The 72,089-nt window shown below is 41.9% G+C and overlaps 2 protein-coding genes across 3 annotated transcripts; one reads left to right on the forward strand and one right to left on the reverse strand.

Annotated features, from left to right (window-relative positions):
• Positions 1-3,673: 3,673 nt before the first annotated feature.
• On the reverse strand, positions 3,674-42,055 carry atp1a3a (ATPase Na+/K+ transporting subunit alpha 3a). 2 transcript variants are annotated; one of them, XM_017708500.2, is made up of 22 exons: positions 41,914-42,055; positions 41,624-41,762; positions 29,012-29,125; positions 27,184-27,243; positions 26,774-26,977; positions 25,880-25,993; positions 24,727-24,861; positions 24,491-24,608; positions 22,101-22,369; positions 18,787-18,985; positions 18,066-18,310; positions 13,241-13,433; positions 12,706-13,018; positions 12,205-12,355; positions 10,696-10,864; positions 10,385-10,539; positions 10,116-10,239; positions 8,885-9,030; positions 7,256-7,386; positions 6,760-6,861; positions 5,103-5,194; positions 3,674-4,968 (listed from the first exon to the last, which is right to left on the reverse strand). In XM_017708500.2, exons 2-22 carry the CDS (start codon positions 41,627-41,629, stop codon positions 4,940-4,942), a joined length of 3,069 nt encoding a protein of 1,022 aa, XP_017563989.1. In that variant the 5' UTR covers positions 41,630-41,762; positions 41,914-42,055; the 3' UTR covers positions 3,674-4,939. The 2 variants fall into 2 exon arrangements, with proteins under 2 accessions (XP_017563989.1, XP_017563988.1); XM_017708499.2 differs by lacking the exon at positions 41,914-42,055 and having other exon boundaries at positions 41,624-41,904.
• Positions 42,056-64,861: 22,806 nt separating this feature from the next.
• On the forward strand, positions 64,862-65,986 carry LOC119263246. Its single transcript, XM_037537990.1, has one exon. The coding sequence runs from the start codon at positions 64,862-64,864 to the stop codon at positions 65,756-65,758; it is 897 nt and encodes a 298-aa protein (XP_037393887.1). The 3' UTR covers positions 65,759-65,986.
• The last annotated feature ends 6,103 nt before the right edge of the window (positions 65,987-72,089 follow it).

The following is a 72,089-nucleotide window of genomic DNA, read 5'->3' on the forward strand; positions in this document are numbered from 1 at the left end:
ACACAAACACAAAAAGAGACACACACTAACTGCTGATATTTTTATATTGGCTGAAACAATATTGCACATCCGAAATTCAGTAACAGTGTAACGTGGGGAGGAAGCCGCTCTTATTTTACACTGCTGACCAAATGATGGGCCCCTACACAAGTCTGAAATTTGATCTTGAAATAAAATATTTAAGGTCTATTTTTCTAAATGTTTTAACCCTGAATTACAGTGATGTATGTACTAGAAAATGTTTTTAATATATGGTTATTATAGGGGTAAAATTTCAGTCATTTTTAGAGAGAATGATTTTTTCTTTTGAGGTGAGAATGTAAAATGCAAAAAAGTTCCCCAGACAAGGGGAAAACCCCCCCTTTACACTCTCATAAAGGGTAGCCTCAAGCATACATCTTCAGTACCTTTAGCTAGGGCACATCATTTAGACTCCACACACCCTCTCTTGTCTCCAGGAGTTTTATTCCATTTTTGTGTTTTAAAATATTAGGCCATGAAAAGGTACAACTATAATAGGTACATATATAAATTTAAACCACTGTTGTACCTGTCAGTGTACATATTCGTTGTTTGTAGCTTTCTGCCAGGGTAGCATATTGACCCAAAATACTATTTTGTTGTTTTACAGACTCACAAGTTCACTGCAGTTCACTGTAGTTCACTATCACAGGATAGCTATATTAGTATTATTGCTAGCTAGGGCAGTTGTTAGTAAATGTGCATCCATATCAAACATGTTAATCATTTGCACTTTTCAATCAGATGCACTTACCAACTAAATAGTGAGTTAATGCTTTCTTTATTTTTTATCAATCATTTGTTAATTATCATTAATCTGTTATTATTATTCTCAATATTATTATTGTTATTTAAATACATTAGTTCACGTAATAGCATTAGAAATTGTTTTTTTTTTTTACCTAATACACCACAACAGTGACATGTTTATTTTTCAGTGTATTTTAGTGTGAATGGTCATTCATTATATTATAATGAAGTGTTACTGTTGAGGCATGAACTGATCAAGGCACTTAATCGTAATCAAAAATATGTTCAGCGCTAAGAGCAACACAGTGTAACAACACAGTTTGTGAAGAATGCAAAAATAAGAAATGACTTGATATATAAATGATACATTGTGCCAGCCAGTTGATGACCTTTTATGAGATTTTTATGGATTCTGGTTTATCTCCACTATGTGTGTGTGTGTAGGTTTCTCCATCCTCATTCTGTACATGCCAAACTCTTGTGCAAACATGATTCAGCTTTACAATAAAACATTATTCTACAGTGTATTACATACATTCCCCTACATGTCCCCTACTGACATAACATTTAATATACCAGTATAGAGGATTACAGATGACACTATGTAGTCTCTTAACAGAAGATTATTTTATATAATTTGATTGTACAAATAGGAATATTATTGGACTACTTATTAAACTGCATTACAGCACGCACACACACACACACACACACACACACACACACAAACCTGATTGGATGGTTTTTATAACACTAAATATTTCTTCAACTAAAAGCATAAGTGTTGACTGAATCAACTCAGTTGGTGTTTATATAAATGCACAGATCAATTAATTGCTAAAAAATGAATTGAAAATATAACAAGTATGGAACCATTCCAAGCATCACAGTTAAGAAAGCATCCCAGATGGCTCCTCATGAAACTGTCTGAGAGAATGCTCAAAGTGGTCAAAGCTACATCAACATGAAGAACGCCACAGGACTTTTTTGGTCACTGCAGAGAAAAAGTCATAAACCTGAATGTATATTAAGGAAAGACATTTGACTCCAAGTCATTTCGGGTGAGCTCTATTGGTCTCACGGAAAACAATGAAGTTAGAAGATCAGCAACAATATATGCAATAATTATAAGATTTATTAAAAACTCAAATGCGGAGAAATAGCTGTTTGTCAATGTGTGGTGTGTGTGTTAACCACTTTACATGAACCCAACAGAGCAGCAGGGCCATTTCTTACAATAAGCCATATTAGCAGTCGCTCAGGGCCCCATAAGCCACACACACACACACACACACACACACACACACACACAATTTAATATACTGCACCTTTTGTATGTAGTTGTTTATTGTTTTATTGTCTTTGCCTCAGCATTTCTTAAAACCTTTACCTAATCAAAAGTAAGTAATATTTTTTTGTCCTTGCATACAGAGTAATATGTTTGGGATGGGTGGGGCCTCCAAGTAGGATATTACCTAGAGCCCCTAAATGTTATGAAAAGATCTGGCGAAGAAAAGATTTACCAGACCGATTTAATACAACCGGTAATACAGACTCAGACTGAGGTGTTTATTCTCCCTCTGCTCAACAGTCTGATGAAAATCTTCCTTTACGTGCTCACTACAAATAATCCGATGCAGAATGACGCGCATGCGTGGAGCGATTTGAGTGAACGTTACCATGACGGCGAACACCACGTGAGGGCCAGTCGGCGTGAGATGAGTTTCCAGTTGACGCGTTTGTGTTTTTAATGGCTTTAAACTGACGTCAGACTCAGAAAAACGTCCTTCACATGCACTTCTAAAGGAAGACGTCGTGCTCTGAGACACTGAAGCTGGCCGTCCGTCCCACCGCCGTCTTTTAAAGCTCAGAGTATGAACCTCGTCTCCTCTGCAGACCAGTTTCAGCTCCGCCGCGCTGAGCGGTGTGAACAGAGCCGGTTTATTTCTCTGCTTTCGCTGTGAAACGACGCGCATGCGCAGAATGTACACGTTCCGATCGGAGTGTAATCGGATTCCGGCGTTTACACGGATATTATTCTAATATTTATCGGGTTATTTAGAGAATTACCGACCTCGTTCAGTCGGATAGAAATTGTATTCCGATTGGCCTCAATAGGACTAGACTATTCGATTGAGGTGTTTACATGGACGTATTCTATTCCGATTGAGCTATTAGTCGGATTATTAACGGATTATTAGGCTGCATGTAAACGTGTCATAGGCTTTAGCTAAAAACATTCTGACTGTAATGGATTAAAATGGACTGAATGTCACCATGAATGCATGTAATAGGATATGTCTGAATCTAATTGAGTCTGATCTATTTTGGTTAGGAGGTGAATATTACACATAGTCACATGCTATGCTTCAACAATGAACTGATTAAAATAGTTCCTGTCCGACTTACACATCCCAGTGACCCAGGAGGATAAGCGTTATAAGGATAAGGATAAAATGTGTATGAATGACATATATTCCCATGTGTAATATAAAACAGTACCCCATGTGCAATACTCCATGTGAATTTCAGGCTAAATATCCTTACATTGTAAATAGCTTTTTTAATTTATTTATAATTCTTTATTTTGTTATTTTTTTGTGAAGGATACAGATTATAGTTTATATTTTTTATCTCAATTTTAATGTTTAGTTTTAATATATATTGTCTATATAGTAACAAGTAAACTGTAAAAAACACCTTGTTAAGTACTTAACAAAATGAATTACTTGCTTGTTACTTCTCTTCTTTTTTCATTGCTGTCCCTTTGCTGCTGTAACACAGGAGAATTTCCCCGATGTGGGACTAATAAAGGACTATCTTATCTTATATTTCTGAAACATATTATAGCCATGTCTGATTTTTTCATAAACCACACATAAAAACAAAAATGACACCAAACTGAAAAAAGAGATCCTTCTTTTTTATTTCATTTTCTTGCTGCTGTTTCGCACGTAAGGTACATCACCTTATTCTGTTTTTTTTCTATTTTCCTCACTTATTTAAATAATGAAATCAGAGAGAAATCTCTTTTTCCTAGGACACAGAAAGATTGTATTTTCTTTTTCTGAACAGGGGAAGAGGGAGGAGAAGAGGAAGAGGTGCAGGATAAGGGAAGAAGGTTTGTTCACGGAATTCACAAACAGACGGACAGACAGACGGACAGAAATGGGGAAATAGGGAGGAGGGAGGAGAGGGCAGTGCAGGAGAAAAAGGAGGGAAATAAGGAATGAGAGCACAAGAAAGAGATAGTGACAGTGGCAGTGTGCTTTGTCATGTCAGAATAAAAAAGGAAAACATGAAACCAAGCAGCTCTCAGACCCAGTCATAAAAATGAAACATGTCAAATAATTTTAACAATTGTTGTCTTAAAAAAAAAAAAACACTGTATTGTCTATCAAAAAACAAACAAAAAACACAGTACCAGAAATAGGAGACGAGAGAGAGAGATAGAGAGACAGAAAGAGAGAGAGAGAGAGAGACAGGAATGCAGGTGTAATGAAGGGAGAGAAAGGGACTAGAGATAAGTGGATCTTATTCCTTTTTTTCCCTGTAAAGGGGGAGAGTGAGTTGACTGTGAATGGCAGAGCTGTAGCATCAATCCTTTACAATACTCTTTACACACCGAGAGGAGCACTACAGATAGACAGAGGAAGAGGAGTGAAAAGACAGGGAATGGCAAACAATGACTCTGAGGGAGAGAACCAAAGTGGCAGTGTGTTCACAGCAAGCTTGGTGTCCTTGTTGGTAGCGACTGAATTTAAGTGCAGCTGCTAGCTACAGCTTCGTTAAGTGACATTAGTGTCCATTACAATATTGGCAGTGTATTGAACAATCTTGATAACCAGCACAATAAAGATATTGGCAGACTAAGCTGTAGTCTTTGGGTCAGAAAAGATAAAAAAAAGGCAGTTGGAGAGAAAGGAGGGTGGACTCCTCCGCGGTTGGTCCTCGCATCCTCTTGACATTTTCTGTTTGATTCATTTTAGATTTTGATGAAGGAATGTATCATGGGGAAAGATGCTCCTTTTTGTGGGTTATCTTATAGTTGTATAGAATGAGAGGGAATAAGAAGAAGGTGAAGGAGGGAGAGAGAGACAGAAGAGAGACAGGGATGGGAAGTGCAGGAAACAGGGACTGAATGAAGAGTAAAGAATGAACTGATAATTTAATAGTAGGTTTCCTTTTCAACCCAACCTGAAAAGACAGAAAAAGTGAGAGAAAGAAAAGTTCTGGTTAACACGACATCTCATTGTACATCACTGTGTATAAGTGTGTGTGTGCGCATGTGTGTGCATGTGTGTGTGTGTGTGTGCGTGTGTATTCCATACCTCCAGGATTGCGGCGCAGGATGAGTTTTCGGATCTCATCATAAACAAAGATTAGGAAACTGTATGGGAATGCACAGAACCACCAGCTGGGCCTGAAGGACAGAAATGGTGAAACAAGGTGTGAATGAGTAAGAACAGATCCAATATCCAGTATTATCGAACTAATCAAATCACTTTCCACCTTCAAAATCTTTCCACTTTGCACCCTTGTCATTTCCATCTTTACCACTAGAGGGCAACTGTGCGTCACAGTACCAGTGAAAGATTCCAGAAATGTTCAATCTTAGGCACACACTCAAACATGACACCATATTAGCAACTAATTCCAAAACCATGGGCATTAAAGTTTACCTGAAATGAAAAGATTTTGTTTATATTAAATCATGTTTATGGTCCTGGTCAAATCAAGCACAGTTTATCACAAGTTATGGGCAGGAAAGAATAATATTAACAAAAAATATCTTGTTTCACCCCACACTCTACCAGGAAGGTAAAATTTTTAGATACCAATAAGCTCTAGCTCAAAATCAGCATATCAATTAATATCAAAGGTCCATCACAGCTATAATAATTCAGTAATATATGGATTTCACAACTGACCAATTCATCATTGAAGCAAAGTGTGTGTATGTTAAGATACGGCTTTCTGTCTAAACTAAAAAAAAATCATATATATATATTTAAATACATTGTTTAAAACTTTCACAGTGACTCTCAGCCCAATTTAATCCATTACAGCTAGGATGGTTTTAGCTAAAGCCCATGTTACAGTGACATGGACAGAAGACTGCCTTGCAAGGTAATTTCCTAACATTTAAGGGCCAACATCCAACTTGGAAGCACCCTAATCATATTATTTTTTATGCAAGGATAGATAATAATACTTAATTTTGATTTGGACAAAAGTTTACTAAATACTGAGGTGAAGCCTAAATTACATTATTTTGAAAGGCTCTGTGCAGACCAGTCCAGTCTATTTCTTTATGGACCTGACTTTGTCCATAGTTACGGTGGAACATTTCTCTAGAATGTCACTGTATGCTGCAGCATTAAGATTTCTCTTCACTGGAAGTAATGGGCCCAGTCCAAACTACCTCTGGACAGTGGCTAAATTGCAGTCCTGTTTGGTCAGGCCCTGTCAGGGTCAGGTCAGGAAGCAGATATAATCCAAGCCACAGACAATTATTCCTCCTCCACTACACGTTACAGTTGGCAACATGCATTAAGGCAAGAAGTGTTCTCCTTGCATCCATCAAACCCAGATTCATCAGTCAGACCTCCAGATGGTAAAGCTTGATTTATCACTCCAGAGAATGCATTTCCATTGCTTCAGAGTCCAGTGCTGGGGTGCTATAAACAACTCCAGCCAATGCTTGGAACTGCACAAGATGACCATAGGCTTGTGTGCAGCTACTTGGCTATGGAAACCCAATCCATTAAGCTCCTGACAGACAGTTCTTGTGCAGATATTACTTCCATATGGAATTAGGAAGTAGAAATGACTGCTACACTACACTAAGCTCCACATCCATTGCTAACAGATGCATAAATTGAAGCATACAATCATACAAACCCAGTAATTAGAAGGAATAACCACACATTTTTGGCCACATAGCATAAATCAAATTGTGTGTGCAAGAGTGAGTGAACCACTCACTTGAGTGGGTACATCCTAAGAGCCACATCCATGCCTGGGCAATAAGAGAGGAAGGCAGCCAGAGCTGTTTCCTCAAATAGACCAAAGATCAGGATCTTATTTCTATAAAGAGTGAAAGATAGAGAGACAGGAAGAGAAAGACAGAAACAGAGAGAGAAACAATACACAGAATTTCATTACGATTATACACTGTTATAAAAAAGTAATTATGTTTTAAATATTCAACTTCTTAAAAATTCTCAACAATGAGGTCATGGAAGCTAGTCATGGCCAAGTCAAGGCTTCACAGTTACCAACTTATCTCTTATTACTTCAATGTCGTCAGCTATGAGGACAGCATTTTTAGTCTACAAATGAACTTTGAAAGGACAGTGCACTTGAGGAAAAAGAGATAAGGATATCACAAATAGAGGAATGGGAATGAGAGCAAAGCAGAGGGAAGAAAAGAGAATTACAGATGAGAGAGACAGAAAGAAATTTGAGCAAAAGCACTAACTTCATGCCCTGCTGGAACACAGAGTTGCGTCTGGTCTTGCAAATGATGACGTCAGCCCACTGCACCACCACAATGCTTACAAAGAAGGCTGTGTGACAGGTGAACTCCACAATCTTCCTCTGCTCATAGGTCTGAGAAAGTGGTGGAAAGAAGGGTGGAAAGGGAGTGTGAAAAAGAAGGAGGACAGAAAGTGTGAAAGAGAAAAGAGAGGGAAAGACAAACAAAAAAAGTTAACAATTTATAGATACAGTATCTCACAGTACACCCCTCACAGTACAGTACACCCCTCACATTTCTGCAAATATTTTATTATATCTTTTCATGGGACAACACTGTAGAAATGAAACTTTTAACTTAAAGTAGTCAGTGTACAGCTTGTATAGCAGTACAGAGTCTACTGTCCTCTGGTGGATGTTAGACACCTCAGCACACACCCATCTAAATAGCTGGAAACACACGTGAGTAGACCTTGCAGTGTACCTGTTCAAATTGTCCTCAAAGGGTTAATATTTTGTGTGAACACCATTATTATCTAGCACTGCCTGAACCCTCTTGAGCATGGAATTCACCAGAGCTGCACAGGTTGCTACTGGAATCCTCTTCCACTCCTCCCTGATGACATCACAGAGCTCGTGGATCTTAGACACCTAGCACTCCTCCTCCTTCCGCTTGAGGATGCCCAACAGGTGCTCAATTGGGTTTTGGTCTGGAGACATACTTGGCCAGTCCATCACCTTAACCTTCAGCAAGGCAGTTGTCATCTTGGAGGTGTGTTTGAGGTCGTTATCGAGTTGGAAAACTGCCATGGAGGGCAGTTTCCGAAGGCAGGGGATCATGCTCTGCTTCAGAATGTATAGTTTCCCTCAATGAACTGCAGCTCCCCAGTGCAGGCAGCACTCATGCAGCTCCAGACAATGATGCTACGACCACCATGCTTGACTGTAGGAAAGAGATGGTTGTCTTGGCACTCCTCAGCAGGGCGCCACCACACATGCTGGACACCATCAGAGCCAAACATGTTTATCTTGGTCTCGTCAGACCACAGGACATGAATCTAGTAATCCATTTTCTTGGACTGCTTGTCTTCAGCAAACTGTTTCCGGGCTTTCTTGTGCATCAGCTTCAGAAGAGGCATCTTTCTGGGACGATGGCCATGCAGACCTAGTTGATGCATTGTGTGGTGTATGGTCTAAGCATTAACAGGCTGACCACCCACTTCTTCAGCCTCTGTAGCAATGCTGGCAATTAGGCACAATTTGGACATGCTCACTGTGAGGTGTGCTCAGCTATTTAGACATTAATGGCTGTGTGTAAATCTATACTGCTATACAAGCTGTACACTGACAACTTTGTTATATCCAAGTTTCATTACTATAGTGTTGTATTATAACACAGTGAGATCACGCTAAGCTTGTTAAACACATTAACACTGCATAAACTGCCATTTTGAGGCTACTGCAAACTTTTTTTGTCAGAATGTGTGTATTTGAGGGAATGATGTATGAGTTTTGTCAGTATAAAACATCATGGGGAAAAGTTTGGCTACTCATTTGAATACAGGTAAAAAGAAATGTGTGTTTCTGTTGTATACGGTACATAACAGGACCATTAAGGTGTTTTTTTACTTACCCACTGCTGGCCATAACTGTCCTCCAGATCATTGTTTGAGCGGTCGTCCCAGTTGAGTCGGATCCCCACCAAGACTGAGGGCAGAAACCCATTCTCAGCCATGATCACAAAGTAGGCAAAGAAGCCTCCCAGAGCCTGAATCATACCTACAGAAGCAGTGAGAGACAGAATATGAATATCTTATTAATATAAGTTATGAGTTATATATACAGTTATAAATTACAACAAGAGGATGAAGTGCCAGACTCAATTAATGCCACCCTACAATATACATTAAAAGAAAAATGCATTTCATCATGGAAATTTTAGTGAGGGTAAGATATAAGTTATCCCTGTCAACATTTGGCAAAACCACAGTCTGGGAAGGCAAAACCTTATACACAAATTTTTAAGTGGCTTAAAACACTAAAAATGGGTATACAAGAACAGTACTAACTCTTTACCCCCATTGAGAGTCTAGACAATTACGGCACATATATGTAAAGCACATAACTATTACAAAATAAGCAAATTTTACAATATTCCATACATTTTGTTTTTTCAATACAAAAATAAAATTATTGACAAAACAAGACCACAATGACTAGTGAAAGTGTCATTAACATCAACCTGTCAGACGCACAAAGCCTAAGTCGTCTGTGGTTTTTGTCTTACTTCCATCATATCTTTTAGTAACATCTGTATTTTTTAATAGAACCATGGAAGCCATTACAATTTATGTCAGATGCCATGAATATTTTGTATAGCAGAAATCTATTTGTATTCAGTTCACAAAGCATATTTTCTCACAACTCCTGTACATAAAAAATCATGATTAATATTAAATATGGCATAATGACATTGATTGGTATCAGTATCAATATCAACAGAAATACTTGAGGGGAAAAAAATTAAGCTGATGCACTCCTGTAACAAATCTAACCTGAAATGGTACACAGTCACATTTTGTGAAGTCATATTGTTAGCTATGTATTTCTTCCTGTGGAGCGTTGAGTAGTTTGAGGATGACAGCCTATTTTCAGATCTTAAATAACAGCATCGGTATACTTTAATTATTATGTGCATTGTAACACCCTTTTCACAAAAGCTGCACTTCAACAAGGTAAACCATGCTGCACTTTAACAAGGTAAACCATGTAAGAAAGTTTTCTTTTTGGTTTAATGGCCACAACGAAGCTCCAATAAGCTAGGCAAACTGACCCTGAAATGTGTTTTGTAGCTGTGTACTAACCGATCTGTCCATAAGCAATGCTGATGAGACGCTCATTGACCAGTTTGTCCCTCAGAGGGTTACGAGGCTGACGCTTCATGATGTCACTCTCTGCTGCTTCATAAGCCAAGGAGATAGCAGGCACCTGGGATTCAGCAGACAAACTAGTAAGTATGTGTATAAAGTAACTGAGTTAGGGCTGGTGATTTCTTTGGATGAGGTCATGGCACACATTTCTAAACACTGAGCTTTGTGTCTTCATTGTTCACATGTGAATGTGTGTGTCTCACCATGTCAGTACCCAGGTCGATGCAGAGAATGGTAATGGTTCCAAGGGGAAGAGGAATGTTGACCATGATGAAGAACAGGAAGGGAGTGATTTCAGGGATGTTGCTGGTCAGGGTGTAGGCAATAGATTTCTTCAGGTTGTCAAAAATCAGACGCCCTACACATACAAAACATACATTTATGAGCAAACTTTCTGTTCAGACTTTTCCATCAATTCAGACTTTAACACTCACTCAGACTTTATCACCAATCTTTTTGTTTTTTCACTTTTTTATTTTGCCCCTTCACCTCCACCCATCATTTAATCTCTCACCTTCTTCCACTCCAGTGACGATAGAGGCAAAGTTGTCATCCAGAAGGATCATGTCAGCTGCCTGCTTGGAAACATCTGAGCCAGAGATTCCCATGGCAACACCAATATCGGCCTTCTTTAGAGCTGGTGAATCGTTCACACCATCACCAGTCACAGCCACAATGGCACCCTGAAAGTGTTTTTTATTACAGACAGCATTAAAATGTGACTAAGTTATCAAATATTTTCTCAGTCTTTGTATTTCTACTGGAAGACCTTTGTAGCTCCATTGTTTTATTTAATTTGGATAAATGAGGAAAGGTGCCACTGATGGCTGGCTTGCATTTTTGATACATTAAATTAAACAAGCTATGAATTATTATTTTTTTCTCCCAATTCCCCATATTAACAATCACTGTTCTATCTAAAGGTCTTTGCTGATGAAATTTATTTTGGGCTACAAAAAATATAAAGCTCCCAAATACTAAATACAGAAATAATACCAACGTAATGATCAAAGTACTCAAAGCACCAAAGCAACGATCAAAGTATTTAAATTATTTGGGCCAGGCCTAGAACTACCTTCTTGAAGCATACTTACTGGCCACTTTATTAAGACACCTTCTTGTTTCTATAATCCTTGTCCATTTTATCAGCTCCACTTACCATTTCAGAGCACTCTGTAGTTTTACCACTAGTTTTAACTTTTACCACTGCTGTATCTTATACACTTGTACCAGTGCAACACAAACTAACACACCACCATCTCTGCAGTGGTGCAGTCCCATATGCTTGCTTTCTGGCTCTGTATGAATTATGACTATTGAAGAACAGAGTGAAAAGGGGCTAAAAAGTATGCAAGAAACAGATGGAACGACAGTCTGTAATCATAGAACTACAAAGTGCAGCTAAGCAACAGTATGTGGACCTGATAAAATGAACAAAGAATAATGAAGTGGATGGTCAGTGTATATTAATGCATTAAGGGTATGCAGTGTATATTGAGTATATTAAGGGTTACAGTTATTATTAAAATACAATTAGTGTTGAATTGGAGGAAGTATTTGCCCCTTTTCCAGCTTCTTCTATTTTTATGTATTTGCCAAACTCTGAATGTTTCAGATCATCAAATATTTTTAATATTAGACAAAGATATTCAAAGTAAACAAACAATAATTTTATGTATTTAAAAAATGCTGTGAACAGTGAAGGCCATCATGCACAAATGGATAAAATCTGGAACAATGGTAAACCCAGGAGTGACCAGCCTACCAAAATTTTACCAAGAGGGCTTCGCCCCATCCAGGAGGTCACAAAAGAACCCAGCTGAAAGAACTGCAGGCCTCACTTGCCTCAGTTAAGGTACATGTACATGATTCCACAACAAGAAAGACATTGGGCACAAATAGAATCCATAGGAGAGGTGCAAACCAATGACCAAAAAGGGCAAACGAGGCAAATATATTACACAGCACTGTATGTACCTATATGTATGTCACTGCGTTAATGTGTTTATGCTTTTGTATGCACCTGTCTCTGGCAGCCCTCTACAATGATGAGCTTCTGCTGTGGTGAGGTTCGGGCAAAGACAATCTCTGTGTGGTTCTTCAGCACATCGTCCATCTGCTCCTGGCTCATATCCTTAAGATCTGAGCCATGTATTACACAAGCTTTGGCGTCCCTAATAACACAACCAAAAAAACCCCACAAAAACAAAAATAACCAAAATCAGTATTATCATCATCTTAAGATGCTTTTGTAGTACACCGTACTCCCTGCCAGAAGTGCCACTCTAGCATAAAAAAGGAGTAAGCCTTCACATGCTAAAACCCATTTTATCAGGAGCAAGCCTAGACACCATTGGTCAATTGGTGTAAAATATACTGTGTAATTAAAATAGACCTGATGTTTATATTTCTGTTGTGACAGCTTGTGATAATAGTGTCAGTAATGAGTTTTAAGTGTTGTACTTCAGCATTTGTTTGTGTGATTGTGTGAGTATTCTAAAAAAACATTTCAATGGTAAAGTACCTGGGGTTAACCTGGCTAACAGGGATATTAAGACGAGCAGCGATATCCTCTACTGTCTCATTGCCCTCAGAGATGATGCCCACCCCCTTGGCAATGGCCTTGGCTGTGATTGGGTGGTCACCTGTCACCATGATGACCTTAATGCCAGCTGAACGGCATTTGCCCACAGCATCAGGTACTGCAGCGCGGGGTGGGTCAATCATGGACATCAGCCCAATAAAGCAGAGGTTATCTGTTTGGAAGTTGACATCATCTGTATCAAAGGCAAAGCCTTTGGGGTACTGGTCCTCAGGCAAAAACAAATGGCAGAAACCTGTCGAAACAAAAGGAAAGAAAAAGAGACAGATGGAGAGAGAGAAAGAGAGAGTCAGTGAGACAGAGAAGGAAAGAGGTACTGGATTCAGCCTAATATTTCCACAAAAGCAAACCATTTAAGCACAAGTTTTAGGTTTTACTCTCAAGAGCTCAATTTATGGTTGCTTGCCCTGAATTTGTTGTTGCAGTCATCAGCTTGATTTACTTCTCTCTCACTCACCCAACACTCTCTCTCCCAGTCCTCCCAGCTCCAGGTAAGCATTCTGGAAAGCCTCCTTCATCTCCTCATCCATGGGCTGTTCCTTGCCCTGCACCATGATGGTGGAGCAGCGGTCAAGTATACGTTCTGGTGCCCCCTTCATCACCAGCAGGTAGTGGTTATCACTGGGCTCTTCAGTCTCATGAACTGAAAGCTGGAAGGATGTTATACACACATTAAAAAAACTACTTTTAGAACATTAAATTGTTGGAAAACTAAATCATATAGCTTTCACCATTTCAATATTCTATTGATTACGAAAGATTGCAAGTTATTGCCTTTTATGCATCCCATTTTCAAATACTGCTCTGCCCCATTACGATGCACAATTGTAAAAAACAGTTTTTAGTATTCCTGACAAATGTACAGAAATATCATTATAGCTCTTGGATATTGAGTCTTGTTTTTAGAGCACTGTAAGAATCTGAGGGGCACAACATATTTACACCCACTTAATGTTTTGGAAAACCCAGCAGTGTGGCAGCCAGTTTATTTTGAAAATCAAATTCATTTATACTTTTTAAAGAGCTCATCATAACTAAAATAATACCATTTCCACTATATAAAATCACACACCTTCAACCATGAGATGTATTAAATATCTATTAATTCTAATAATTTGGTTGAAAAGGTTGCACAGTCCGTACATAGTCTTTTTAATGTTTTTAATTTTATCAGTTCTGCCATCCTCTACCCTTTCGTAAGTGGTCAGTTTAGACCACAGAACTGTCGACGGCTGGATATTTTCAGTTGCAGATTATCCTGGATTAGTTTAACATAAGTGCTCCTCCTGGAGACTCGATTGCCCTACTGGGGGACTTCAACACTCACGTGGGCAACGACAGTAAGACCTGGAGGGGTGTGATTGGGAGGAATGGCCTCTCTGATCTGAACCCGAGTGGTGTTCAGTTTTTGGACTTCTGTGCAACCACAGTTTGTCCATAACGAACACCATGTTTGAACACAAGGATGTCCATAAGTGCACATGGCACCAGGACACCCTAGGCCGCAGTTCAATGATTGACTTTGTAGTCATGTCATCGGACTTGCGGCCATGTGTATTGGACACTCGGGTAAAGAGAGGAGCTGAGCTGTCAACTGATCACCACCTGGTGGTGAGTTGGATCAGGTGGTGGGGGAAGATGCCGGTCAGACCAGGCAAACCCAAACGTATAGTGAGGGTTTGCTGGGAACGTCTGGCAGAAGAACCTGTCAGATTGATCTTCAACTCACACCTCCGTCAGAACTTTGACCAGATATCGGGGGAGGTGAGGGACATTGACTCAGAATGGACCATGTTCCGCTCCTCCATTGTTGAAGCGGCTGACTGTAGCTGTGGTTGCAAGGTAGTTGGTGCCTGTTGGGGCGGTAATCCTCGAACCCAGTGGTGGACACCCCAGGTGAGAGATGCCGTCAAGCTGAAGAAGGAGTCCTACCGGGCATGGTTGGCCTGTAGGACACCAGAGGCAGCTGGCAGGTATCGACAGGCCAAGCGATCTGCGGCTTCAGTCGTTGCCAAGGCAAAAACCCGGGTGTGGGAAGAGTTCGGTGAGGCCTTGGAAAGTGACTTTAAGTCGGCTCTGAAAAGATTCTGGCAAACCGTCAGGCGACTCAGAAGGGGAAAGCAGTGTGCCACTAGCACTGTATATAGTGGAGATGGTGTGCTGCTGACTTCAACTGAAGACGTCATTGGGCGGTGGAAGGAATACTTTGAGGACCTTCTCAATCCCACCAACACGTTCTCCAGTGAGGAGGTAGAGTCTGGGGACACGGGAATAGGCTTGTCCATTACTGAGGCCGAAGTCGCTAAGGTAGTTAAGAAGCTCCTTGGCGGCAGGGCTCCAGGGGTGGATGAGATCCGTCCCGAGTTCCTCAAGGCTCTGGATGTTGTGGCTGACACGCCTTTTCAACATTGCGTGGACATCGGGGGTGGTGCCACTGGATTGGCAGACTGGGGTGGTGGTGCCTCTTTTTAAAAAGGGGGACCGGAGGGTGTGTTCCAATTACAGGGGAATCACACTCCTCAGCCTCCCTGGTAAGGTCTATGCAGGGGTACTGGAGAAGAGAGATCGGCTTATAGTTGAACCTCGGATTCAGGAGGAACAGTGCGGGTTTCGGCCTGGTCGTGGAACACTGGACCAACTCTTTACCCTCTCCAGGATTCTGGAGGGTTCATGAGAGTTTGCCCAACCAGTCCACATGTGCTTTGTGGATTTGGAGAAGGCATTCGACTGTGTTTCCCCGGGGTATTCTGTGGGAGGTGCTTCGGGAGTACGGGGTACATGGCTCTTTGCTATGAGCCATTCAGGCCCTGTACAAACAAAGCAGGAGTTTGGTTCGCATGGCCGGCAGTAAGTCAGACTTGTTCCCAGTGAGAGTTGGACTCCGTCAGGGCTGCCCTTTGTCACCGATTCTATTCATAATTTTTATGGATAGAATTTCTAGGCGCAGTCAGGGGATGGAGGGTGTCCGGTTTGGTGACGTCAGGGTCACATCGCTGCTGTTTGCAGATGATGTGGTCCTATTGGGTACATCAGGCCGTGAACTTCAGCTGTCACTGGATCGGTTTGCAGCCGAGTGTGAAGCGGCCGGGATGAGGATCAGTACCTCTAAATCCGAGGCCATGGTTCCTACGTGGGAAAGGGTGGAGAGCCCTCTCTGGGTCGGGGATGAGCTCTTGCCTCAAGTGGAGGAGTTTAAGTATCTCGGGGTTCACGAGTGATGGTACAAGGGAGCGGGAGATTGACAGGCGGATTGGTGCTGGGTCAGCAGTGATGTGGGCTCTTTACCGGTCTGTTGTGGTAAAGAAAGAGCTGAGCCATAAGGCAAGGCTCTCGATTTACTGGTCGATCTACGTTCCCAACCTCACCTATGGCCATGAGCTTTGGGTAATGACCGAAAGAACGAGATCGCGAATACAAGCGGCCGAAATGAGTTTCCTCCGTAGGGTGGCTGGACTCTCCCTTAGAGATAGGGTGAGAAGTTCGGTCATCCGGGAGGGACTCAAAGTAGCCGCTGCTTCTCCACGTTGAGAGGAGCCAGTTGAGGTGGTTCGGGCATCTTGTTAGGATGCCTCCTGGACGCCTCCCTTGGGAGGTGTCACAGGCAAGTCCACTGGGGAGGAGACCCCGGGGAAGACCCAGGACACGCTGGCGTAACTATATCGCCCAGCTGGCCTGGGAGCGCCTCGGAACCCCTCCCAGGGAGCTAGTGGAAGTGGCTGGGGAAAGGGAGGTTTGGGCCTCATTGCTCAGGATGCTGCCCCCGCGACCCGAACCCCGGAGAAACGGGAGATGATGGATGGATGGATGGATGGATGGAAGGATGGATGGATAGTTTAACATACAAGATGACTCAATTTTTAGGCATTATCTTACAGCTTAATTAGGGATGTCCCAATTATTTTTTGCCCTCTTTTATCTGAGTTCAGTTGACTTTACTGTGTGCATAATTTGACATTCTGGACTAATTTGTTTTTTAAACTGCTTTTTCAAAATGAACATTTTATAGTGTGTGATATGATTTGGCTAACAGCACTTTCATATGATGACTTTCACTTCATTTTCTATAATATGCATTGTATTATACACTCTGAACTGATAGCTTTAGTTTCACTGGACCCTTTGTGTAAAATAACCATTGTATATGGTGAATAAACTTTTATGCTATTATAATACAAGCGCTGTAACTTCACTTTTCTCTCACCTTTGAACGAGCTAACATTTCTGTTAATGCTTCTGCTAATGTCAGTTTTAAACTAATAATGGTGCACACGGACAGTAAAGCACAATGCTTCCGTAATTCACTTTTAACCGATTGTGATTCAAGGATAAAAAACATGCAGGAATGGTTTTGGTGGCATGGCACTCACAACAAGAGGTGCAAAACAGTCTCTAACTGCACACACACTTTACATGGCAAGGTGGCTACTTTAAACACAGTGGAAATGCTTGAGATGCAGATATGTCATGTTTCAAGCTTCTTTAAACAGTTCAACACTGCAGACATTAGATTTTTTGCATTCTGAAAACACTCCTTGCTGCTGCAGGTTGTGAATAATGTCAGTTTAATGCATCTCAACACAAGTGAAGTAAACAGAGTAAAAAAACTAAACAAAGGATGCGAACAGGATTGCTCTTATTTTAGCCAATACCTGAGCAAATAAAGTATGCCTTGACATCCCAACATTGAATACGTTAAATAAAAAAAATTAACAATACAAAAATTTTACTTTGACATTTTATGATTTGTACTGAGTATTAAGAGTTTGCTTATATATAGTTCTGGGCTAATAACGATTATTGGTGAAAACGGAGGCCAATAACGACACGAGGCCAGTGTTCGACTGCCATTAATGGGACGTAATGTTTATTAACATAGTAATGCTAAACATTTGATTATTATAAACATAAAGAGCTTAGAGATTTCATATAATATTACCATATAGAAACTATGAAAAAATGCAAGGTATCAAAGTCATTAAAAAGACAACAGATCTAAGTAATAACTTGAAAACAGCTCTGAAAAATATGCAATTAATTAAAGATCTTCCTGATCCAGTATGGTTGTGAGCAAAAGTGTTTTTTGAGTTGCATTAGAGATGAAGATTCATCATGTAAAATACTTTTAATGGGCAAAGACCCAAGTTTCAATACCAATTTTGATTATTAGGGCTGATAATTGGTTGATCCTTACTAAATATCTAATTGGTAATTACATGTTTTCTGGCCATTAATTAACCCAAAATAGTATTATGTTACATTTCACTCTTTAGGTTATTACTAACCTGATACTTATTGGTGGAGTTGAAGGGAATCTCTGCCACCTTCTTATTCTTGTCCCTCATGGCTTTGACTGAGCCACATGAGAGCTCAATACACTTCAGCAGGGCTGACTCAGAGGCATCACCAGCCACATCTCGCTTCAGGATTGGTAGAGATTCCTGCCCTGCCTTAAACACTGCTCTATTACAGAGCGCTGCCACACGGGCTAGTGATACCCATGTCACTGATGTCTTATCAAAAGATGTCCCTAAAAAGAAACAGTTTGTTGAACATTGAACAATAAGAACCATTTTGCAATAATACATTTTGTTATCCAGTCATACTACATTAGTGTATCATGACTGGAAAGAAAATATCAGAACATACAACTAATATAACTGTACGGGACTGGGCTAAATTTCTAAATCTGAAATGAAAAATATGAAGAAATCTCTGTGAAACTTCCTTAACATAGAACAAGAGAATTGTAATTTAAAAACATTCACAAAGCATATAGTTCAATATATAGCCTCTCTATCGCATTCTGGGTATGAAAGAGTAAAACTGATACTACATTAGCTCTTTCACACTGAAACATTTAAGATACATGACCTATAAAATAAAATAAACAAACAAACAAATAAATAGAAATAGAAAGAAATAGGTATCATAAATAATATTAATTAAACTGCTCCCTTATGGCATTCACTGTAAACAGTTAGCATTGCAGGTTCATCCTCTCACCAGACTGGTCCTCAGTGGTGTCTGCCTCATGGATTTGATTGTCAAACCACATGTGGGCGACAGTCATACGGTTCTGCGTTAGAGTGCCAGTCTTGTCAGAGCAGATGGTGGAGGTAGAACCCAGAGTCTCTACAGCCTCAAGGTTCTTCACCAGACAGTTCTTACGAGCCATGCGCTTAGCTGTAAGGGTCAGACACACCTGACAGAAAAAGAAAGATAGACAGAGACAGAGAGAGAGAGTGAGAGAGAGAAAGAGAGAGAAAAAAAAAAAACAAAAGACAAAGGAAAGAAAAAATAAGGAGCAACAGAAAGAAGGCCGGCGCAAAGATGGGCAGTTCAGACATTGAGGAGGAGAAAGGAAAATAGGGTGAAAAACAGAAAGTACAAGAAAGAAGGTATGAGTCAAAGAGACAGAAAAGAGTCGTAGTTGGAGAGGTAGTAGAAAGATACAGTTTTAAAGAAAATGTGGAATAAAGAAAGAGAAAAAAGAAGAGTCTGTGTTAGTGAAACCCCAACACAATTTTACTGGCACTGTTTATTGCAGTGCAGTGCCGTGCAGCAGTGCACTTGCAGAACATTCTAGAAAGAGGGCCCTGAAGAACTAAGCACAGGTGCAGCACAGATATCTAAAGCACATTCTGGCTTTGTAGCGCAATCAGTGGGCACAGGCTAGCCCAACGCAGCCAAGCACAGCAATATCCTACAAATGCAAGAGTGTCAACTCTCTCCCAATTTTCAGCCATTAGCAAGCGCAAGCAATCTAGAGATACCACAGAGTAATACTTTTTCAGCTTTTCACACTGGCCTAGGCTTTCAACAGTGAGAGTCTGAAAAAGAGGACAAGAGAGAAAGAGGAACACACACAGAGAGACAGCGATAGAGTCACAGTCACAAAGAGTCACAGAAACAGAGGATTAGAGAGAAAAGACACAGTAAAAGAGATTCACAAAAACAAGGACACAAGCTGTCACAGACAGACATGACAGTAACATGGACCAACAACAACACCAACGAGTCACAAATAGTACCACTGACACTACAAACGATAATTCGTAGGAGAAAAGTAGAGTTACAGAGGGATTTGGCTGCTGAAGCACAATGAACAAGATGTAGATACAGTTTTTAACACCACATTCAACTAGGGCCCGACCAAAGCTGTATAATTTCTATTTTCTATTTTAATTGTACATTCCAGTAGTTATAGTTAAACAATGCTTCACTAGCTGATTGGATTGTGAGTGCTCGTCACATTTATTTAACACAAATAAAAGGCAGAAAAGTTTTAAATAATACTTTATTTATTTAATGTTATATCTGTCATCATGTTTCTTTAAAAAGCAAAAATAAACTTAGATTATAACATGCTGTCATCATACTAAAGGTTAAATCTGGATGCACTTTACAGATTTTAGTCATTTTAACCAAAACTGTGTTTTATTTTTAAATTTATTAATGCTGCTGTGACAACCACTAGCACATCAATTAAAAATGAACTCTGCAAAAGTATTTGATCCTCTGAAAGCTTTCTTCATGTCAGATGCTTTTTACAATATAAGACTCAATGACATTTTTGATGTCTACTTGCTCATCTAAATCAGTGTGTTCATTTTTGTTCTTATTGATTTGAGCAGAAGGTGAGATGTAGGTGAGACACAGATGTCACATAAGAGAGCATTTACAGATGTTACATGAAAAGTAAAGATATGACCAGCTTAATGTGAATCGGTGGGAAGATGAGGAAGGGAAGTGTGTCTTTTTTTTGTTTCTGAGCCTAATGGTAGACACACTATATTTCCAAAAGTATTCACTCACCCATCCAAATCATTAAATTCAGGTGTTCCAATCACTTCCATGGCCACAGGTGTATTAAACCAAGCACCTAGTCATGTAGACTGCTTCTACAAACATTTGTGAAAGAATGGGTTGCTCTCAGGACTTCGAGTGTGGTACCATGATAGGATGACACCTGTGCAACAAGTCTAGTCGTGAAATTTTCTCGCTACTAAATATTCCACAGTCAACTGTCAGTGGTACTAAGTGGAAGTGATTGGGAACGACAGCAACTCAACCATGAAGTGGTCGGCCACATAAAATAACATAGTCAGCGGATGCTGAGGCGCATAGTGCGCAGAGGTCACCAATTTTCTGCAGAGTCAATCGCTACAGACCTCCAAACTTGATGTGGTCTTCAAATCAGCTCAAGAACTGTGTAGAGATTTGTGCCAAGTGTAAAGTTTGGTGGAGAGGGAATTATGGTGTGGGGTTGTTTGTCAGGAGTTGGGCTTGGCCCCTAAATGCTTTAGCAGAGAAATAGATTTTGGACAATTTCATGCTCCCAACTTTGTGGGAACAGTTTGGGGACGGCCCCTTCCTGTTCCAACACGACAGAGCACCAGTGCACAAAGCAAGGTCTATAAAGACATGGATGAGCGAGTTCGGTGTGGAAGAACTTGAATAGCCTGCACAGAGTCCTGACCTCAACCCAACAGAACACCTTTGGGACGACTTAGAGCAGAGACTACGAGCCAGGCCTTCTCGTCCAACATCAGTGTCTGACCTCACAAATGCGCTTCTGGAAGAATAGTCAGGAATTCCCATAAACACACTCCTACCCCTTGTGGAAAGCCTTCCCAGAAGAGTTGAAGCTGTTATAGCTGCAAAGGGTGGGCCGACATCATACTAAACCCTATGGATTAAGAATGAGATCTCACTCAATTTCATATGCGTGTGAAGGCAGACGAGTGAATTCTTTTGGTAATACAGTGTAGGGCCCGGAGGGGATTTATTTTCCTGTTCATTTAGTAAATTAACACCCTACAGTAGGCAGGGAGGAAGGGAGGGAAGGAGGTCATAGGCAAAAAGTGGACCTACCATACTTACATATACTATATGTGTACTATGCATTTATGTGAATGTTATATATTGCACTTGTGTTATTTTAATCAAGGATACAGATGTGCTGGTAGATTAGGGAAGGAAGTCTTAGGTAGATTATTGAACCTGTCTGCCCATATTATAAAGATGAGCAACTAATGATTGAACTAAATGGTTTTACCAATGAGTCTGTAAGGCTTTAAGACATCTAATGTTATTGGGCTGCTAATGTCAGTCGGGCCCTACCGACAAGCACTAAAATAGAGAAGTCATGTGAACCATCAATACTAAACACACACACACACACACACACACACACATATATATATATATATATATATATATATATATATATATATATATAGATATACCCAGAAATTAAAACAATGAGGAGACGACAGGACAGAGAACAACAACAAAAAAAGTAGATCAGTTCTCACAGTGACGGTAGCCAGCAGACCTTCAGGCACATTTGCCACAATAATGCCAATCAGGAAGATGACAGCCTCTAGCCAGCTGTAGCCCAGGATGATGGACAGGATGAAGAAGGTGACGCCCAGAAAGACTGCCACACCAGTGATGATGTGGATGAAGTGCTCAATCTCCTTGGCAATAGGTGTTTTGCCAGTCTCAAGGCCAGAGGTCAAAGTAGCGATGCGGCCCATGACAGTGCGGTCTCCTGTGCACACAACAATACCACGAGCCGTACCTGCAGAAAGAAAGAAACATATTACTTGTTTTCTTATAAAAGAAATATATTACTTAAAAATGTGTTCTCATATAAATTCTTCTGTCAGTGGTTATTTTTAACATTTTTAACTTAATAGACAACAGTTCTATTATTGGAAATGACCTGCTTTGAAAATATTTTGGTAATTTCACATCAGTTTTTACATACATATAGCAGCTATCACTGAATAATGTGTTGAACATTTTTCGGGCCAATTTGCCTGTCCTGACAATCATAAAAGGTGTCCTAATTTCAGGATGGACTTTCCAGATTATCCTGTGATGTGAGGTGTGAATAATCCAGTCTATACATCTTTGCTTTATTCATAGTCCACTTGTGGAATCCCTGATTTATAACAGTAAATATAAAACATGCTCAGTATTTAAAACAGAAAATCTTGTTTTGTGGGGTGACCACTTAAATAAATAAATAGTGCTGACATCATGTGTGGACAACAAGCTTCATGGAAAGCTTGGAAAATGAAAAGCTGAAATGACAGCTAAAATTTGAATATAGTATAATGCTAATGTCCACTCAATTGCTTACTTAACACTAGGATAAACTAACTTTATTCTTGTTATTGCAGACATAACTGCAAATCTACCACAGCAATCTGTATTTTAATGCCATCCATCATATTTGTTTTGAACTAAAGGCTCTTTTTCATGACATCCCAAGGCCTCGGTCCTAGTTTATAAAAATAATGTGAAAGTGTGTGGCGTTTTATTCTGACTCTAAGATGACAAAAGAAGGCAAATTTGAAGTTTCAAAATATTTTAAGAATTAGCATCTGTTAATCTAGAGTGTAAACAAAAAATAAACAATGCTATATTAGTTTTGGTACTATAACATTTAGGCTAGCATCTATTTAAGTTAACTGTACTGTGTACACACACACACACACACACACACACACACACACACACACGCATACTCATATATATATATATATATATATATATATATATATATATATATATATATATATATATATATATATATATATACATACATAGCCCAGTTGCTGATAAAGTGTTTCAACCCAAAGTCTGAAACAAAAGTCTGAGTTACCAGTGTGTGTGCGCTATCTCGTAATGTAGAGATATTTCTAAGTTTCTTGTATTACTTGTATCTACCAGTGGGGGGCAGTAGATCTCCATTATGCATTAAGCCAGTCTCCAAGTATTAGTGTCAGGAGTCATTGCACAGCAAACATCCTGCTGACAACCTGAGCATATGCAGTCAGCCACTCTTTAACCAAGATCATTACACTGTTGACCTCTGCTGAGGCAGGCACTTCAATGTATGAGTCGCTGACAGTGACAAAGGCATACAGAGTGCCATGGCTCATATGTCCAAGCATTCCAGAATGCTGATTATAAAACAACTCTCCCGTGTCAATCATTGACACTCGTTAGGATTCAAAAGTAAATCTGAACCTAGATCCTAGCTTCAAATACACAGTGAAGCCTGACTGAGGAATTCAAGTCGAACTGTACTGTTGCTCAGTCACACGGTGAGCATGCAAACAATCTTTGAAAAGGAAAACGAAGGCCACACATGCACAGTAGGGATGTTTCAGGGGTAAAACACTTTTCTCAATCATCAGACCATCAATCACCTATTAATTTATGTTTTAATTTACATTAATTTACATCTTAATCACTAAAATCATAGGGGAAGGGAAATTTAATTCTCAATTTTACCTGTCTATAGCAAAAAAAAAACTGTTAAGGTTTTTGTAGAATGACAGAGATAGTGTGTTTGATCATAAAATCTCTATATTTACTGAATAATATAATTTTTCTTTTTTTGATTTCACTCAGAGAGAGAGAGTGAGAGAGAGAGAGTGTGAGAGAGAAAGAGAGAGAGAGAGAGAGAAAGAGAGAGAGAGAGATAAGATTGTGTGGGTAACTGATAAGTGACAAGATGGAGTAAATAAATAATAATAAACTAGAAAGGTGGTTGTCATGACAACACTTGTCCATTTCGCAGCAAAGAAGGGCAAAAACAAAAAACTCTAAACTACAGTATGAATCAGACACGGGGGCAGAAGATGAGTCCAGAAGCAACTATGAGGCGTATGTCAAGATGATATACCTTCAACACAGTTGGTCGAGAAAAAGGCAATGTTGCGGGTTTCCAAGGGGTTATCATGGGTGCAGTCAGGTGATCTGGTCTGAGGCTCTGACTCACCAGTCAGAGAGGAGTTGTCCACCTGAAGATGGAGATCCATGTTATCATACAATTTCTACCTAGCTAGCCTTTCAGCAGACAAATAAGAATAATTTCTTTGACAAATGAACGGCTTCCAGAGCAAAACATTATATGTATACCTTGCAGCCATGAGCGGAGATGATCCTAAGGTCAGCAGGGATCCTATCTCCTCCTTTCACCTCCACCAAATCTCCAGCTACCACCTCCTCAGCATTAATCTGTAGCTTCTCACCCTCACGGATCACCAACGCTTGCTATGGAACACAGACACACAAATTATACTTTTGAACACAAGAAGAAGATTACATTCAGGCATCAGTAGAATTTTTGGACCCTTTTTCTTAAACAGATCTCGGACTAGGAGGACAGCCTTGCATTTGTAGCACTGATCTTTATTTCTCTGTTGTGTGCAAATTTCACAGATGCCATGCTGAACCATCCAACATAGAAAATGGCTGTGTTTCTATAGACTGGCTCTGGCATATTGTTGCCTGGACCATTTGCAAACTAAGTACAATAGTTCTTAACCCACACATAGACAGCTAGACATAACTGTTCAGAATTTCCTCCCTTTTTCCTCACACATACAGCTTGCAGGAAGATACACAGATCACACCCATAATGATGTCGACCAGAGGAGGATGGGTTTCCTTTTTGAGTCTTGGTTGCTTTCAAAGTTTCTTTCTCTTATTCTTAGGTAGTTTTTCCCTTTCCACTGTCACCACTGGCTTGCTCATGGCGTCTCAGACCCAGATTTTTCTGTAAAGTTGCTTTGTGACAACACCTGTTGTAAAAAGCTATATATAATTAAACCTTGATTAGACTTGATTTATAGAATATATTATTACACATTAAGCATATAATACAGCAGATCCTTCACTTCTGTAGACAGTCACAGGATTTTATGTTGTGAGACAGGGCAAAATAATTGGGATTGAGCTTGAAGTAGACATTTAGTGCTCAGACTGTTTCAGTATTAAAGCAGGGTCAACTGGTAATTTGCACTATTTAAGGTGGACTTATGTTTAGGTAAGTAGGTCTGAAAGCACTTCTTTGGCAATTACTAAACATGTCATCCTTGATTAAAGTCAGAATGGAATTTCGATCTTCATGACTGTATGTGATATAAGTATGTTTAAATTACTGAAGAGAATCAGGTCTGAGATTATGATCAACACTGACACTGAAAGTGACGTAAAAAAAGTTTTGGTAAAAAAAAAAAAAAAAAAAATAATAATAATACGTTTTTGCATTTTTACTGATTGTCAGTACCTGGGGCACCATGTTCTTAAAGGACTCCATGATCTTTGAGCTTTTAGCTTCCTGAAAGTAGGAGAAGCAGCCGGTAATGATGACCACTGCAGACAGCACGATACCCAGGTACAACTGAGGAAAGAGTCAGAGATTATGGATTAGGGTGTGCACAATCTAGTGATTATGTTCTTTTGAGGGATTACTTACCTATCCCTACTTTTTTTGTCCTTGTGTTTACCTGGTTTCCTAGAAACTAATTGTGGCTAATTTGATCTGCTTTGAGTTAATTTTGAGAACCACAACTGAGCAAAAAGGGTTTACGCTTGCTTCTCTTGTCTTGTCTTTGTGGTTGTATGCTGTTCTGTCCATTAGTGTTCCTCTTGATAAGTGGTGCATAATTTCATGAGATCTATGCTGCAGCTGAGCGTGGTTTCAGCTTCTAACAAGCCTGGTTCTAAAACAGAGATGTTCCTATACAGCTTTGTTAGTTGTTTCAGGTGTGTTAAAGGATAAAACTCTTAGGCAGTGTTTCCTAATCCAAGAGTACCCCTGCCCTGCACATTATAGTGTTTTCCCTGCTCCCAACAGACCCGAACCCACAAATGAGCTCATTAACAAGCCCTTCATGACTGACAGGGGTTTGCCAGAGCAGAGAAAATACTAAAATGTGCATGGCAGTGCGTCGTTCAGGACCAGGGCTAGGAACATGTGCTCTTAGGTGATAGATTTCCATCAGCATCAAGTAGCATTCAAGCATTGTTTTTTATCTTTGTCTATAGATCAAGTCCTAAAGTCCTGATCCCCAACACTATCCTAATACCCTTACCTCTTTCCAAGCTCCCCTAACTGCTTTCCACTGCCCTCATTTATATCTGCTTGTATATGTGTGTATGTGTAGGAGGATGTCCTCACGTTGTCTCCGGCTGGCTCGTCTTCGGTGGCAGCCTGGATGGCATAGGCCAGGAAGCACAGGATGGCTCCAATCCACAGTAGGATGGAGAAACCCCCGAAGAGTTGCCGGCAGAACTTCACCCACTCTGGGGTGGTGGGGGGAGGGGTCAGCGCATTTGGACCGTCCCGGGCCAGGTACTCGGCTGCCCTAGCGTTAGTCAGACCCTAGAAAGAGAGACAGCATGCAGGTATTATCACTAGTGTAACCAGGACAACTGTTTTAGTTGTGACAGCTCTACACTAAAGCTGGGCAATTTGGTATCTAGATCAGCAAAACATTGAGAACTGTACAGTTTAAATATTTTTATTTCCCAGATCCTGGAAGATTCCTTAAAATATTAAAGGATAAATAAAACATCTGTGGAACTCACCTGTACAATGTCAGTGTTGTATTTTCGGCACACTTCCTCAATTGACATCTTATGTTCTGTCTAATAGAGAGAGTTGCATGGATAGAATGTAAAATGTGATAGAATGTGACAGAGTGGAAGTGAATGTAAGGATAAGAATGTTCACATCCAAGGTGATGATGTTCAGCATAAAGTAAAGGATTATTCTAAATATGGCAGCAGAAAGCTGATATGAAGTATTGACAAAAGAATATTTGTTTTTTCATGTTTGTTTGTAAATCAAATTTTGCTGGCTTAATGTTCACGCGTCTAAAACACTATTTAAAATGAGAAATTTAACTGGCAACATATGAGTGAAGCTGTGCTGGTCTGATAATGACTCAAATCTATTCTGGTAATATTACTAGCTAAGCCTAAATCTTTTCATAACCAAAATGAGTGAGGGTGAATATACACTATTTTTTCCAAAAGTATTCACTCATTTGTGAAAGAAAGGGTTGATCTCAGCTCAGTGAATTCCAGCATGGTACCATGACAGGATGCCACCTGTGCAACAAGTCTGGTCATGAAATTTCCTCGCTAATAAATATTCCACAGTCAAGTGTCAGTGGTATTCTAACAAAGTGGAAGCAATTGGGAACAACAGCAACTCAGCCATGAAGTGGTAGGCCAAATGACAGCGCTGGGTCAGTGGATGCTGAGGAGCATAGTGCGCAGAGGTCGCCAACTTTCTGCAGAGTCAATTGCTACAGACCTCCAAACTTCATGTGGCCTTTACATCAGCTCAAGAACAGCGTAAAGAGCTTCAGTGGATTGGGTTTCCATGGCTGAGCATCTGCATCAAAGCCTTCTGCATCATCAAGCGCAATGCAGTCATGTAAAGCGCCGCCAGTGGACTCTAGAGCAGTGCAGACATGTTCTCTGGAGTGATGAATCACGCTTCTCCATCTGGCAATCCAATGGACGAGTCTGAGTTTGGTGGTTGCCAGGAGAATGGTACTTGTCTCACTGCATTGTGCCAAGTGTAAATTTGGTGGCGGTGGGATTATGGTGTGGGGTTGTTTTTCAGGAATTGGGCTCAGACCCTTAGTTCCACTGAAAGTACCTCGTAATGCTTCAGCAGAGCAAGAGATTTTGGACAATTTCATGTTCCCAACTTTGTGGGAACAATCTGGGGACAGCCCCTTCCTGTTGCAACATGACTGCGCACTGGTGCACAAAGCAAGGTGCACAAAGCAAGTGAATTTGGTGTGGATGAACTTGACTGGCCTGAACTAAACCCAACAGAACACTTTGGAATGAATTAGAGTGGAGACTGCAAGCCAGGCCTTCTCATTCAACATCAGAGTCTGACTTCACAAATGCGTTTCTGGAAGAATGATCAAAAATTCCCATAAACACACTCCTAAACTTTGTGGAAAGCCTTCCCAGAAGAGTTGAAGTTGTTATAGCTGCAAAGAGTGGGCCAACATTATATTAAACCCTATGGATTAAGTATGGGATGTTGCTCAAGTTCATATGCATGTGAAGGCAGATAAGCGAATACTTTTGGAAATATAGTGTATCAGTGTATATGTGTAACACTGTAGAAAAGCCAGCACAAAACAACCAGTGCATGTGAGCAGATTAAAATATTTGTGCTTTTTTTGTTCAAAAATATTTTATTGTCCTCCTTGATAAAAAACACAACACAAAGTTTTATTTGAAATGAAAAACTTATTTTTTCCTCCTTTCATTAGAAACAGGTTAGAGATTTAGATATCACATGATTTAGCTGCTTAGTTCTTTGAAAGAACCCTCTATAGGGAATAATGCAACAATATTTATACACCATATGTTTGTGTCTTACCAGTGGTACTTCCTTCTTCAGGTCATCCAGATCCTTCCCTCCTTTCTTTTTGGGAGATTCCTTCTCATCATTGTCTTGTGTGGTTGCCACACGGTAGCTGTCCGACCGTCCGTACTACAGAAACAAAAAATTAGGGAGATCTCAAAGTCCAGATCATTCAACATAACATCACCCAGATCAGAAGCCGTAGGCCAGGGCTATTGTACTAGAAAAAAGTCACACTCAAGGCTGCAATACTAAGCTGAGTTGGACAGAAATTTATTTTTCATTTTTAGGCAGTCCACTTGTCTCTGTTACTTCTATGAGTAATGCGTCTGACAGCAGTGGTAATAGATGATTAGAGCTGATGACCTTTTTGGACCAGAGTCCTGTTAAGCTGGCAAAAGCTTTTTCCCCTCACGAGCTGTCAGTGTTCAACCATTTGCAGAGAAAATCTCACCAGAGACATGTTCTAAAAACAACAGACTGGATGGGGTTGGACGGCACAATCCATAGTTCATCACTTTGGGTTGGCTTACCCAAAGCCACATCTACTACATTTTCAACAAAATTGTATGCAGTCATTGAACTCTGCCCTTTGAAATGGACTTGAGGGTTACAGGCACTGTCAAATCACAGATTTAATTTGCCTTACTTGACCTTGTACACCCAGTGATGTGACTTTGTACATGCACACATTGAGATGGCGATGCAGAAACAATCGTTCAGTCCAAGCTGGTATTGCTGCCATTCATATCTTTAAAATGCAATTAATGGATGAATTTAGCAGTTGAATGCTGCTGGTTACTGTTAACAGACCAGATTCATGCTATCACCAAGATAAGCAGTTATTCACATTTGTGCATGCTAAAACATGCTGAGCATGAGAATCAGGAGGAAAACATCATCTCCTACACTACATTTATATAAAAATGTTTTTATTTTAGAAATATCTCTCATTTTTCTTTTTTTTGCTAAATGCCTGCATCTAAATTTAATAAAAAATAGTATAAAGACCTCTCCATGTATTACCACCTTATCGTGGTGGAGGGGTTTGCGTGCTTGAATGATCTTAGGAGCTATGTTGTCTGGAGCAAAAGCTCCTGGTAGGGTCTCCCATGGCAAACTGGTCCTAGGTGACAGGTCAGACAAAGTGTGATACAAAATTCCCCCTATGAAAATGATTAAAAAACAGGACTTGAGTACCCTGCCCGGAACAGGGTTACCAGGGCCCCACCCTGGAGCTAGGCCTGGGGGAGGGGCTCGCCAGCAAGCGTCTGGTGGCCGGGCATTTACTCATGGTGCCCGGCCGGGCCCAGCCCGAAGGAGTTACATGAGTCCCCCCTCCCATCGACCCACCACCAATGGGAAGGGCATTAGTAGGGGTTCGGTGCTTTGTGGATCGGGCAGTGTCTGAAGGCGTGGGCCTTGGCATTCTGATCCTCGGTTACTGAAACTGGCTTTTGGAACTTGGAATGTTACCTCACTGGCGGGGAAGGAGCCTGAGTTGGAGCGTGAGGTTGAGAGCTACCGGCTAGATATAGTCGGGCTCACCTCAACACACAGCTTGGGCTCTGGGTCCAATCTCCTTGAGAGGGGCTGGACTTTATTCTTTTCTGGGGTTGCCCATGGTGAGAGGCGGCGGGCAGGTGTGGGCTTTCTCATAGCCCCTCGACTCGGCACCTGTATGTTGGGGTTTTCTCTGGTGGACGAGAGGGTAGCTTCCCTATGCCTTCGGGTTGGGGAATGGGTCCTGACTGCTGTCTGTGCTTATGCACCGAACAGAAGTTCAGAGTACCCAGCCTTCTTAGAGTCCTTGGGAAGGAGGCTTGAAAGTGCTCCTCCTGGAGGCTCTACTGTCCTACTGGGGGACTTGAACGCTCACGTGTGCAATGACAGTGTGACCTGGAGGGGTGTGATTGGGAGGAATGGCCTCTCTGATCTGAACCTGAGTGGTGTTCAGTTTTTGGACTTCTGTGCATCACGAACACCATGTTTAAACACAAGGATGTCCATAAGTGCACATGGCACCAGGACACCCTAGCCACAGTTCAATGATTGACTTTGTAGTCGTGTCATCGGACATGTGGCCATGTGTTTTACACTCGGGTAAAGAGAGGAGCTGAGCTGTCAACTGATCACCACCTGGTGGTGAGTTGGATCAGGTGGTGGGGGAAGATGCCGGTCAGACTGGGCAAACCCAAACGTATAATGAGGATTATGGGAACGTCTGGCAGAAGAACCTGTCAGATTGATCTTCAACTCACACCTCCGTCAGAACTTTGACCAGATATCGGGGGAGGTGGAGGACGTTGACTCAGAATGGGCCATGTTCCGCTCCTCCATTGTTGAAGCGGCTAACTGTAGCTGTGGCCGCAAGGTCCTCGAACCCAGTGGTGGAGACCCCAGGTGAGAGACGCCGTCAAGCTGAAGAAGGAGTCCTATTGGGCATGGTTGGCCTGTGGGACACCAGAGGCAGCTGAGAGGTATCGACAGGCCAAGCATTCTGCGGCATCAGTCGTCGCCAAGGCAAAAACCCGGGTGTGGGAGGAGTTTGGTGAGGACTTGGAAAGTGATTTTAAGTCGGCTCCAAAAAGATTCTGGCAAACCGTCAGGTGATCAGAAGGGGAAAGCACCGTGTGCCACTAGCACTGTATATAGTGGAGATTGTGTGCTGCTGACTTCGACTGAAGACGTCATTGGGCGGTGGAAGGAATACTTTGAGGACCTTCTCAATCCCACTGACACGTTCTCCAGTGAGGAGGCATGGGAAGTCTGGAGACATGGGAAAAGGCGTGTCCATTACTGAGACCGAAGTCATTAAAGTAGTTAAAAAGCTCCTTGGTGGCAAGTCTCCAGGGGTGGATGAGATCCGTCCCGAGTTCCTCAAGGCTCTGCATGTTGTGGGGCTGTCTTGGCTGACACGCCTTTTCAACATTGCATGGACATCAGGGGCGGTGCCACTGGATTGGCAGACTGGGGTGGGTGTGTTCCAACTTCAGGGCTGCACCGATTCTATTCATAATTTTTATGGATAGAATTTCTGGGCGCAGTCAGGGGACGGAGGGTGTCCGTTTTGGTGACCTCAAGGTCACATCACTGCTGTTTGCAGATGATGTGGTCCTATTGGGTACATCAGGCCGTGAACTTCAGCTTTCGCTGGATCGGTCTGCAGCCGAGTGTGAAGCGGCCGGGATGAGAATCAGTACCTCTAAATCCGAGACAATGGTTCTCAGGCGGAAAAGGGTGGAGAGCCCTCTCTGAGTCGGGGATAAGCTCTTGCCTCAAGTGGAGGAGTTTAAGTATCTCTGGGTCTTGTTCACGAGTGATGGTACAAGGGAGCGAGAGATTGACAGGCGGATTGGTGCTGGGTCAGCAGTGATGCGGGCGTTTTACCGGTCTGTTGTGGTAAAGAAAGAGCTGAGCCACAAGGCAAAGCTCTCGATTTACCAGTCGATCTACGTTCCCACCCTCACCTATGGTCATGAACTTTGGGTAATGACCGAAAGAATAAGATCGCGAATACAAGCGGCCGAAATGAGTTTCCTCCGCAGGGTGTCTGGACTCTCCCTTAGAGATAGGGTGAGAAGTTCAGTCATCCAGGAAGGACTCGGAGTAGAGCCGCAGCTTCTTTACGTCAAGAGGAGCCCGTTGAGATGGTTCAGGCATCTGGTTAGGATGCCTCCTGGACGCCTCCCTCGTGAGGTGTCACAGGCAAGTCCACCAGGGAGGAGACCTCGGGGAAGACCCAAGACACGCTGGCGTGACTATATTGCCCAGCTGGCCTGGGAGTGCCTCGGAATCCCCACCAGAGAGCTATTGCAAGTGGCTGGGGAAAGGGAGGTCTGGGCCTCATTGCTTAGGATGCTGCCCCCATGACCCGAACCCCGGAGAAGCGTAAGATGATGGATGGATGGATGGATGGATGGATGGATATAAATACAACATATCAAATGCCGAAATGGAGAAATTAGGTATGTTCTGAAAAATATATTCACATTCTGAGTTTGATGCCAGAAACACATTTTTAAAAAGTTGGGGCAGGTCATGTGTACCACTGTGTTGCACCACCTCTTCTTTTAATAACACTCTGTAAACATTTGGGAACTGAGGAAACCAACTGCTATAGTTCTGAAAAAAAGTTTTCCCATTCTTGCTTGATATAGGATTTCAGCTCATCAACAGTTTGGGGTCCCCTCTGTCATATTTTTAGTTTCATAATGTGCCAAATGTTTTCAAAAAGGTTGATAGGTCTGGACTGCAGGCAGGCAAGTTTAGCATCTAGACTGTCTTACAATGGAGTCACGCTGTTGTAATGTGTTCAAAATGTGGTTTAGCATTATCTTGCAGAAATAAGCAAGGCCTTCCTTGCAAAAGACGTAATCTGGATGGCAGCATACATTGCTCCAAAACCTATATATAGTTCAGCATTAATGGTACCTTGAACACTTATGCACCTCCATACCATCACAAATACAGGCTTTTGAACTGTGTCCTGATAACAAGCCGAGATGATCCCTTTCCTCTTCGGCCTGGAGTGTCACAGTGTCCACGATTTCCAAAATTTTTCAGACCACAGGACATGTTTCCAATCAACTTTAGTTTATCTTAAATGTGCTCTGACCCAGAGCACTGTTCCACCAGGTGGTTTTTCTTAGTATTACACAACTTTACCAGTCTTTTGTTGCCCCATCCCAACTTTTTTGAAACTTGTTGCTGGCATAAAACTGGCAAATATTTTTTAAAAAAACAATACAATTTCTCTGTTTCAAGATTTCATATGTCGTCTTTGTACTATTTTCCTTTAAATACAGGGTTTACATGAATTGCACATTATTGCATTCAGTGTTTATTTACTGTTTGCACAGCATCCTAACTTTTATTGGTTGTAGAAAACATTTGAAAATATGCAAACTTTTCAGTCAGTTCCACATTTCTCCCAGCAGTGACACCTGGGCATTTAAGGAAAAGACTACAAATTTATAGAATCCTCTATTCTATATAAACTTACAGAACTATTATCTCAACAACACAGCAAATCAACAATGTATAAAGTACTTCAGATATTTAACAAATGCAAGAGTCTTCTTTTGGTTTACTGCTAAGGTATAGCCTCCTGTAAATAATGTATATCTTTTACTACAGAATTTACAACCAGCAAAGCACCTAGAAATCACCTGCTAGACAAGGAGAGGAAGGAAATGCCACTCAGTTGATGCCACACACACACAGACACACATAATTATAGTTCAACATGCTCAGTCCCTCTGAGATCCTCAGAGATGTTGGAGGGATCTGTGTGTGTATGTGTGTGTGTGTGTGTGTGTGTGTGTGTGTGTGTGTGTGTGTGTGTGTGTGTGTGTGTGTGTGTCTGAGTGTGTGCGCAGTGAAGGGTGGTCTAATGTGGTAATGTGGTTAATCCATACTAGGTCACTTTACTGACGTGGCATGCCTGCATTCACTGTTTGTGTCTTCCTGACCTATTTGGAGCTGGTAACCAAACTATAAGGCATGATAAGCCCCACCATCACATAAGCAAAACCTCATTTAGCTTAAAATCGGAATTCACACATTGCCATTAAGGACTGCAAGATAAAAAAATAACTGCTGTTGCAGCCTAATAAATTAGTTTTCATTGTCTACAATTTTTTCTTGCATAATTTTAATACTATATTGCAAATTATTAATAAAACAAGTTAGTCCAAAATAGTACAACGCCTTAGATAAGAGCAACAAAAACTAGAAACCAAAACAAATAAAAGCACAAAAAAAAGCTCCACAAGACCAGGGTTACAGCATTTATGTGTCTATGTGTGTGTGTTGTTGTGGGTGAGGTTGTGTGTGATCAGTTTGGCCATCTGTCGAGACTTCCCTCGTTTTATCCTCCTGGCTGCGACAGTAGAGCAGGATTATGGTTGTTTACTACAGCTTGGATTAACCCACTGAACAATCGTAATCTAAGTCTCTCTCTCTTTCTTTCTCTCTCTCGCTCTCTCCCTGTCTGAGACTAAATGTTCACGTCTTCTTTCATTCATATTAATTTAATATAATACAATAAAATATTCTGCATATTTGTCATATCATGTATTCATTCACTGAGTTTCTTGCTTACTATATTAGTGAGGTAATCCATCTCACAATGACCACACTGAGCCCTCGGCTCAAGTGTACTTGTTAATGAAAGTCTCATAAACAGCAAACGTGTTCTCATTCACAAAACATTTTCCTTCTGACATTTACTGTTCAGTCCTCAATGCTCATGCGCACTGTTCCACACACACCCTCCTGAGTGCAGCCTCATTCATCTTGAGCAATGTCAGCCAGCGGGCACATGTGTGCCCTTTTATTACAAGGCCCATTGGTTGCTATTCTCCTTAAGACCAGCTGAAGTGCACTTACAGAAGTTTCTGGAAAGACCTAGATTTTTGACATTATTGACACCAATTCCAAAGCCTGCAGCATTCACACTTCAGCTCAACATATAGTGTACCAGAGGCTGGGGGAGAGATGACATTTTATGCTTATATATCAAATTCCAGTGAATAACACTGTCCACTTTCATCGTCATATTAATCCATACCCAGATTCAACAATGTTAATCCCTTTCATTTCATGGATGTCACCCCCCCCAAAAAAGCATCCTACATCTGCACTCCAGTTAATTGGGGGAGACCTTTTGTGAAAAAGAGAACTCCCTTCCCACTCTTGGTGTTTCCTAATGGCCCAAGGGAAAAAGCAATAAGAAAAGACATATTGCACCACACCAGGTATGCAATTTTAATCCAATACTCTTTTTGTCAAATTCAGCAAATGTCACCTCACGGTCCACTAGCTGTTAGTAATGTGTGCGCTGAAAAAAAAATCCAGTGTACATACACAGCCCTGGCTTAGTAAAACGGAAACAAACAAGTGGCTGGGGCCAAACCACACAACACTACTCCAGTCAATCACCAACATGGGGCATTCGAGCTCATGCACAGGTCAAGTGGAAGAGGAGGTGAACTCCATGTGTTGCCAAGGAGAGATGGCAAAGAAACAGCCATAGAGGAGAAGATCTAAAGAATAACGACTGAGAAAGTAGATCAGGCAAGGGCAAAGAGTCATGTTAACATCAGTGAGGCATCTCAATGGTGGGAAGACCTTCAAGAGTTGACAAAGCAGAAGCTGGTTTCCTATTTGTCAGCTTCTTGTTCAAATTTTCCCATTCTACCTTACATGGTGTAGCAGTTACATTCAGGTACCCCTTGTTCAAATTTTCCTGTTTCACCTTAAATGGTGCAGCAGTTATATTCTGGCATGTCTTATTTGAATTTTCCCTGCTCCACCTTAAATGGTAACTATAACTGCCCTGCTGCACTATTTAAGGTGGAATCACATCAGTATTGGCAGATATTTGCTTTAAAATATTCAGCATCAGACAGACAAATAGATTTTACATTTCAAATTTCATCTGCAATTTCCCTCTGGGATCAATAAAGGAATCTGAATCTGAAATCAATATTTGATGATGTACTAATTGTTTTAGGTAAGAGCAGAACGTTTAGGCCAGGGGTCTTTAATTAAAATTCAATAAGCAAAGGTCCAGAACATCACAATGTCTAACTTGCATAATGATTCAGTGCCATATGCTGTATACTAAAGTAGCCTAGTAGTTATATCAACATCTTATGCAAGCAACAACTGAATGTCAAATGAAATAAAGAACAATTCAATAATATTTCAAGAACATTTATTGTCAGTTTTCTCTTTTTACACCATGTGAAATAATTTCCCTCTGACTGACTTCTTCTGCGACTGCTGTTTCTCACCTTGTCCCCCTGTGTGTGCGTCACTCATTCGAGTCTCAGTGCACATCGTAATGCACAGATCTGATTAGCTGAGTAGCATCACGTGATATTTACAATGCATGCGATTGGTCTGTGAGTTTTTTTTTACACTGAGTACATATGTCCTTTAGCACTCCCCAGTACCAAGTGTGATATCATAATGAACCTACTTAGAATTACATAGTTGTTAGAGTAAATGAGTGCAATATACCTTAACAATTAAGCCGTTAAAATCTAGCTAATTTTAAATTAAATGCATTAGCTAGCTATGTTACATTAGTTACCTTAAATAGAGTAGTACTGCAGTGGAGAACGTTGTTCCTCGTCAGGAAAATGCTTATGGACAGCTATAAGTACAGTACATTTCATAGTTTTGTTCTCATGCTCCTCATTGGTCCCTGTGACAGCAGGAATCACATCTGGGGCTACCTTTAAATAGACCATCTTGTACTGACATGCTCACACTGCAAAAAAACGCTTGGTCCATTCTATACGAAATGCAGAATGTTAAATGAAGCTATTTCATTCAAAATAAGACACTGCGCACAACTACTAAGCAAACATGCTGATAAACTGAGCTACTGCAGCTCTGCTAAGTACAAAAAACTAGGTGGTGATGTACACAGTGGAACAATTCTCTGTACAGACAATTATACAAAGACATCGCTGTATTAATGCTTATAATGTAAACTCGGCATATATAACCTTTAGTAAAAAATGTTGACTTGTTTGGCCTCTGTTTTGTTAGCCTACGTGTTTCCACCTGCACTGCGGAAGTGACTGTGATTGTGTTTATGTGTGCTTAAAAATTGGCCAAAATCACGCAGTGTATGACTTGTAAGGCTGGTAGGGGTGGGAATCTCTAGGCACCTCACGATTCAAGTACGACTCAGAGGGATGCGATGCGATTATAAAATGATTGCAATGCATCTTGATGCATCTTTTTTTTCTATACAGAATTTATTTTCTCACTGTGTGAGGACTTGGTACTTTTAAAGCAAAGTATTTGCAATGATCTATAATGAATTTACTTCCAATTTCTTTTATTAATAAATCAAATGGAAGTGATGTGGCAAGTGGCAAGGCTCTCATTCACTGCTCTTGTTTGGAGCACATGAGACGCTGACTGCCACTCATCTGTGGTAAAAGGTGCTGTTATGGTGACATAAGATCCAGTGGCAATGGATGTCCACACAGCACACGTTCCAGCTGTCCTAACTGTTTTCTTTAGTGATTTTATAACTTCAGTTTTTAGTCTCATTGTAGAGGCATACAGATTATAGGTCATATAGCAACGCAATCTCTCCTAGCTAGTAGCTAACGAAGAAGCAAAGAGAGATTTAAGACAAACATTTGGAGACAAATGGACTTATTCGCATTTCTACGCACTGCAATTGGTTTCCAGGTGCGTTAAATCTGCAATGAGAGACTGTCAAACACTAAAAAGTTGGGAAGATGAAGTCGCTTCTCTTTCAAATTTTACTGTTCCACCTAAAATGGTTTACATTCGGCACCTCAGTTAGAATTTAAATTCAAACAAACTTCAGCCCTGAAAAACAGTCCAACATTGAGAGACATTTTACAAGGAACTGTTCAACGTTTGAGGAAAAGTGTCCTGGCGGACATGGGAGGAAAGTGGCTATAGCTAAAGCTTAAAGCAGAGCAAAGGATGTCTGCATTTCCATCTATATTTTTATATTAAGTACTGAGACATACTGACATAAAATATTGTGCCCCCAAGGTGGTTTCATTTTTGTTGAAAGGACAAAATGGCTCTTCTTAACATTTGTGTTGTTGACTCCTGACCTAACTTAGCATTACACAGAATACATAGAAGGTGTATTCTCGCTCATCCAGTTGTATTTTTGTTATGCGCACGCCAGAGACTGTCCGGGCGCTGCACTTCCAAGTTCCACAGTTTGCGTTCTGTCAACATTACATTATAAATTAAAATGTAAAAAATTGATTTTTGACATTTGTGAATCAATTCAGAATTGTCCAAGTCCACATCGCAATGTATCTAAGAATCGAATCTTCCCCCACTCCTAATGACTGGAGGAAATATGCAAAGGCAGAATGTTAAAAGTGACCAGCACCTTTGTGTACAATCTCCATAGGGTTAGCAACTCTTCTCTGTATGAGCGGTTGATCACTGCCAGCTTGAACTATTCATTAGAGTGGCAGCATACACGTGGTATTATAAGGTATTAGGTGGAATGGGACGTTAGTATTGCAGCAGTTCTATGAAGTCTAGTACAAGAAAATGAGCACGGTATTGGGCCGACACTCAATACCAGTATCGATTTCGATGCATTCCTAATATCAAATATCTGCAACGGCCCACAGTTTCCAAATCAAAATATTTTTACATTAAACCACTAAAAAGTTCATCACACTTCTGTGATCACAGTTCTTAAGGGAACTAAATGTAGTTTTTCTATCGCATCACTTAAAACACAACCTTGTGGCATAAACCTCCTCATTACTCAAAACTCCTTTGTGGCAAGGCTCAGCAAACAGAAATGTTTATCAGTCTTTTATTTTCTGTTTCTTTAAGTGATGGTGGATCCAAGTAAGTAAAACATCTGGTGATGTTATCTTAGCCATTATGATCAGTAAAATAAAATCAAAACAATTAACTTTGTAGGAGAGAAAACAGATTGAAATGCTGTTGAGAGGATCAACCAAATTATCTTCTTGATCGACTGGGGGATGTCCAAACGGATATGACATCACCACCATCAATGCGTAGCACAACAGCCTGTGTGTATTGATTGACTGTGGGCTATGGCATAAAATCATTATGGATGACATAAATAGTGGAAAACTACATAATACACACATGCTTACACACACTCTTTCTGTCCCCCTTGTTCACCAGGGACAACCAGTCCTGTCGATGCAAATGAGATATCGAACAGTGTTTTACACAACCATGTATAATCACACATCTTGTCTTCCAGCTCTGACTCATTCGCTCTCTGTCTCTGTCTGTCTCTCTCTTACAGACACACACACACACACACACACACACTCACTACACACCTCCTCCTTTAGATTGCATAATATCCTGATTTGTATGCATCTCAGTAACGCCTACATTTTTTTTTGCCTTAGACTGCATTATAGTGAAAGAAGATATCAACATTTTTATCATATGAGGTAACTGAAAAATGGCCTCAGACTGCACAGATTGCATTTGCTTAAAATCTCAATTTTGATAAACATGGCAAAGCAGTGAAAAATGCTTCTCATGGCTTGTTTTACACATATATCATTACATCATTATATCATTACACACATTCATCATTCACTTCGCGCACCCGGATTGGTTTGTCTTTTTGGAGCCATGCCCCAAGGGCATCTCAGTCGGAATCACCCTCTCTCCTCACCACCGCACCTGCCTCGACCCTCTATCGCACCTGAGCCTCTGACGCCAAACCACTGGCTGAGGCTGCCTCAAGGTGACACAATCTCCATCTTTTCCCCCTCCTCCTCTGTGCTCCCCCATTTCCTCTCAAGAAACGACCACCCCTCCACATGACCCTTTGAGTGCCTGACCTTCGTTCATCTTCACTCAATGCACCAGATGAACGCAGCTTCTACCTTTTGGTTTATTGGCTTTGATGGTTTGCCTAAATTACCTACTACCACTCAATATTATTACCCCTGTGGTGCATGACAGCAGCACCAGCACTGGGAATTTCCATTCTGACTGACCAACATCCCCCTTGAGGCAGTCACAGAATGTCACACGCAGTCCCTGCCTGACATGACTAAGACAGAACGACACCATGCAACGTTCATAAAACACGAGTGATTAATACAGCAGTGATTAAAGGATATGCGTCAGAGCTTTGATGAGATGCAGGTATTTTCAAGATGACTTCTTCATATGCCCTTTTGACCAATGCAATCGACTGAATATTTGGAAGGACACTCTGATACCACAAACCGTTCAATGCATTATTAACTTTAATGTGAAAGAAATGTGCTTATACTGCATCTTGACATCTGCATCTGGACAGTCAACACCAATAGGAACCAGTAATCAGTGCAGAAACTGGTGGGGGGAGCAGGCATCCATCTTGACGCAGTTGTCTGCACCGCTCTTCACCAGTCCACTTTCTGTTCCCTTTATCAACCATTTGGAATCCATGCATGTCACGAATCCAGCAAACACTGCGTGGATGGGGAAACTATGAAAAGAGGGCAGCGAATGTGCATCCTTTACACATATTGGAGTCCCCACCCATCCAGTCAGGACTCTGCTAAAATCATACTATTCACTGTAATCTGCTATTAATTGTGCCCGAGCATAAACCTTTCAAAAAGGTTAGACAGAGATATGACGAAGCTTCCTAAAAACGAGTCGGGTATTCCTAATAAGGTAAATAATCAGTTCGTGTATTTCGCTATATTTCTAAAACGAGGCGCTGTAGAGAAATGTGTCCATCTCTTGCATATCAATCGTGTCCCCAGCACGTAATATGTCTGCCAGTGCACTGAACTCGATTTCGACGATGGGTTTCCTGTCTTCTTGTAACCGCATTATGGCTTAATATGAACCGTCTAGTGCTGAACAGACGTGAAGCGTCCTGCACCTTTATTTTATAAGGTCAGTGATGTGAAACCCGTCCTCTGTCCACCACGGCTGAAAGGTGTGAAGATTAGCCGAAGAGAATGGATATTGTTGAAGGGGGGTTACAGTGCACTCCCACTAAATATGGGATGGAAATCAAAATATGACAGAATATGCTCAAATAAGCCACAAAACAGGTGCCTAAACATTACGTTTGGCTCTTACCCCCATTTTGGCGCAGTCAGTCGGTGTCTCTGCAGTCGTTCAAACGGCGTTTGCTTTCTCAGTCAGCCAGGAGAGATGGAGAACGACGATGTAGGAAGGAGAAGGCGGAAAAGAGACCCCTTCACACAGAAGGTCAATTCTAGAAAAGATAATGAATGAAATAAGTGATTTTTCTAAGATATCATTTATAATAACGGACACGGCGGGGCCGTCATGGAGTGAACTCCGTTAAAATAGAGCGCGGTGGGCTTGGTTAACTAAGGTGATTTGGGTGCGCGCGACGCTCTCACCCGTCAAAGCAGCCTGCCAGCTGAAGAGCCAAAGCGCATCGTCCTGTGATATGTCTCCCTCCGCCTCAGCCGCTGCTTGAAGCCGCGGCACACCCCGAGCCGCTTAGTCCGCGTCTGAAAGAAGCGCCTGCAACCAGACCAAACTTGCTAAAGACAGTTTCATGACATAATGTGAGGACAGAAGTATGTGGATCTCCGAGCATCACATCCATTTATGCTTATCAAATCTCACTCTTGCTTTCTGCTGCTATAACAGCCTCCACTCGTTCCACTAGATTTTGGAACAGGGATGAGAGGATTCACTTCCATGTAGCTTCAAGACCGTGGCTCATGGTCATTCACCAACACAGAACGACAACCACCAAAAATGTCCATTCTATAGTAGTATAATAGTAAAGGGCAAACCTTTAGACTTTATGCACTATTTCTTTATAGCCTTTGTATATGGGGGCACTGCTATGCTGAAACAGAAAATGGCCGTCCCCAAACTGCTGTCAGAACGCACGAAGTATGCGGCTTTCTAGAATATAGCTGTATGCTGTATCATTAAGATTACCCTTCATTAAGAGGGGCATTGCTCAACCATGAAAAACAGGCCCACATACAATATTCCTCCTCCACCAGACTATATTCAGCACTATGCGTTTGCACAAGTAATGTTCTCCTGGCATCCACAAAACATGGGCTGAATCTCAAGTGGCTCCTTTATAATGCACTGCACAAACCATTCAACTACAACTTCTAAATGTTAGGCAGGGAGCAGTGCAGCCTATGGTTGAATATAAATGTCTTTCTATTAGACACATAATGCAGTATTAGGGTGTAGAAGCTATTATTTTATGTCCTAATGCTCTACATCTTGTGAAGCATGATTCATCACTCCACAGAGTGCTTTTCCGTTGCCCCAGAAGGATTTTTGGAGAGAATTCAGCTGTCTTTTTCTGTGAGCTTGTGTGGCCTATCACTTCACAGCTGCCTGTTGCTTGTAAATGTTACCGCTTCACACAAACAGCACTTACAGGTGACTGGGGCAGCTCTAGCAAGTCAGAAAATTTGACAAAATTACTTGGTGGAAAGTTGCTATCCTACAACAATAACAAAAAGAGTCCATGACCCCATTCTACTGTCAATGGTCTTGGCTGCTTGGCTGAATGCAATTGGAAGGGGTGTCCACATATTTTCGTACATGCAGTATATATGACATTCTGCTTTGTTGTGTTTTAAAAGAAGATTCAGTAAATAAAATGGTGTCAAACCGCTAAAACTTGCCCATGCTTTTATGTCATGTTTTACTGTGTTTTGTACACTCTGTGTTAATGGGTCGGTCCTGGCATCATAATGCTTTTATCCCATTAAAAGATGAATTACAACACTATTATTTTCTTGCGGATGAAGCTCAGTGTGGCAAACTTGCATACATGGTCATGATTTACAAGTTACTATTGGATCAAACATTACACTGGGCAAAAATGTATGACATTGTTAGAGAAAGTATAGAGGAGAATAGCCAGCAAAGTACTAAAATAACAGACTTTTACAGCAGTGGTGTGTGGAAGTGAATCGCTGAAAGCAGAATGCATCAAACCTCAAATAAATTACAAAAGAAGTAGACTATGCTCTTCATGTTAGCTCTGAACAGAAATATGAGGGGGTATATGAATTTGGCAGACACAGCATGAATTCATGGATTCCTTCATGTCTTGTTTTAATGGGAATGGCTATGGATGGTGGAATAATGGTGTGGTAAATGCTCTCTTTGTGCATTAGATGAACAGCCAGGATAATATACAAGCTGTTTCAAGGACATGACACTGGCTTCAGTTTACGTCAGTGACCAATTCCCCAGATATCAGTCCAGTGGGGCACTGCTGGGATGAGAAACTAGATGAGTGAAGATTATAAGCATTACCCAGATGATAACACCTCCAGAAACAGCTTGTGCTATTGAAACTGTCCATAGGTTCATGCTGTTTATACCATTTGTATTCCTCAGCAGACATCAGAGTTTATCAGAACATTTGTTTCAAACCTTCTATCACCTAATGCTGTGGTCAAAACCTTAGTTTTAGCATGAATGTGTGGCCACGAAACCTAGAGGAACTGCATGACAACATCAACAAATATAACAGCCGTGTGTACAGCATCATTCTTATAATCATTCAGTCGTGTTCTAAAGGTAAAATCATACAAACGTGTTCATTTCTGGCACCTAATAAAGGGGTCCCTTAGAAGAAGTGTTTTATGGTAAATATCACAGCTGTTCTTAGAACAATAATCCTTTGGAGAACTTGACTTAGGGGTCACAATGTTCACTCTTATTATGGTACAAGTTCTGCATTTGCTTGTCATACTAATTAACAGGTACACAATCCAGGGGAACAGATTCTAGATCAGCACACTTAATATAAGGAGTTCAACACATGAATGCTGACAGCTACAAGCAGAGTGGCCACATAAATAAAGCTACCAAAATGGAATAATGATGAACTAATACACAAGGCTTATCACACTTATTTTTGTCTCCAGCACCTGTCACCTTGGCTTACATTGTTAAACAATGCATTTCCTTCCACAGTCCAAAGACATGTAGTCAGGCCAATTGAACATATTACATTGCCCCTAGGTGTGAGTGTGTCAGTGATTGTGTATGTCTGTCTGTCTGCCCTGCGATGGACTGGCAACCTGTCCAGGGTGTATCCTGCCTTCCGCCCAATGACCGCTGGGATAGGCTCCAGCACCCCCCGCAACCCTGAGGGAGAAGCGGCTTAGAAAATGTGTGTGTGTGTGTGTGTGTGCGCATTTGGAACCTTGGAACTGCTCTAATGTTAAAAATGCAAATGAGTTAGACATTTTGGAGGACCTTACATGCATCAATCAGCCATTAGAATCACATCAAAACCACCTCTTTGTCTCCATTTCTCACTGTCCATTTTTTCAGCTCCGCTTACCATTTGAGTGCACTATGTAATTCTACAGTTACAGACTATAGTAAGACTGTTGCACTGCATACTTTGAAAACCCCATTTTACCCTTTTCTGCAATGGTCAGGCCCCCCGACAGAAGCAGCACAGAGCATGTATTATTTGGATGGTGAGTCATTCTCAGCACTGCAGTGACACAGATTTGGTGGTAATATGACAGTGTATGCGGCGTTGGTGCGAGTGGATCAGACACAGCAGTGCTATTGGAGTTTTTAAACTCAGAATATGACAGAGATACTGGTCAGCTATTAACCAAATATTAAGTGTTAGAAAGTCAGAGCAATTAGAATACGGAGAGAGTGTGACAAATGAGTATTAACCTCTGCACTCCATTTAGTTTTTTTTGCCATCCATTACATAAAGCGGCTGGTATAAAATAAAAAATAAAGGTGAAAAAATGATGGAGTACTGCACTTGGAGAAAAAAGAACATTAGTATTGATTGACCTGCATGCCAGTGTACCTTCCACTAGTGTTTCCCAGCATTTCCTTGATAATGAACTGGTAATATACCCTGGATGTATTAGAGCGGGTAAATCACGATGTGATTTTCTAGGGCAGAGTGGGAGTTAGGAAAGCCCTGTGTTTTCACAGACATAAGCTAAGCCTGTCCCTGGGCTCCTTTACAGTTACAGAAATTAATTCCTGATTTGAAGTCCTCGCTCTGGACATACACAGTTCTGTTTCTGCCTACTACACAGTTCTGAATTCTGTAACTGTTTGGCATGAGATGTTGAATATCTTTGTCTAGGATCTCATACTGCAAAATAGAACTTATTCTATCATCAGGCATTTGGCCTCAGACTGGAAATGCTGCTGCATAAAAACAATAGTATTAGTTATGGAAGCACTGATATAGGAATTCTTGGCTGATATTTTTTCATGTAAATATCGGCTAATGCCAATGTCAATATTAATACAAAGAAATGTACGTTCACTCGTAGGTGGTTAGAAATGGAGTTAAACGAATAAAATATACATATTTTAGTGCAGTAGCCTGGCATCTGCCAAGCATTCTGATTTTCCAAGAGCACAATCAATGTCTCATCAAATGTCTGTTTGACATATCGTTCATATCTAATCATCTGTTTGATGCTAATGACTTTTTTATCATCATCTGGACATTATTGTGCGTCCAAAGCATTAGTACATTTTATTGTATTCATTACTGTAAATCGCTCTTCCATTTCAAATGCCAGATCAAAATCAGCTAAATGATTTTGATCACACCCTTTTCCAGAAAACTTCATTTCTTTCATCTGTGTCCCAGCCTGTGCTATAAATAAAGGTTGCTCAGACAAAAAAATGGTTGACAACATCCAAGGCTCAATTTCCTTCCCTAACCTTTGTTTTCCCCTTTCAGTCTTGAGTCTCTTGCTCTTGCTCTCTTTCTCACTTTCTATCTCTCTCTCTGGTCTCCATGGCAACGGCAGCTAAGTAACCTTGCTCTCTAATCATGTTGCTGACAGTCAGATACTGAGAAAATGAGACCAAGAGATGGATGAAGGGCAAATGGATGCGTTTGAAATTGATAAAAGAAAGAAAAGTTCCTTAAAGAAATGTAAGGTAAAGGATGAATTCTCAGTAGCCATTTCTGTTAGCCACTTTAGATGTAATATATGGCTATATACCATGATAGAAATTAGTTACATTTTCATTGGAATCAGTAAACATGATGTAAATAGAAGAAAAACGGAATTGAGCGTACTCTTCAAGGCTATGGAACTGGAACTGTGCTTTAAATGTTTATGTACACTAAGCAAACAGTACTCTGGGAATCCCAGAGGACCCATTTTGAGGACCATTGGTCTAGGATCAGCTTTCCTGTGATGCAGAATCTTGTGTTTGTCTTTGAGGTTGCTGAGCAGTAGGAAAGGAAGCTGAGAAGTCCATTGGGAAGCACCAGGCCAATTGGAGTGGAGCTTTCGCAGCAGAATGATGCAGATGCTTTTATCACTCCTTGGATATTAATGCCAATTGATGAATGTTTGAACATATTAACACTGGTTATATTACAAGAGGCTATATTTTGAAAACCCCTCAAAGTTTCCTTACTCATTACAAACTCTTGTATAATGATCTTGATAGACAATTAAATTGCAAAAACTAATTAGCATGTTTACTCTAGAATAACTAGGAACATTGCCATGAATGATGCCTAAAATGATGTTAAATTGGCAAAAATATAACTAACTATGATTTTCCCACTAGTTACAACTGTAATATTAAAATGACAGGCAGAACACACAAAGTCATGAACAAATGTTTTGATCTAAAACAAAAAATAGGCTTTGATTACCTTTTGATGACATTTAGAAGAAATTTAGACATGAGCTCTAGTTTACACACGACATTAGTGTCATAAATGAATCCCCTAGTGATCCCTTGGAAATCCCCTTAGCAACTCTTATTTTGAGGATGTGCAATTTAACATGCTTGTGTGTGTGTGTGTGTGTGTGTGTGTGTGTGTGTGTGTGTGTGTGTGTGTGTGTGTGTGTGTGTGTGTGTGTGTGTGTGTGTGTGTGTGTGAGGCTTGCATGATAGCCTGATATCTTTTCTCTCTGCTCTTTCTCAGTGTCTTTGTGGTTCAGTACAGTAAAGATGGAGATGTTCATATGTAACAATTTGATGTGCTGCCATGTGCATATTCAGAAAAGAGCTTTGATGAAAACTTCATGTTTGTCAAAATGAAAAACCCCATCCTGGTCATAGCCAAAACTTGGGCCTACCAACAAGAGCAAGAGGAAGATAATAGAAGATTTGGTTGTTGGTCTGTATGCACTGTGAAAGGGATAGAAGCAGAAGAATGAGTCAGACAGAAGGAGAGGATAGTGTGAGGACAGAACAAGTGTTGGAAACGAAAATGAAGAGAACAATGAAAAGAACAGATTTCTTTAGTAAACAGGTTTAAGAATGATTATAATGATTATCTTCTGATTAGGTTGCATTGGCTAAACAATTTACTGTGCATAAAGTTTTCTTTGAATATTTTAGCACTTTAAAGATCCACATGCACAGTATCACACACACACACACACACACAGACACACACACACACACCCACACACACACACACATACACACATACACTGCTTAAGTTTAAAGTTAACTGTGATTGTGCTTTGAGAAGCACACACTGTACATCTGAATGGATAATTGGAGCTGGGGGTGTTTCTGGGTATGTTTTCATCTACATGTAGGGAAAAAAATAGCGTAGGTCACTTTATCATTGCTTAAAAAACATCTTAGTAATGATGAGGAAACATTTGAATGGAAGCCCCAAAATGCCATTTCGTAATATACATAGTCCTAACCCCCAATTATTCATTAAACACAAATTCAAATTATTACTAACATATCAGCAAATTAAAGTATTAAGTGTGTAATATTAGTTAATCTCAACATTTCTCTGCACATTCAATTTGTTATCTCAGAAAAATGATTTCATTTCCATGAGATGGCAAATTAATTATGTCATAATCTTTGTTAAAATTTTGTTGAATTAAAAATGTTTCCCCCAATTTACTCTGTCAATTCTTCCCACCCGCTAGTTTTGTCTCCTAAGATCACACAATGCGACCAAGCTGAGAAGATGAAGATTAGCACAAGACACATGAATACATATGACCTTCACAACAGGGCTAAAGGTTGCACCACTCATGAGCCCCAAGCATTTGTTATTTTGAGATGTGAAGAAAATCATTCCATTGTTTCCAGAAAGCAACATACCTTATCCTGTAATTAAACACAAACACAACACAAAAACACACAAAGAAAAATACTTTTACTTTTTTTTACTGAATTTTACTGAGATAGATAGATAGATAGACAGATAGATAGATAGATAGATAGATAGATAGATAGATAGATAGATAGATAGATAGATAGATAGATAGATAGATAGATAGATAGATATGACAAAGAAAAAAACTGAATAAATGAGTGGAGAAACATAATGAGTGCAAATGCTTTCACATAACACACAAAGCCTTCACAAGCTTTTCACACTTATTCTTATCTCGAATACCTGTCACGTCCGCTTAGACTGTTAAACAATGTTTTTGGAACTTTGGAGTAATTCAAATGTCATAGCTTCAAAGACGAAACACAAATCCTGATGGGAGTGGTCTCTTCCAGGATGACACTGCCCCCATCTTTAGGGCACAAGGAGTTACTGAACAGTGTGATGAGGATGAAAATGATGTAAATAAGCTAAGGCTTTCAAAGTCAACAGATTTCAACCCACTTGTTTTTTCATCCATGAATGTGTGACACAGACACATGATTTGGACAGGGGATGTCCAATCTTATCTACAAATCTACCAGCAGGAGCACACCTGATTCCACTTGTTTAATCAGTTGGTCTTCCAAACAATGTATTGTGCACTTTTGCTTGGTTATATTAAAAACCCGCAGCCACACCAGCTTTTGTGGACAAGATCGGACACCTTTCCTCTAGTGCCTTACACAAACTCAGACAGAGGTCAGATTTTTGGGTTAAAAAGTGAGAGTCAGTGGCAAATGGCTAGCATTAGAATGAGTCAGCAATCTAGTGGCAGACGTTGTCTTTTGCCTCAAGATGGAAATACGAAAACAGAGAGGTGAAAGGAAACTGAGAAATGTATTTGTGAGAAAAGAACATCTGTGTAATTTAAGTGCACTTGTGCAATTTAAGTGTTTTCTTGCCCCACTACTCATACCCTACACAGTTTCATATGTTCTCCACTTTAATGGCTACTAATCTGGAGAAAACGTAAAACTGTGCAGTACAAGTCCTTGTTGTTCTTGCCTGTAATGTAAGTAGTGACCGATCACTGATATAAGAAAAAAAAACATTTCGATAGTTTCTGTATAGGTTAGTCCTCAATTATATCCAGGAAATGCACATAAGCTATGTGCACCCCCATAAATTCTGTGGATGAATTACTACTAATTGTGTAAAATACAAAATCATCAATTATTGTCAGTTTAAAGATTTGAACAGTTTTAAATATGAATACATGCATTCAAATACATTTATAAATATAAATATAAAAGTAAATGTCCTGTATTAGGTATACACGTGCACATATTTAGGTACCTTTTTATATTTGTACCTTTTTAGTGACTGAATTGATTCAAATAAAAAAAATATCTAAAATAGAGATGACAGATGGAAGGTTTTGCTCCAGCAGCAACAATATTCTAAATTCAAATTGGTTCGGTTTAACAAGATGGTTCTTTTAACTCACTTGGACTTTAGATTAAAATATTTTTGCTTTAAATGATCTTATACTTTAATTATCATCATCATCATTGTCGTCGTTAAGCACTTAATCCAGATAGGATCACAATAGCAGTTGGGATAGCAGAGAATCCCAGATGACCCTGTCCCCCGCAACTTCAGCTCATTCCCCGGGACCCCAAGCTGCTCCCAGGCCAACTTGGAGATGTAATCCCTCCAGCGGGTCCTAGGACGACCCCGGGGCCTTATCCCGGTAGGCTGTGCCTGGTACACCCCTCAGCCGGCTCCTCTGAATGCGGAGGAGTAGTGGCTCTACTCCGAGCTCCTCCCGGATGACCGAGCTCCTCACCCTATCAAATAGAGTGTAGCCCGCCACCCTGCGAAGAGACACCACCCTCCGGCCTCCACACATAATGCCCTCCTGACCGTGACTACGCCTTGACACCCTGTCTATGAATGTCATGAACAGAAGTGGAGACAGGGCACAACTCTGCTGGAGCCCAACACTAATACTGAAAGGGTCCGACTTAATGCTGAGTATACACAGCTCTCACTCTGGGAGTACAGAGACCGAATGGCCTAGAGTAGTAGCCCCGAGTAGTTCCTGAGGTCCATGCAATATTGCAGAGGCGTGTCAGCCATGACAGCCCCACAATATCCAGAGCCTTAAGCATCTCCGGATGAATCTCATTCACCACTGGTGCCTTGCCACTGAAGAGCTTGCTAGCTACCTCAGTGACCTCCACCAGGGAAATGGAGCTTGACACGGAAGAGGCCTCCAGTCCTGACTTCTGTGAGGGAGGCATGTCTCCTGGATTAAGGAGTTCTTCATAGTGCTCTTTCCACCGACCAACAATATCCTCATTTGAAGTCAGAGTTTCTCCACCCTTGCCGAATACAGCTTGGGCACAGCCACCCCGACCACTCCTGAGTCGCCAGACAGTTGTCCAGAATCTCCTTGAAGCCGACCGAAAGTCTTTTTCCATGGCTTTGCCAAACTCCTCCCACACCCTGGATTTTGCTTCTGCCACCCTTGCGGCTGTCACCTTTTTCGCCTGTTGGTACCTCTCTGCTGTGTCGGGAGTCCTCTGGGCCATCCAGTCCCTAAAGGCCTCTTTCTTCAGTTTGATGGCCCCCTCATCAATGGTGTCCACCAGGGGGTTCATGGGTTACTGCCCCGACAGGCACCCACAAGCTTTTGGCCACAGCTATGCCTGGCAGCTTCCACAATGGAGGTTTTGAAGAGGGCCCATTCAGATTCCATGTCCCCTACCTCCCCCAAGACATGAGAAAAGCTCTCCCGGAGGTGGGAGTTGAAATCATTCCGAACAGGGGCCTCTGACAGTTGTTCCCAGCACCCTAAACTATTCGCTTGGGCCTACCAGGTCTGACCATCAGTTTTCCTTGCCATCTGATCCAACTCACCACCAGATGGTGATCAGTTGACAGCTCAGCACCTCTCTTTACCCGAGTGTCCAGAACATATGGTCACAAGTCCGGTACCATGTACACTTATGAACATCCTTGTGTTTGAACTTGGTGTTTGTTATGGACAATCCATGCCTGGCACAGAAGTCCAATAACAATTCACCATTCGGGTTTAGATTGGACAGGCCGTTCTTCTCAATCACGCCTCTCCAGGTCTCCCAGTCATTGCCAACATGAGCATTGAAGTGCCCCAGTAAGACTATGGAGTCTGTAGGCGGGACCCTTTCCAGAACCCCGACCACTCGCTCCAAGAAGGCCGAATACTTTGAGCTGTTGTCTGGTGCATAAGCACACACAACAGTCAGTTTTCCTCAGTTTTCCCGTTTTAATTCGCATTGAGGCGGCCCTCTCGTCCACCGGGACTAACTTCTTTTTTTTTTTTTTTTTTGCCTGTCTTGTCTGGCAGATTTGCAATCAGAATTATGGTCAGACTGCGTTACTGTGCCAAACAAATTTACTTTTCCAAAATGAGCACTATAGATTATAGGCTCATCTTGTCAGTGTTTCTTTCTTTCTTTCTTTATTTTTTAATTATTTGATTTCATTTTGTTTATACATTTGATATTTTAATGAAAATGTGTTAGCATCATGCCAGACTGGACAGGCCAGGGGAATCTGTAAAGAAGGGAGAGGAGAGATAAGCGGGGGGGGGGGGGAAGGGAAATAACAAAAGGGCAGAAAAAAAGAAAAACACAGCGCAAATGCCACGGCGATGGTTCACCAACTGCTGCTCCTGAGAAAAGAGAAGAAAGTGTACCTGAGACATATAGCACTTGGAAATACTGCACAAATGACTGTGATGTATGTGTATGTGAGTGTGTGTGTGTGTGTTTGTGAGTGCAGTACAGTATAAATTTGTCACAAGATGCACTCAATATCGAGGGCAGAAAGCTGCGACAACATCCCCCCAGAGGCCAGAGGAAGGCAGAGAAAGACCAGGGAATCCCGCCCGCCGCGGCCCCCCCAGGAGCAGTGGAGACCCTGGGCCGTATCTCCCAGTGACCCCTGCATGCCCACCCCAGCGGAAGGGAGAGGGGGACTCCGGACAGCACCCCCCCCAGCCATGGAGCGCAGGTCCAGGGGAACCAGAGGAACCAGAGCCGCCCCCAGGATGCCCCTCCCCATCACGAGGCAGCAGCAAAGACCCAGCGCCTCATACGCCCGAGAGCCACCCACCACCCAGCAGGGCCCCATCCCCGCCGAGGGGCCCTGAGCCGCCCCGGAACCCAACCACCCAGGGGAGCGGGCCAACCGTCACGCCGGAGTACCAGGCCAGACCCTGAAGCCCCAAGGCGCCCCCCATCTGGGGGGGAAGTAGCAACCACAGGGGAGCAGCCGGGAGAGGACCGGGGACAACAATCCCCCGACCCAGAACCAGCTGTCCTCACATACACTCAACCTCATATATACACCTACATACCTTCACTCCCTTATATACACCTACGCACACATACCTCCACACCTATATACATTCCTACATACATACATACACCCACATATATACATACACATCACCCCAATATGTACAAACACACACGCATATATACACCCCCCCATCCCCCTAGATGAGGTGGGGGCGAATGGAAAGCCCAGCCAGTACCAGTCTGTATATGGATGCATATATGGGACAAACGTGCACACGTGCTGGAGGGCGCACACACGGGAGGAACATGCACGACAGTCCGAGGGCGCACGTCAGGGAAGAATGCGCGCGGGCGCACAGACGCCCACACCCACCCAACCATACAATGCCACATGACCGGCACCGCCGTACAGGCCACCCTCCGCGGCGGGGGCGGCGGGGGCCCGGGCAGCAACCCCAGGACGCCAGGAATGCCCCCGGCCCAGCCCCTTTTCCGGCGTTCAACACCCCGCCCCGGTAGGGAGCAGGAAACGGGTGAGGGATGACCTTCCCACCCTTCCACCTCCAGTGTCAAACAGTGTCTGGGACAAACTTCAACTACATGGCCGCCAGCCAGGGACTCGTGAGTATCCCCACTCCCACTCAACCTCCCACACAAGGGGGACAACATGAGGATACATAACATAATCTCTTCTATTTATCCACTAATGACATTGATTTGGTCTGACCACCCTGTCACAACTCTTCTACTCCATTATGTTATATTCCCTGTTTTCATTCTTCCTTTTCTTTTTCCAAATCATCCTCTGTTGCTTGCTCCTCTATGATCTTAAAGAGGTGCATTACTCATGCACTGACATACATGCGTTCACTAGTGTTGGGCATTACCATTCCTTGTTGATAACATACTCCACATGGAAAACACACACACTCAGCTGTGTCACAACTATGTAAAATTAATTAATAGTCCACAGTTTTGGTAACACTTTACAGTAATGTACTGTTCATAAGGCTATACAAAACCTGCATGAGCATGTCATGACAACTGACATAACCCTACATAAATACCTATTCTAAAAGGTGTCATAAGGTAATATTTATCAATTTTGACCCAAGTTAAAGGAACATTGCCAAAAAATGTCTACTGGAATAAGCATTTATATATTTATGTAGGACTATATTAATTGTCATGACAGGTTTATGTAGGTGTCATGTATCCTCATGAACAGTAGCTTATTGCAAAGTGTTACCACACTTTATTTTAACATTGACATAACCGTGCCATAAACATTATAGCAAGTGTCATATTGTCACTCTTGCCACTAAACCTTGTATCTCCAAATATGTAACTTTGGGCCGTTTATCCTTCTGGGTCACAGGGTGAATGTAATATAATAGAACAATGATAATATTTTAACTGTGGTATTGTGATTATTTCTAAAGGCTTACCAGAATATATGCTGTCATTACAGATTTTGCCCATTAAAAATAAAAACAATGTCTTACTACCATTACATTAAAAAGGTTATTAATATTGTCATAGTTCCCACCAATGTATTAATTAGCACAGAAATTGCATATCAGTGCACTCTTAGTCTCTTAGTCTTATTCCTACTTTTCTTTGACTTTCACTTATTCTTTCCTACCTTTTTACCTTCTTTAGTTCTGTTTCTCTGTCTCCTCTGTCCTGTCCATTTCTCTTAGCTGTAATCCTATCCAAGGAGATCTATAGAACCCAGTCACTGTGTGTGTAGAACAGGTTCCATAGCAATCAATACAGTGTCCCCCCCAATACTGTCCAAATAACCTTGTCTGGTTCTACTGCTCTGATGCAGACAGAAGATTCCTAGAGATTTTGTGTATTCTGAATAAAACACCACACACCCTTCTCACTGAGCTGAGACAGCAGTGGCATTGTGCAATTCTATCAGTTTGTTTTGTCTGTTTTATTCAATCTCCAGACAGAATGTTTACAGACAGAATGTTCTTATTTACCTATTGAAGGTTGAGGGAATGGAACATGGCTGCTGCTCCAGAATCATGTTCCTGTCTCTTTAAGTCCCAGCCGACAGCAGCAGCCAATCAGGGAAGAGATACTGCAATGAGGGTGTCCTTGCCAACGACCTTGTTGGAGAGGGGAATGGGAGGATGTGTGAAAATGAGGGAGCATGGTTGAGAGAGATAAAGAAACAGAGGGAGAGAGAGAGAGAGACAGAGAGACAGAGAGAGAGAGAGAGATGGAGGTGTGCACATCTGAAGACATAACTCTGGGTGACTGGTGTTGGGCTTTCCCTATCCGCCCTTCACCTCTCTTCCTTTTTCTTTTCCTTTCTATGCTCATCCCTCTCTCCCTTGCTGTCTCCAGCTATGTGATAGTTTCATAATCTTCCTGCCTATAGAATAGCTGGAAAAGAGAAATGGCACAGTGGTGTGAGTGTCCCTCTTCCATTCTTTCTCCTTTTCTTTCTATTTCTCTCTCTCTCTCTCTCTCTCTCACACACACACACACACACAGACAAAATATTTTACACAAGGAAAGCTTTGACAGGTTGTTTTCCTGAGTAATAGCATTTCACTGTGAAGCTTGGATGGGTAGCTCACAAACATTTTAATACAATGTCAGGAAGTGACCGTATACAGAGTACTATGCAAAAGTCAGAAACAATAGCTGAAAGATTTTTTCTGCCTTTGCTACCATCTCACAGCAATCAATGTTAATCACACAAGTTTTCACAAAAATTATGTTGTCTATGCAATGTTATCACAGTACCAGCCCAAACCAGGATTCTGTATTTGGAATACACTGCCTACCTGACTGATACACTCACCTCATGTTCAACACCATGGTACTAATTTCACATGCTGGCAATTAAAAATCATGCCAAAACTGACACTAAACAAAGTGAGTCAGCGTCTTAACTGTGTACATGAGATACAAAATTACTCTGAATGCAACCCTCAGGTCTTCCATCACTCACCTTCATGTTTCTATTAGGATTAAGATGACTGGTATAAGAGAATGCCTTTCATTTATTTAATTTCCAAAAATTTGAGTATTTAAGTACAAGTTGTTAATGGGTTAGTGTCAAGAAGAAAAAGAAAACATTTATTTTACAGAAAATTTCTCAGAAGCCTCAGCAATAAATAATGTCAATGTTTAGTATTAATCCACCTTTGCCTTTACGTTCTTTACAGGAAGTGTAACGCGGGGGAGCGAGGAGGTGGACGCATATGCGGAGATAAGCGACTTTTATTAAGGGTAAATCCAGGGTCGTGGTCATAACAGTCCAGGTTCAAATGGCCAACACGGATGTATGGAGGGTCAGACATGATGATAAACACAGCAAAACTACAACACTACAACAAATACAAGGGTTAACGAGGGACAGGCGTAAACACAGGTGGGAACGATCGTGGGGCGGAGTCACAAAACAAGGGGCCCGACTAAAAACCAAAACAAAGAATCACATGGACAGGACTGGGAAGTAAACACAACAGGAGCACATGGACAGGACAGGGAGAGGCCGCTCGTGACAGGAAGCTTTCAGTTTTTCAAAGAAATATGCAAGAATATTTTTCTACATCTCCAAAGTTCAGTCTTGGTTGCTTTTCTACTTCTAATCCACATAAACCACATGTTCACTGCTCTGGACCCTGTGGTGAGCAGTTCATTGTTCTGAGAACACCAGTAGCTTCTTCAATTGTTCTGAGTGCAGACATCAACATCACTGAATGTGTTTGAATTTACTTGGATGGTGAGACAGAACTTGGAGGTGTGGAAAAATATCTCAGCAGATTTTTTAAAATACTGAAAAAAAATGATATATTTAGTTGTTGTGGTTTCAATAAATTTTTTTCCCTTAAACATAAATAGGGGCAGTCGTGGACTGAAGGATAGGGATCCAGCCCTGTGACCAGAAGGTTGCTGGCTCAATCCCCAGAGCTGACAGTACATGACTGAGGTGTCCTTGAGCAAGGCACCTAGCCCCCCACTGCTCCACAGGTGCTGCAGATAGGGCTGCCCACTGCTCTGGGCCTAATAAGGTTCACTTAACTAACTAATACTTTTCTGCTTTTGTACTTAATGGCTGTTTTGATATAAAATTAAGTAAATGAAGGGTGATCTCTGACTTTTCTTTGCACAGTACTGTATATGTAATAAGAATTTATTTTATAAACCACACCCTAACCTAATCTCAGTAATTTCAGTAAGAAATGGTAGCTTCTGTGAAAAGTTTTAAAAGACAGGAACTTTTTGTTAGTCCTAACATTGTAAAGTAGTCCTTATTTTCTTTGATGAAGGTCTTTTTTATTTTCACACACACACACACACACACCCACACACACACACACACACACACACACACACACACACACACACACACACACACAGGAACATGCTTTATTAAAAAAGTAAAAGGAACAGTAAGCTGCTACATTTTTTATGCTGCTGATGTGCTGGGGTGTGTGTGAGTGAGAGGAAAGAAAATGAAGAAAAATAAATTGAGAGTTACAGGAAAACATTCAACACAATAAAACTTTCCCTCACAGACTCTCAGTTCATCCGGGCTGCTGCTGTATACCAGCCTGGCTGCATTCACTCAGAAATGAAAGAGGGGAAGAGAGGAGTGACCTGATTTTGTCATTGAAAGAGGTCAGTCAATAATGTGCCCCAATCTAGCAGTGCACGGCTCTGATGTTAGATCTCTTGTCCATAGCCCACCAATCAGCAGCAGTGGTCTTAGGCCTCACATCTCAGTCACCCAATCAACAGCACTCCAGATGCCAGAGCTACTAATTATAACTGTACACAGTTTCACACACATCCGTGCTTCGATCTCAAAAGTGTTTCCATTCTCCTAACTGCAATCATCCCATCTGTGCATCAGAAATATGGTCTAAATTTTAACATAGATTGAAGTTGATTTTGTGTTTAATCTCTTTGAGGCTCTGTAACCAAATGACGCCTGTCATTTCAAATTATAAACTGGTCTTTCATAACTTATTTGAATGCTATTTTTGTCATTTTAAAGTAAAAACTAACCTTATTTGAATGATATTGATGCTATTTTGAGCATCAGCATTCATTGCTGCACTTCAGAACCTGCTTAGATCTACAGAGGAGCTGCAATTTCTTTTCATGTTCGTTCTTTATTGCACCTCCACATCCTTTGCATCTCAACCTTGTCATGAATGAAGTTCACAAAGGATGCATGATTGTGTGTCTGAGTCAGAGCGAGAGAGATGTGGTTTAATTTTAGAAAACACATAACTCACCCCCACTTTGCCCATCAAACCTATAAATAACTGCATTGCAGAAATTCGCTCTGTCACACCCACATGCACAGAGCAGAGGAAAGAACCAGCAGAGGAATGGATGGAGAGAAATGTAAAGAGGGGAAGGTGGGGGGGTGGGGGGGCTGTAGGTTGCTAGGATACCACATCCTGCCGGGATGGTCATGTGACTGGAGATGACTGGTGCTGGCACAGAATGCAGTCTCCACTCACGACACACACACAGTCCAAACAGCTTTACTAATAGTGAAAGTTACTAACATCCACATAGAGTACATGACAGTGTGACAGCATGTCCTTGTTATACCAAGCCAGTTTTGCCCCGTGGCAGTACTTTGTGTGTTTCACTGGTACAAATATACCTAACAGTGCATTTTTTCATTGCGGGGCCAGTTGACACATGAAATGTTCAGGGCCATATGTCAGACCAAATAGGCTTTCATTGGAAACTGAATCACTCCTAAAATAAGCCAGTCAGTGACACCCCAAGCTGTAAAGCCCCTGGCTTCCATTGTTATTATCTATAGATGCTAGCTACTAGCAAGCACACTCTAAAAGGATGAATACAATACCAATTTTTAAAGGTGGGAGAAGTTTGAGAGAAGAAAATAAAAGCTTGGACCACTTGCAAGTCAGGTGATTCAAAAGCATGTGTAAAATAAGCTCCGTTCACGCACAAATACATTTGACTTTCACTCAACTACAACAAAACTTAAAAAAGAACAGTAAAGTGTTCAATATTTTACAGTAACACTTTAGTGAATGGCAGAGTTCATAAAGCCACATAACGCCTACATAAGCTTTCACAGCTAACATAAACTTGTATATACCTTTAAAAATTCTTATTCCAAAAAGTGTCTGTTGTAATGACTCTTGCTGAGGTGGAAAAGACCTCAAAATTGACAAAAGCAGCTTTATGACACTTTTATGACACTTGTTTTAACAAGCCTTTATAAATGTTTATATGAGTTTATGTCAAGAAAGGCTTATGTGTGACATAGCTTTATGAATGCGATATTCAGGTTTTTGCTTATATATTATGAAATTTCTGTGAGTGTTCTGGACTGAGTTAATTTCATGGGTAATTGGTGTGTTATTTCCTCCTCCTGCCACTAGGTGGTGTCTTGAATTCATGGTGGGCATGTAACACTTAGAAGAAGTCACCTAGAATCTTTGTTTTCGGTCAGACTAGTTCGGGGCATGGTAAATTGAGCAGCTGATGAATCCAAACTCATCCTCTTTTGAAATCTCTTGTAGACGCATCGTCTGTGAGTATTTTTGAAGGATATTGCTTGTATAAATATATGATGCGTATATTTACGCATATTGGTAATTTCGTTGAAGTAACAATTGTTGATTAGTAGCTTGCTAGGCTAGTTGTAGGCCATATGCTTGGATATGCGTATTAGATATTGTAGCAGTTACATATTTTATGCTGATTGTGTCTTTTATTTTGTTTCTTCATTTTAGTTTTACACCTTTTGCATGCTGTCAGTTTGAATAAATTTACCAAATCTGACCAGTGTGTTATGGGAGTCATCTGTCTGTCTAATTGAAGAAGGGGAACTCTTTAATGAGGGCAGAACAGTAAAAAGACGAACTCAACAGTGATTTCTACAGCAGCGAGTAAAATATCCTGCCTGTTTTACATCTCCCAGTTCCAAAATGTCAGTAAAAGAAGAAAAGGATTATGAAACAAGGTCAGGGTGTTCACGCTCATCTAAAACATCGAAATCATCGAAGCACTCTGTGAGATCTGCAGCTAGCTTGGCTGCATTGGAGGCACGAGCTAAGGCAGAAGCCGCACGGGCAAGAGCGTTGTATGCACAAAGGGAGATTGATGTTAAAGTAAAGAAGGCTCAGCTGAAAGTAGAGGAGACGCGTCTTGATGCCACATGGGAAGCCATACAGCAAGAGAAGGAGGCCGACGCCGCTTGTGCTGAAGCTAATGTATTGGAATCGGCAGTGGTTTCGGCAGCTATGGGGGAGCTCAGTGGAGTTTGTGATGTCGACCAAGGCTCATTCTATCATTCAGCTGAGAGAACAGAGAAATATGTTCAAGAACAGACTGCTTATGTGAAAGTTAATGAGCGCACAGACGATCCAGAGCAGGATAAAAAGGCGGATTTTATTCTCTCAGCAGCTGTTAACCTCAACTCTAATGATAATTCTCAGATACATCATGAGCTACCAAGTCAAGGTGACAGTCAACATTTGTCTTTGAAAGCCGCAATGCCAACGGCAACAGCTGCTTATTCAGAACGGCCACCAGGGCAATTCACACCAAAAAGAGAAGGTGGATTTATTGCATCACACTCAGCATCTGAACCAAAGAACCGATGGACGCCCAGACGAGATACAGCGGATTGCAGCTATCCAAGGGGAGAAGAATCCAGTGCAAATGTATCAGTGCTGGGAAGGTTCTTAGCTCGCCGTGAGCTACTTACAGCTGGACTCACAAAGTTCAATGACAGACCCGAAAACTACTGGGCTTGGAGGTCTGCCTTCTTTAATGCCACTGAAGATCTGGGTCTGAAGCCTAGTGAGGAACTTGACCTGCTGATTAAGTGGCTTGGTCCAGAATCCATGGAGCATGCAAGGAGAGTGAGGTCAGTTCATATCAAACACCCTGGTGAGGCCCTCAATATGGTCTGGCGAAGATTAGAGGAGGTTTATGGATCACCAGAGGCCATGGAGATGGCTCTCTTTAACAAGCTTGAACGGTTCCCCAAGTTCTCCAATAAAGAACCCAAGCGGCTACGAGAACTAGGTGACCTTCTCCTGGAGATACAGGCAGCCAAGGAGGATGGGTTCCTGCCCGCTTTGGCTTACCTGGACACAGCGCGAGGCATTAACCCTATCCTGGAAAAATTGCCATTCAACCTTCAAGAGAAGTGGATGGTGCACGGTACGAAGTATAAAGAAAAACACCACGTCATCTTCCCACCCTTCTCCGTGTTCGCTGACTTCATATGTGCTGAAGCAAGGATGAGGAATGATCCGAGCTTTGCTGCCGCAGCTCCCAGCAACACGCCACCTAAAGGGGAGAAATTCTTACCAAAGTCAGCTAAAACCCCAATAGCCGTGCATAAAACAGAGATGGCCAATCCTGCCAAGGGGAATGAGACCAAGGGTTCAGACAACCTGAAGAAAGAGTGTCCCATACATAAAAAGCCCCACCCCCTACCTAAGTGCAGAGCCTTTAGAGCGAAACGGCTGGACGAGCGTAAGGCCTTCCTTAAGGAAAATGGCATATGCTTCCGTTGTTGTTCCTCAACCTCCCACCAAGCTAAGGACTGCAAGGCTATCATCCAGTGCTCTGAATGCAACAGCGATAAGCACATTGCAGCCCTTCATGCTGGTCCTGCACCATGGTCGAGAAAGCCAGCTAGCGACCCCTCTGAAGAGCATGGCGGGGAGGGAGAGGAATCTACTCCTGCTTCAGTCACTACCTCAATCTGCACAGAGGTTTGTGGAAACAGCGCGACTACTAAGTCATGTGCCAAAATCAGTCTGGTCTACGTATATCCTAGAGACCAACCTGAGAAGAAGACAAGAGTATACGCCATCTTAGATGACCAGAGTAATAGGTCACTAGCCAGGTCATTGTTCTTCGAGATGTTCAATGTAGCCGACAACACCTCTCCCTACACACTCAAAACTTGTGCAGGTGTGTCAGAGGTTGCTGGCCGCAGAGCCAGGGGGTTCATCGTGGAGTCGGTTGATGAAAAGACCAGTCTAGCTCTGCCTACACTCATCGAGTGTGATCAGCTTCCTGATAATAGGGCAGAGATTCCCACGCTAGCTGCTGTGATGTACCATCCGCACCTGAAGTCTCTAACCTCTAAGATACCTCCTCTTGACCCTAAGGCTGAAATCTTACTTCTTTTAGGAAGAGACATGATTCAGGTGCACAAGGTCCTTGAACAGCGCAATGGCCCCCCACACGCTCCTTTTGCCCAGCGATTAGCCCTCGGCTGGGTGATAGTAGGGGATGTGTGTATTAACGGTGCACACGTACCCTCGCCTGTGAACACCTACAGAACCTACATTCTTGAGAACGGACGTTCCAGCGTTCTGTGTCCCTGCCACAACAAGATCGAAATCAAAGAGAAGCTCAACCCCATTTGCCAGTTCCAGAGTCGTTCAGTCTCAGAACAACTGTCCTTGCCAAATGACAAAACGCGACACATGGGGGAGTCCATCTTCTGTCACACAAAGGACGATGACAAGACGGCTCCATCTATGGAAGTTATTGCTTTCCTGAGAATTATGGAGAAGGAAATGAAACAGGGTGATGACAATAGCTGGCAGGCTCCACTCCCCTTCCGCAGCCCACGTCAGCCTCTGCCAAATAACTTTGAGCAGGCAAGGACCCGTCTCGCTACAGTCATCAGAACACTCAGGAAACACCCAGAGAGGAGAGAACATTTCACTGAGTTCATGAGCAAGCTCTTCGAGAATGGACATGCTGAAGTGGCACCGCCCTTACCACCAGATGAGGAGTGCTGGTATCTACCGTTCTTTGGGGTATATCATCCTCAGAGGCCTGGACAGGTGAGGGTCGTATTCGACTCCAGTGCACAACACCAAGGGGTGTCCCTCAATGATGTCCTCCTCACGGGCAAAAACATGAACAACAGTTTGCTCGGGGTACTGCTGCGATTTAGGAGGGAGCCAGTGGCAGTGACGACTGACATCCAGCAGATGTTCCATTGTTTTGTTGTACGTGAGGACCATCGGAACTTTCTGTGCTTCCTCTGGCATCGCAATAATAACCTGGACGTCATAGAGTACAGGATGCGCGTACATGTCTTTGGAAATAGCCCGTCACCGTCTGTAGCCACATACGGGCTCCGAAGAGCTGCTGCAGAGGGAGAGAGGGAATATGGCATAGAGGCTAGGCTGTTCGTTGAGAGGAATTTCTATGTTGATGATGGCCTTCTGTCTGTCCCTTCGGAAGAGGAAGCCATCACTCTTCTTCACAATACTCAAGACATGTTGGCCCTCTCCAACCTCCGGCTTCACAAGATCTTGTCTAACAGGGTGGCTGTGATGAGAGCCTTCCCTCCTGACGATCTCGCTAAGGGGATGAAAGACCTGGATCTCAGCACAGACCCCCTTCCCATGCAGAGGAGTTTAGGGGTGAGCTGGGATATTTCAGATGACGTGTTCACCTTCCAAGTTGCTGATGCAGAGAAGCCTTACACAAGACGTGGGGTCCTGTCAACAGTAAACAGTCTGTTTGACCCATTAGGTTTCGATGCCCCTGTAATCATTCAAGGAAGGTCCATACTGAGGGAGCTCACCACAGAGTCATGTGACTGGGATGCCCCTCTCCCTGAGGAAAAGTACAGAGAATGGAAGCTGTGGAGGGACTCTCTGAAGGAGCTTGAACAACTCAAGATCCTGCGCCAATACACCTCCATCTCTCTCCGCCAGGCAGGCAATAAGGACCTGTGTGTATTCTGCGATGCTTCCACTACTGCTATAGCTGCTGTTGCTTATGTGAGGACAACCAATGCGGGCAGTGATGTGGAGGTGGGCTTTGTATTCGGCAAGGCGAAGCTTGCTCCACGTCCAGAAACAACAGTCCCAAGGCTCGAGCTGTGTGCTGCGGTCCTGGCTGTAGAGATTGCAGACGCGATTGTGGATGAGATGGACACCATCTTTGACACTGTGACCTTCTATTCGGATAGTAAGGTGGTCCTAGGCTACATCCACAATGAATCAAGATGATTCTACGTCTACGTGAGCAACAGGGTGCAGCGCATTAGGAGGTCATCAAGCCCTAAGCAATGGAAGTACGTGCCCTCCGGCCAAAACTCTGCTGACCACGGCTCACGAGCAGTCCCAGCAGGCAGCCTAACTCACACTACATGGCTGTGTGGACCACCATTTCTGTTGACGCCAGCTGAAGTCGAACCTACACCTAGATCCTTTGACTTGGTCGACCCTAGTTCTGACTCGGATGTCCGCCCAAACATCACTTGTCATTTCAACAGGGTTACCAGCGACAAACTTGGCCCTAAGCGTTTTGAGAGGTTCTCCAGCTGGCGGTCGCTCAATCAAGCAGTTGCTAAGCTCGTGCATGTTGCCCACTCCTTCACACAGGGGAACAGCTGCAAGGGTTGGCACATCCATGAAGGGCCCTGTCCCACAGAAGACTTAGAGGAAGCAAGAAACGTCATAATACGGGCTGTCCAACAAGATGCCTTCGCAGAGATGTTGGAATGCATTCGGGGAGGACTAGCCATTCCTAAACAAAGCCCACTCCTCAGCCTGTGTCCTTACCTTGACAGTGCTGGCATTCTCAGGATTGGAGGACGTCTGTCCAAGGCAAACCTGGATGGAAGAGAGGTTAGTCCTATAATCTTACCTGGGCCGAGCCACGTCACAACGTTGCTCATTCGGCATTATCATGAGCAGGTCCAGCACCAAGGACGGCACCTCACCGAGGGTGCTGTGAGAGCGGCAGGTCTGTGGATTATCAGTGGGAAACGGTGCATCAGCAGCATCCTTCATCACTGCTTCACATGCAGAAGGCTACGCAGATCCTCCCTTCTCATTCGTGGGTGTGGACATCTTCGGACCATGGATGGTCACGGCACGGCGGACCAGAGGAGGGCTGGCTGGCAGCAAAAGATGGGCTGCGCTTTTTACGTGTATGAGCACCAGGGCCACACATATAGAAGTACTGGAGTCAATGGACTCTTCAAGCTTCATTAACGCTCTACGACGGTTCTTCTCAGTCAGGGGGCCAGCGAAACAGATCAGAAGCGATTGTGGTACCAATTTCGTCGGGGCCTGTAAGGAGTTGCAGATCGACACTGTGACCAGCGACAAAGAGGTGCAAGGATATCTCAGTGACAATGGGTGTAAGTGGATCTTCAACCCACCACACTCTTCACACATGGGGGGCAGTTGGGAGCGGCTAATTGGACTGACAAGGCGTATCCTGGACTCTATGCTGTTGAAGGTCGGCCCAGCTAAGCTCACACATGAGGTCCTGACTACATTCATGGCGGAGGTCTCTGCTATCCTCAACGCCCGTCCTCTGGTTCCTGTGTCCACAGACCCTGACTCCCCATTCATCCTGACACCAGCGACACTTCTCACACAGAAAGTCGGAGCCCTTCCTCCTCCCAAGGGTGAATTTGACAAGAAGGACCTCTATGGCAAGCAGTGGAGGCAGGTCCAAAGCCTCGCCAACACCTTTTGGCATCGATGGAGGACTGAGTACCTTCCCACTCTGCAGAGACGCAGGAAGTGGGAAAAGGAGAAACGGAATCTGAAAGAAGGAGATGTCGTCCTCTTGAAAAATGATCAGTTGCAGAGAAACGACTGGCACATGGGTATCATCATCAAGACCTTCCCTAGCGCAGACGGGAGGGTAAGGAAGGTGGAGATCAAGACTGCAAAGGATGGGTCAAGCAAGACCTTTCTGCGACCTGTCTCAGAGGTCGTCCTACTCCTCTCCCCAGAGACTGACTAGGGTTTATTCTTCTTTAACTCCCCTTGTTAAAGGTGGCATCCTTTATCCTTTTTAGATACCAGGCGGGGAGTGTTCTGGACTGAGTTAATTTCATGGGTAATTGGTGTGTTATTTCCTCCTCCTGCCACTAGGTGGTGTCTTGAATTCATGGTGGGCATGTAACACTTAGAAGAAGTCACCTAGAATCTTTGTTTTCAGTCAGACTAGTTCGGGGCATGGTAAATTGAGCAGCTGATGAATCCAAACTCATCCTCTTTTGAAATCTCTTGTAGACGCATCGTCTGTGAGTATTTTTGAAGGATATTGCTTGTATAAATATATGATGTGTATATTTATGCATATTGGTAATTTCGTTGAAGTAACAATTGTTGATTAGTAGCTTGCTAGGCTAGTTGTAGGCCATATGCTTGGATATGCGTATTAGATATTGTAGCAGTTACATATTTTATGCTGATTGTGTGTTTTATTTTGTTTCTTCATTTTAGTTTTATACCTTTTGCATGCTGTCAGTTTGAATAAATTTACCAAATCTGACCAGTGTGTTATGGGAGTCATCTGTCTGTCTAATTGAAGAAGGGGAACTCTTTAATGAGGGCAGAACAGTGAGTGTATCTGCCAAAAACAGCGGTAACTGATTTTTACATGACCACTGTCTTTCTTAATCCTTTAGAATTAAACAAGCTGTTTTTGTCACTGCGCCTTTAACACTCATACACACTTTTATTTGGCCAAAAGTATGTTGGCACCTGACCACCTCACCTATATGCAATTGTTGGTCATTGTATTCCAAAATTATGTGCTTTTAACCCTTAAATCCCAGGCTTATTACATATTAGGGCTTATTATATCGTAACTACAGGGACTTCATTGCAAACTGGCTAAGCTATTTTTGGGTCATAGAAGTGTGTAATAAAACTTGGGGCCTGTCAGTTGGCCCTGGCCATTTAAGACGTTGATCTGGACTTGGTTCTCTCTTTGTGGCTATAACAGCCTCCACTCTTCTGTTCTTTCTGTTCCCATTCATTCCAAAGGTGTTTAATGGGTTTATGCATAGGAGCAGTCAAAAAAACAAATGGGTCTTCCCAAACTGTTGCCACAAAGTGAAAAGAATATATGTAGCTAAAAAAATATTTGTATGATGTAGCATTAACATTACTCTTCATTGAAACTAAGGGGCCTATCCCAAACTCTAAAAATCAGATCCAGACCATTATCCCTCCTCCATCAAACTTACTACTGTTGGCATTGGGCACCCCAGTAGGTAGCATTGTCCTCTCAATCCACCACGCCCAGATTCATCCATCAAAATGCCAGACGGTGAATGAGTCCTTTAGAGAACACATTTCCACTTGTTCAGAGTCCAGTGATGATGTCCTTTGCACCACTCCAGCTGACACTTGGCATTGCAAATTGTGATCTTAGACTTTTGTAGAGTTGCTTGGCCATGGAAACCCATTTCATTGTGTAAGCAGATGTTGCTTTCACAGGCAGCTTGGAAATCTGTAGTGAGTGATGTAATAGAGAACAGATGATTTTTATGTGCTATGCACTTAAGCTGTTGGCTCTCACTCTGAGTTTCATGGCTGAAACTTAGACACTTCCTTTTCACAGTAATAATACTTACAGTTGACCATGGCTGATTTAGCAGGGCAGAAATGTAGCATCTTATGATAGTGCCACTTTTAAAGTCACTGAGCTCTTCAGTACTCCCCATTCTACTGCCGATGTTTCTTTGTAGAAACTGCATAGCTATGTGCTTGATTTATTCACCTATTAGCAATTAGTGCAGCTGAAACACTTCACCTGATTTTTTTGTTACATCAATATGCATCAATGGGCAGAGGAAATTTTATTAGCCAGCTATATCATGTTTGAGAGATTTTTGAGTTTAGTCTAAAAACCTACTACTTTTTTAATTCTGTACTTCTGTAATTAGTGTCCCTGTTAGATAAAAGATGCAGATTTGGGTATTCATGGAAAGTGTGTTTTAATAAATGGATTTTTTTCTTTGCATATAATAACAAACATGCAGCACATAAACTAGTTTAGTTAGGTTTTTACTACGAAACTGCATGGCTGCTGCATGTTTGTTATTTTATGACAAAAAAGAGAAGAAATTACAGTTTGTGGATGAGATGACCATGTAGGATAAGATGTCCAGAGGAAAAATGTTCAAAGAAATCTGAGCTATTTTTGCTAATTCATGCTTGTTGCCATACTCAACTGCTGATGCACTGGAACAAAAGTGTGCAGATAACCACAGACTTTGTACTAGGTTAAGAATTTGATTAAGAAGGGAAATTACAGGGCTGGGTGTTTAAGTTAAAACAGCTTGATGGATCTTAAACAGTAGGTCTGTTTTTAGTTCAGTGTACTTCAAAAAGTCAGATCAACATAATTTTAAAGGGGTCATATCCCTCATTTTTCTTGCTTTTTATACTTTCTCCTGAGGTCTACCTTTAATGTTTGTATCTATGTCTTAGTTATACATGTACATTGTACTTGACCATTGTCTAAGCTCACTTCATCCCTTAGAATTAAACATGCTGTTTTTGGTTCAGTGCCTTTAAGAATTTGTCTATATAAATTATTTCTAGCTGCCTCTATTGTGCCTCTTTCAAAAAAACATAAATGGGCTGATACACTTGATACACATAATTTTAGTGTGAACAGGCAGAGCTAAACAGCTGTAGGCTAAGCAGGGGGAATGACTGGTGAGTGAATTCAATGTTGTGAAAGTTTAAACATGTTTACATAATGCATCAAACTCTTTCATTGAAAAAAAACAAACAAACAAAAAAACAAGGAAATTCTGCTAAGGAGAGAATGTGCCAGGTGCTGAAGAGAACCACAACAGGCAGCCTGAAACAGCGCCTGAGCCCCAAGAGCATGGCATGACCCTGTGTTGCCAATGCAAAACCAGCGTTAACACAAGCACCCAGATAAGAATTATTGTTTGAAGAGGCCCTTGGGCACAGGTTTCTGGAGGCCCCCAATGCTCTTAAAAATACCGTGATCTCATTCACAAAGGGACGGTTTTTATTCCAAAAAAAGCAAGAGCACACATCAGCTTTTTGTGGACAGAGACCAACTGAATAAACAAGAGGAATCAGGAGTGTGCTCCCACTTTGTTGGAATGAAAACCTGCAGCCACACCGACTATTTGTGGATAAGGGAACCTGTGTCAATGTGATTTATCAAAAACATATATCAACGCAACTTCGGACAAGATTAGCTGGAGGAACTTTAGTCACTAGGACTACGGTCATTCTATTCTTGTGTAAGAAATTTTTACTCACTCTTCCATGCAGAAAGTTCGAGCTTTGTGATATTCTTGGGCATTCTTCGACATGTCAGGGGACTGTGAAGACTATTCCAAAAAGATTCAGCTTATGTTTCTTCAAGTAGTTGACAGTGGATTTAGAGGCATGCTTGGGATCCTTGTCCTGTTTGTAGAAGCCAGCCATTTTAGCTTCAGATTCGAAACTGACCAAGCCACATTTGCTGCCAGAATGAGCTGATATTTAGTGCAATCTATTCTTAGACCTAGCTGCACAATATTTCCTCTACCACGGGCTAACACACAAACCTAAAGCACAATAGATCCACCCCACAGTTGTTGGAAAAGTGTTCTTTTCATCAAATCTTGTTTCTTTTTCTCTAAACATACCTTTGGTGATTGTGGCCAAAGTGTTGCATTTTATTTCATCAGTCCACAGCATTTGTTTCCAAAATACCTCTGGCTTACACTGTTGCTGTTCTACAGACTTAAGACATTGACAGGTAAGGTCTCCTTGTGATGACTCACCCATGCTGATCATGTGTGACACAAACAACACTACACAGTAGATCGCTGCACAACCACTCCTGTGTCAGCTAAATCTTCACTTTAAAAGTAAAGTGTAGGGCTCCCAGTTAGTGCAACCATATGAGTGTTGGCCAGGATTCCAAGAGAGCAAGATCAGCCTCACTCTCTCTGGGTGGGTAGGATGGCACAAGCTAGCTACAGTCTTCGCTAACATTTAAGCCATCGTTAAACATCAAACACAGAAATTACCATATTTCCTAGAATTTCCTGAAATAACAAAATATATTTTAAAATGTCTTCTATTGCTACATTTGTGTGACACTGTTTTTCGTCTTTGCCTTCAAAGCTATCACCTAAAAGAGTTGTCTTGGTTATTTACATTTGTGAAAGAATGGATCGCTCTCAGAAGCTCACTGAATTCCAATGTGGTACCGTGATAGGATGCACCGTGATAAGTCCAGTCATGAAATTTCCTCACTACTAAATATTCCACTGTCAAATGTCAGTGGTATTATAACAAAGTGGAAGTGATTGGGAATGACAGCAACTCAGGTAGGCCACATGAAATGACATAGCGGGATCACCAGATGCTGAGGCGTATAGTGCGCAGTCAGTCACTACAGGCCTCCAAACTTCATGTGGTCTTCAGATCAGCTCAAGAACAGCATAGAGAGCTTCATGGAATGGGTTTTCATGGCTGAGAAGCTGCATCCAAGCCTTACATCACCAAGCGCATTGCAAAGCGTCGAATGCAGTGGTGTAAAGTGCTGCCACTGGACTCTAGAGCAGCGGAGATGTGTTCTCCGGAGTGACCAATCACGCTTCTCTATCTGGAAATGGAGAAGTCTGGGTTTGGCAGTTGCCAGGAGAATGGTCCTTGTCTGAATGCATTGTGCCAAGAGTAAAGTTTGGTGGTGGGAGGATTATGGTGTGGAGTTGTTTCCAGGAGTTGGGCTTAAGCAGACCAAGAGATTTTGGACAATTTCATGCTCCCAACTTTGTGGGAACAGTTTGGGGACGGCCCCTTCCTGTTCCAACATGACTGCGCACCTCAACCCAATAGAACACCTTTGGGATGAATTAGCACAGAGACTGCAAGCCAGGCCTTCTCATCCAACATCAGTATATACAATAGTTTATAAAAAGTATCACTTAACTTATACACACACACACACACACACATATATATATATATATATATATATATATATATATATATATATATATGCAAAATGCTGGCCACTGGATAATCAACATGGCACCTCATGGAAAAGAACTCTCTGAGGAAGTGAGAAATAGAATTGTTGCTCTCCACAATGACGGCCAAGGCTATAAGAAGATTGCTAACAAACTGAGCTGTAGCACCGTGGCCATGGCCATACAGTGATTTTCCAGGACAGGTTCCACTCTGAACAGGCCTCACCAGGGTCGACCAAAGAAGTTTAGTCCATGTATTCATGTGTCATATCCAAGATATCCAGAGGTTGGCTTAAAAAAATAGATGTATGAGTGTTAAGATGTATTGGTGCAGAGGCTGAAGAAGTGAGAGGTCAGCCTGTCAGTGCTCAAACCATACGCTGCACAATGCATCAACTCGGTCTGCATGGCCGTCGTCCCAGAAGGAAGCCTTTTCTGAAGCTGATGCACAAGAAAGCCTGCAAACAGTTTGCTGAAGACAAGCAGTCCAAGAACATGGATTATGGAAACCATGTCCTGTGGTCTAAGCAGTACCAAGACAACTGTCTCTTGCCTGCAGTCAAGTATGACCCCCTCCCTTTGGAAACTGCGCCACATGGCAGTTTTCCAACTTGGTAACAACCTTAAACACACCTCCAAGATGACAACTGCCTTGCTGAAGGTAAAGGTGATGGACTGGCGAAGTATGTCTCCAGACCTGAACCCAATTTAGCACATGTGAGGCATCCTCAAGCGGAAGGAGGAGGAGCGCAAGGTGTCTAACATCCACCAGTTCCGTGATGTCATCAGGATTTCAGTAGCAACCTGTGCAGCTCTGGTAAATTCCATGCCCAAGAGAGTTAAGGTAGTGCTAGATAATAATGGTGGTCACACAAAATATTGACACTTTGACCACAACTTATGTTCACTGTGAGGTGTGCTCACTTGCATTACTATTACTATTTAGACATAAATGGCTGTGTTGAGGACAGTAAATCTTTCTCTCTCTCTCTCTCTCTCTCTCTATATATATATATATATATATATATATATATATATATATATATACACACACACACACACACACACACACACACTCACCGTTTGTTAACACAAATAGCTGAACAGCCAATCACATGGCCGCAACTCAATGCATTTAGGCATGTGGAGGTGGTCAAGACAACTTGGTGTGCAGACTGAGCATCAGAATGGAGAAGAAAAGTGAATGAAGTGACTTTGAACATGACGTGGTTGTTGGTGCCAGACGGGCTGGTCTGAGTATTTCAGAAACTGCTGATCTACTGGGATTTTCACGCATAACAATCTCTAGGGTTTTGTGGTTTATTT

This window comes from Pygocentrus nattereri, chromosome 1, assembly GCF_015220715.1.
Source record: "Pygocentrus nattereri isolate fPygNat1 chromosome 1, fPygNat1.pri, whole genome shotgun sequence".
In the NCBI taxonomy this organism is placed as follows: Eukaryota; Metazoa; Chordata; class Actinopteri; order Characiformes; family Serrasalmidae; genus Pygocentrus; species Pygocentrus nattereri.

Coding starts and splice junctions, on each gene's coding strand:
- atp1a3a (XM_017708500.2), bottom strand. Junction 24,862..25,879: donor TTAAGAACATGGTGCCCCAG/GTACTGACAATC, acceptor TGTGTTCCATAG/CAAGCGTTGGTGATCCGTGA. Junction 10,540..10,695: donor CGTCACTGGAGTGGAAGAAG/GTGAGAGATTAA, acceptor TTGTATGTGTAG/GGCGTCTGATTTTTGACAAC.
- LOC119263246 (XM_037537990.1), top strand. CDS start 64,862: ATGGTCACGGCACGGCGGACCAGAGGAGGGCTGGCTGGCAGCAAAAGA.